Genomic DNA, 72,089 nt, shown 5'->3' with positions numbered 1-72,089 from the left:
GTGATGAACGAAGCAGTGGTACAGCTCTTGTTGAACTTAGGTCTTAATGTCATCCTCGAGACTGGCATTTGCCTAAGGTTATATAAGCATTATTAAGGGATCTAAGATTTAAACCCAATTTCTAACTGCCCACTCTAAAATATTAATAGTAGTCCCTCCCCAGTACACCTGACACAACCCTTATTAAACTCTAAGAGGAGACTGTCTAATTTTGTGCTCTCCTATCTCCCCACAGTCTAGTTTAGTTCACTGGAGGACCTTGTAATGCAGATGCTCCTTTACTGTTTGTTTGTTTTTGTTTGTTTGTTTTGTTTGAGATGGAGCTTTGCTCGTGTTGCCCAGGCTGGAGTGCAATGGTGTGATCTCAGCTCACTGCAGCCTCCGCCTCCCGGGTTTAAACGATTCTCCTGCCTCAGCCTCTGGAGTAGCTGGGATTACAGGCAAGTGCCACCACGCCTGGCTAATTTTTGTATTTTTAGTAGAGGCGGGGTTTCACCTTGGTCAGGCTGTTCTGGAATTCCTGACCTCAGGTGATCCACCCGCCTTGGTCTCCCAAAGTGCTGGGATTACAGGTTTGCACGCCTGACCTCCTCTACTGTTAATGATGCAGTTATATCCTGATAAACCCATGGTAAGTTGAAAGTATTGTAAATTGAAAATGCGTTTAATACGCCTAACCTAGCCAACACCATAGCTTAGCCTGGCCTGCCTTAAACGTATTCAGAATGCTTAAATTACCCTACAGGTAAATCATCTGGCAACACAGTACACTGTAGAGTAACAGTTAACCCTGGTGATCACGTGGCTGACTGGGAGCTGCAGCTCTCTGCCACTGCCCGACATTGCCAGAGTATTATACTGAAGATCAGCAGCCCAGGAAAAGTTCAAAATTTGAAGCATGGTTTCTAATGAATGAGTATCGTTTTCACACTATCATAAAGTCAAAAATTTGTAAGTCGAACCGTTGTAAGTTGGGAACCGTGTTAAATCAATGAAGTTCTGAGTTCAAAGTCACTAAGGTACAGAAAGGTTTGAAACGTTGCCCGAGGTTACACAGTAAATAAGAAAACTAGGGTTCATACCTAGATCTGATAAACTCCAAGTTGTTGTTTTAACTATCAGAATATACCTTCTTTCTTAACATGTGGTGTGGAAGAGTCTGAAAAGCTTTATTCCATTGCGTCTTAACTTACTATGAAAGACTTTAAAGGTTTTATTTAAATGTGTCCACTAGATGGCAACCCTCCATTTTAAAATCACAGAAGTTTTACACACTGATTTACACAGCTCTAACTCCAAAATAACTTTTTTCTTTCCTTTTTTTTTTTTTTTTTGAGACGTGGTCTCGCCATGTTGCCCAGGTTGGCCTTGAACTAGTGAGTTCAAGCAGTCCACCTACCTTGGCCTCCCAAAATGCTGGGATTACAGGCGTGAGCCACCACGCCCAGCCCAGTCCATGTTTTAATATTTACATGGATCCATAAATAATGCATGCTGGGTTGTAGTTTTTTTTTAGAAGTTTATAAATGGTACCTTAATACTGTACCATTCCATAAATGAAAGATCAAGTAGACCAGAGGAAATTTAGTGAGGAGTGTAGGAATGGTAATTTAATAATTAATTTTGAAAAAAAAATGATCTAAACATTTTCGCCCAACTGACAGCTCTTAGAATTTAATATCGCACCTGGGGAAAAGGCTTGCCAATTTTTTTTTTAATTCAGAAAAGTTGCAAATAACATAGGCTAAGTTTACAAAACATTTAAACAAAAACTGCCTAGGAATTCCACTTGTGTTGATTATCTAAGGCAAAAACTGCCTTAGACTTTTTAGCAATACATTTTTTAAAAGGAAAGGCCACATCTTGCCAGTTGTTGTCAAAGATAATCAAAACAAGTGGAATTCCTATAAATTAACTATGTACTAAGTATTGTGGTAGGCGAAGGATGCCAAATACATATGAACCACGGTTTTTCACAAGCTCAAACTCTACTGGAGATGACAAAAAGAGAACAAAAGGGCCCTTTACTTTTCACTTTATCATTGTGCACAAACACCTAGAATTCTATACCCAGTAAAAACATTCATCAATCCAAAAGAAGACAAGAAAGGAGAGACTAAGAAATAAACAGGTGGGACAAATAGCCCAAAATAAGATGGTAGAAATCAATCCATATGTATCAATAATCATAATAAATGTAAATGAACTGGGCATTTAGTCAAATAACAAAGATTGTCAGGTTGAATTAGGAAATAAAATCTATATGTTGCTTATAAGAGGTAAATTAAAATATAAGGAAACAGCAAGGCTGAAGACTTGGTACTTTGAGTAAAAACATGGAAAAACTTATACCAAATACTAGCCAAAAGAAAGCTGGCATAACTATATTGAACAAGATAGACTTTAAAGCAAAAATAATTACTTGGGACAAAATCAGCCACTAAAAAAAATAAAGGATTCAGGTTGGACGTGGTAGCTCACTCCTGTAATCACAGTACTTTGGGAGGCTGAGGTGGGCGATTCACCTGAGGTCAGGAGTTCAAGACCAACCTGACAAATAGGATGAAACCCCATCTCTACTAAAAAAAAAAAAAAAAAAAAAAATTAGGCAGGCATGGTGGCATGTGCCTGTAATCCCAGCTACTCAGGAGGCTGAGACAAGAGAATCACTTGAACCCAGGAGGCAGAGTTTGCAGTGAGCTGAGATCATGCCATTGCATTCCAGCCTGGACAACAAGAGTAAAACTCTGTCTCAAAAATAAATAAATAAAAATAAAATATTCAATTAACCTAGAAGATAAAACACATCTAAACTTCAGTGCACCTAATACAGGATCTGGATGTTAAGCAAAATAGAGAAATATGAGAAATTTTAAAAAAAATCAGATTTTTAACATAGCTCTCTTATAACTGATATAAAAGGCAGGAAAATATCAGTAAAGATAGGGAGTTGAACAATGAATAAATTTGCCCTAATAGATACACTGAATTTCATCAATTGTAAGCCACCACTGATTGTAAGGCACACTATTATTTTAAATACCACTAAGAAAGAAAAACCACTGCCAAGTAAACTATACCATTGTCATTGTGGTAAGATGCATGCTGATTCCAGAGATGTTTAAATGTGATCTGTGTGCATCTATAATCAATGAAATTCAAGGCAGAATACACTACACAACTTCAGATAGTTCTTTTCAAACACAAGAGTGTTTATGAAAACATACCACATATTGGACAATAAGTCTCAACAAATAATTTTCAAAGGATTGGTTTCACAGAGACCATGTCCCACTGATTTATGTGTTTATCCTTTCAACAAAATCATACTGTCTTGATTACTGGCGTTTCATAAAAAGTCTTGAAGTTCAGTCATGTACGTTCTTTAAATTTTGTTGTTTTCAAAAAAAATTATCTTGGCTATTCTAGTTCCTTTGTCGTTTTGTATAAATTTTAGAATCAGCTTGTCTATATTCACACACAAAAAAAAAGCCTACTGGGATTTTGATTAGGATTGCTTTAAACCTATGTATAATTTGGGAAGAACTTGTATCTTAACAACATTGAGTGTTTCAATCTATGAACACAATCTGTCTCTCTCTCTCCAATTTATTTAGTTTATTTGGCGAGGTCGTGTGTTCCTGGATGGCGTTGATGCTTGCAGATGTTCTTTGCTATCTGGGAATTGAAGAGTTAGGTATTTATTGTAGTCTTCACAGTCTGGGCTTGTTTGTGCCCTTCCTTCTTGGTAAGGCTTTCTAGATATTTGAAGGGACTTGGACCCCAAGCACAATAACGCTGTAGTTTTTGTAGGCTCATAGAGGTACCGGATAAGATCCGGAAAAATTCTCTGGATTACCAGGCGGAGACTCTTGTTCTCCTCCCTTGCTTTCTCCCAAACACACAGAGTCTCTCTCTCTGTGCTGAGGTACCTAGAACTGGGGGTGTGGTGATGCAAGCGCCTCTGTGACCACCACCACTGGAACTGCCCTGTGTCAGACCTGATGCCAGCACAGCACTGGGCTTTGCCCAAGACCCTTCCCTTTAGGGTGGCAAGTTCCCCCAAGCCCAGGCGTGTCCAGAGATGCTGTCTGGGAGCCAGGGATTGAAGTCAAAACCTTTAGCAATTTACTTGATGTCCTGTTCTCCTGCGGCTAAGCTGGTACTGAAACCACAATACAAAGTCCTTCCCAGTCTTCCCTCCATTTTCCATAGGCAACGGAGCCGCTCCCTGTGGCCACCAGCACCACTGGCCCACTGGTGGCTCTGCCAGGCCACTGCTGATGTTTGCTTAAAGCCCAAGGGCTCTTCTGTCAGCCTGTGGTCAATGCTGCCAGGTCTGGGACTTACCCTTCAGGGCAGTGGGTCCCCCCTGGCCCAGGACAAGTCCAGAAATGCTATCCAAGAGCCTAGCCCTGGATTCGGGGAGCCCCAAGAGCCTGCTTGTTGCTCTAACCCACTGTGGCCGAGCTGGTACCTCGGGTGCAAGAAAAAGTCCCCTTTGCTTTCCCCTCTGCTTTTCTCAAACACAAGGAGTTTCACAAACACCATAGCCACCACAGCTGGGAATGCGCTGGGTCTCCCTTGAAGCCAGCATGTTTCTTTAGTCAGCAGGTGATAAATCCTGCCAAGATTAGATCCTTCTCTTCAAGGCAGTAGGTTCCCTTTTGGCCCAGGGTGTGTCTAGAAATGTTGTCTGGGAACTCAGGCCTAAATGGAGGCCTCATGACTCTGCCCAGCGCCCTATCCTCCTGTGACTGAGTTGGTATCCAAGATGCAAGACAAAGTCCTCTTTACTCTCCACTCTCCTCTCCTTAAGCAAAGGAAGGACTCACTTTCATTGCTATAAGCTGTACTGCCTGGGGCCGGGGGAGGGATGGTGTTAGCCTTCCCTTAGCTGTGCCAGCTGGTGTTGCCTGAGGTCATGTGCCCCCCTAGTTCACTGGCTCTAAGCCCAGCCTAGCACTAGGGGTTGCATAGGAATTGCAGTTCTTGTGTACTAGACTGCCTTTCAAGTATACCTAGGACTCCAGAGCACTACAGCCCGCGGTGGTGAGGCTTGCTGGGATGGGCAATTTTCCTCATGGCTAGGGCTTGTCCAAATTCCCCTCTATGCATGGACACTGGTTCCACTCTCACAGGGCAGCACTGAGTTCAGTGTAAAGTCACTATCACTCCCCAAAGCACACAGATACTCTCTGTGCGCTGCAGGGCCACTGCCAGGAGACTGTGGAGGAGTGTTAGACTCAAGACTGTCTCTCCTGCCCTCCTCAATGCCTCTTTTGGCAATGCAAAGTTAAAACCAGGTATTGTGACTGCTCACCTAATTTTTATTTCTTGTGACAGTGCTTTTCTGTGTGCAATTAGTTGTTAAATTTGGTGCTCCAGTGGACAGATGAACAGTTTAGGCTTCTATTCTGCCATCTTGCTCTGTGCCTCTCTCCATTTATTTAGATCTTTCAGACAGGGTCTCACTCTGTCACCCAGGCTGGAGTGCAGTGATGCCATCATGGCTCACTGCAGCCTCAGCCTCCCCAGCCTCAAGCATTCCTCCTATCTCAGCCTCCCAAGTAGCTGAGACTATAGGCATGTGCCACCACACACAGCTAATGTTTTTGTATTTTGTAGAGATAGGGTTTCGGCATGTTCCTCAGGCTGATCTTGAACTTCTGGGCTCAAGTGATCAGCCTGCCTTGGCCTCCTGAAGTGCTGGGATTATAGGTATGAGCTACGACGCCTGGCCTTATTTTCTAATATTGAACCACCAGTCTTGTATTCTCAGAATAACCACTACTTGGTCATGATATATTATCGTTTTTATATAATGCTGAACTTAATCTGCAATATTTTATTGAAGATTTTTGCATCTCTCTTCATAAAGGATATTTTTCTACAGTCTTCTGTCCTTGTAATGTCTTTGATTTTTGATATTAACGTAATGCTGGCTTCATTTAATGAGTTGCCATTAAATAATTATAATTCATATTAAAGTATAATAGTGTGATTATATTTTAAAAGACCTTATGTTTTCAAAATAAGTATTAAAATACTTAAAACTATAATATTCTTAGGATTTTCTCATCACATTTATTTTTATTAATAAAAGTTATATTACTTACATGTGTATACAAATGGTTAGTGAAAAAACCATTATTGTCCCTTTCCCAGTACACAGGAGCACACTAAACAGACTTCGGTGATATTCTGCAACAATGACCGATGCTGGTGTAGAATTCTCGCTGTTTAGTAGAACCTTTAAAAACTCAAGTGAGCTGTGTGACACCTTGATTGCTTTAACTCCAGTGAACCGTGGAGGTATAAAGAAGCTAGGGTTCTTTGTGATTCTCCAATGCCAAAAATGAAGTTGGAAACTTGGATTCCTGTTTGACTCTACTGTATTAAGTGATCAGAATAAAATGATGGTAAGGCTAATCTTCAGCCACTTCATGTTTTTCACTCCTGCTTTCTATAGTGAACATCTGTTGTTTCTATTTGCTCTAAACCCCTTTCCTTTGGGGATCAGGCCCACTACTCATCCAATGTGATTCTGACAAGAGTTATCAGTGACAGTGCATATGGCCCAGACCCGGCCAAGATCACAGGCCCCCATCCCTTTTTCCACAGGGACTGGTCCAATGCAAGGGCAGGAGATCCAGGAAGACCAGAGTCCTTTTACAGGATTTGATTTGTGGACCCTGGAAAAGGACATTCTCTCTCTCCCTTTGAATCATGGATTGTAAGGATGTGGACCTGTATTTGACACTGACCCATTATGTGGAGAGGGCCAGTCTGAAAATGAAACCAGGAGACAAAAACAGTCCGGAGGTGATTGTAAAGAGCCTGGGCAACAGCATCTGAGGCTTGGCATCAGCTACACCTATGGATGCTATTAAAGTGTTGTTGTTACTTCAGTGAATCAGAGCACAAATGAAGTATTTCTTCTCTAAGGAATCAAACACAATATATTTTAGAACTAGACAGGACTAAACCTTTTTTTTTTTTTTTTTTTTTTTTGAGATGAAGTCTCTATTTGGAGCGCAGTGGCACAGTCTCAGTTTACTGCAACCTCCGCCTCCTGGGTTCAAGCGATTCTCCTGCCTCAGCCTCCTGAGTGGCTGGGACTACAAGCATGACCAACACACTTGGCTAATTTTTGTATTTTTGATAGAGACGGGGTTTCACCATGTTGGCCAGGCTGGTCTCAAACTCCTGGCCTCAAGTGATCCACCCACCCAGGCCTCCCAGAGTGCTGGGATTACAGGCGTGAGCCACCTCTCCCGGACTGATTCTTAGAATTTAATTCCAAATACTTTTGGACACTGGGGAAAGTAGATGGAGATAAAGTGTAGTAACACTGGGCATGAATTGTTAATTGTCAAAGCTGGGTGATGGGTACATGTGGTTTATTATTCCATTTTTGTATATATTTGATATTTTCCATACAAAAATTTTAAAAACTAAATGGTGTTGAAACAATTAGTTATTCATATAGGAAAATAAGAAAATTGAATTTCTACCTTACACCATACACAAAAATCAATTCCAGGTAGATGGAAGAAATAAATATGAAAGACAAAAACTATAAAACCTTTATAAGACATTGTAAGGAATAGCTTTATGACCTCAACTTAGGGAAGGATTTCTTACGTCACAAAAAGTATAAAACAAAGGAAAATACCGTTAGATTCAATTATGTTAAAGTTAAGAATTTCCTCCTAGCCAGAGCAATCGGACAAGAGACACAAAGGGCATCCAAATCGGTAAACAGGAAGTCAAACTGTTGCTGTTTGTTGATGATGTAATTGTATACCTAGAAAACCCTAAAGACTCATCCAAAAAGCTCCTAGATCTGATAAATGAGTTCAGTAAAGTTTCAGGATACAAAATCAATGTACACAAACCAGTAGCACTACTATACATCAACGGCCAAGTTGAGAATCAAATCAAGAAAACTCAACCCCTTTTACAACAGCTGCAAAAAAAATAAAATACTTAATAATATACCTAATCAAGGAGGTGAAAGATCAGAAGCTACCATAAAGAATGTGAAAGGTAAGCTACAAAGTCGATTTTTTATTTTTGTATTTTTTAGACAATTGTCTCGCTCTGTCACCCAGGCTGGAGTGCAGTGGTGTGAATATGGCTCACTGCAGCCTCAATCTCCTGGGCTTAAGTCATCCTCCTACCTTAGCCTCCCATTGTGCTGGGACCACATCCGGCTAATTTTCTTTTCTTTCTTTCTTTTTGTAGAGATGGGGTCTCACTTTTTTGCCCAGGCTGATCTTGAACTGTGACCTCAAGTGATCCTCCCACCTCAGCCTCTCAAAGTTCTGGGATTACAGGTGTCAGCCACTGGGCCCGGCCAGGAAATATTTATAAAAAAAATTGACACAGGATTTGTAGGAAAACAGCCTGTTGAATGGCAAGAGTGATGTCATCTTGAAGCAAAACCACCATAATGACTGATGACTCCTGCATGCCAAGGTGTTCTGCAGCAGTGTCTTTAAACAATGCCCTAAGTAGAGATAACTCCTCATAAAGATGTTTATCTAACCTACCCAGTTGTCACAAGTTCCATAAGAAAGTCAGGTGTGACCAGCTGCACATCTTAACCCTAAAAGCTTGCTATCTATACTTTCTGGAGGTTGGGTGCCCTCCCTCAGCTACCAGAGACATTACTTCTAAGTCCCTATTAAATATTTCTGAGAAACTGGATTTGTCAGCCTCTTTCCTCAGCCTCTTGACTCCCTCAAGCCTTTGGGGGTAGGTTTGCGTAGACCTGCTCACTATGGAACAGGAACAGGATTATTATCCAGACCTATAAAAATCTCTTATGATTCAATATGTGAATCTCATGATGGCAAGGACTTCTGCTTTGTGTTCTGTTATAGCCTAAGCTCTTCCAACAGGGTCTGGCATGGAGAAAGCAGTCAATGAAATCAACATGCAAAGACAAAGATGAGCAAATAAATGACATAAATTGGTACTCAACATGAAATAGTTGATGAATGTTCCCTAAATATATGAAAAGATATTCAAATACTCAAACTCATTCAAAATCAGAAAAATGCAAACTAAAACCACAATTCCCAACTCCTACCCACAAGATAGGTAAAAAATTAAAAAGCATTTGTTACAACCTGGCAGATCTTATAGAAAAAGCAAAAGAAAAGAAAAGAAAAATGCCTAAAGGCCAGGCGCAGTGGTCACATCTGTAATCCCAGCACTTTGGGAGGCCGAGGCAGGTGGATCATTTGAGGTCAGGAGTTCGAGACCAGCCTGGCCAACAAGGTGAAACCCCATCTCTACTGAAAACACAAAAATTAGCAAGGTGTGGTGGTGGGTGCCTGTGATCCCACCTACTCGGGAGGCTGAGGCAGGAGAATCACTTGAACCTGGGAGACAAAGGCTGCAGTGAGCCGAGATTGCGCCACTGTACTCCAGCCTGGGTGACAGAGTGAGACTCCGTCACACACACACAAAGAAAAAGCACCAGTGAAGACATGAGCAATGGGACCATTTATATGTTGCTAGTTGAAGAGTATGTATATGTGTATATATATATGTGTGTGTATATGTACATATGGGTATGTGTATATGTATCTGTATATATATAATAATTATTATTTTTAGGGACAGGGTCTCACTCTATCACCTAGGCTGGGGTACAGTGGCATAATCATGGTTCAGTGCAGCCTTGAGCTCCTCCTAGGCTCAAGTGATCCTCCCACTTCAGCTTCCCAAGTAGCTGTGATTACAGGTATGTGTCACCATGCCCAGCTAATTTTTAAAAGTTTTTGTAGAGGTGAGGTCTTGCTATGTTGCCCAGGTTGGTCTTGAACTCCTGGCTTCATGCAATCCTCCCACCTCAGCCTCCCAAAGTGCTGGGATTGCAGGTGTGAGCCACCATGACTGGCTTGAAGAGAATATTAGTGAAACATTCTTGAAAACAATTTGGCGTTATTTGGAGAAGGTGATGGTATACTTTATGATGCAGTAATCCTACCATTAGTATGTAGTCCAGAGAGACTCATGCTCATATGCATAATAGTATTAGTTGTAATAGAAAAAACCTGGAAACAATGCAAATGTCCATCAATAATAGATTCCAAAGTAGATAAATACATTGTGGCATATGCACATGATGGTGGGTGAAAGCAAATGAATTGCAGTTAGATAACCACAGAAATGAATGTAAAGAACTTAATGCGGAATAAAAAAAACAAAAACTAGCTGCAAAAGAAAATTTATCATACGATTCCATTTATATAAAGCTCATGTAATGATTAATCTTATGTGTCAACCTGATGGGGCTAAGGGATGTCCAGACGGCTGGTAATCACAACCTCTGGGAATATCTGTGAGGCTGTTTCCGTGAGAGACGTGCATTGGAATCAGGAGAATGAGCCAAGAAGATTGTTCTCACCACTGTAGGTGGGCATCATCGAATCTGTTGATGTCTCCAATAGAACAAAAAGGTGAAAGAAGGACAAATTCTTTCTCTTCTTGAGCTGGGACATCTTCTCTTGTCCTCAAACATCGACACTCCTGGGTCTCAGGCCTTCAGACTCAGACTGCATCACACTACCAGCTTTTCCTGTTTCTCCAGCTTGCAGATGGCAGACTGTGGGATTTCTTAGCCTCCGTAATTATGTGAGCCAATTCCCAAAATATCTCTTTCTCTTTTTTTTTCCCCTCACTCTCCTGTTGGTTCTGTTTCTCTGGAGAACCCTGACTAATACAGTTCAAAAACCTATAAAACTAAAAACTATATTGTTTAAAGCAGTGCTGTATAATAGAACTCTTCACAACGGTGGAAATATTCTACAACTATGCTGTCCAGTATGGCAACAAGTGACATGTGGCTATTGAGCACTTAAAGTATGGCTAATGTGATTGAGGAACTGAATTTTTATTTAATTTACATTTGAACTTAAATTGTCACATGTGGTGAGTGGCTACCATACTGTATGGCAAGGTTTATAATGAGAATAAGTGAAATAAAGACAAAATCCAGAATATTGGTTATTTCTGAGAGAAAAGTAAAGACAGAATGAGGGAGAGATACACAGGGGATTTCAAAAGCAAAAATAATCTTCTTTTTCTTAAATGGGTTTTCTTCTACTGTTATTGTTTGAGCATATATTTTATAAATATCCTTTTATATGTATTAAATATTTAATAAAACAAATGTAGTGAATGGGGTGGTGTATACATGGATGTTTGTACTGTTATTACTTAAATTCTGTGTAATGAAATAGTTTTATTTTAAAAATTGCTGGTACTCAGACATGCCCCAAGTGGGAGGATAAAGCCTCCCAAAGCCCGGGCCCCAGGCCCTGGTACTAATGCCCTCATCCTCCATAACCATGGCTCTTAAGGTTTCACTTGGAAAGGAGAGGTAGGATGTTTTGTTTTGAGGCTCACTTAATTTTCTCTAAAAAATTTTAATGGGGTCAAGCCGCAGTGACTCATGCCTGTAATCCCCACACTTTGGGAGGCTGAGGTAGGTTGATCGCTTGACTCAGGAGTTCGAGACCTGCCTGGGCAACACAGTGAAACCCTATCTCTACAAAAAAATACACACACACACACAAAGCACACACCTGTAGTCCCAGCTACTTGGGATGCTGAAGCAGGAGAATCACTTGAGCCTGGGAGGCAGAGGTTACAGTGAGCTGAGATCATGCCACTGCACTACTCCAGCCTCAGTGACACAGTGAGACTCAAAACAAACAAACAAAAAATTTAATGGGATGAAGCTGGTTAAGCTAAGAGAGCTTCTGTGGACAAGGTCTCTTTTTCTGAGAGGAGAAATAAAGTTCTGCTTCTATTCTTAAAAATTAACAAAAACCAACAAAATTTTTAAAACACAAAGACAGGAATAAAAAGTGAAGAAGTGGGCCACGTGCAGTGGCTCACACCTGTAATCCCAACACTTTGGGAGGCTGAGTTGGATGAATTGCTTCAGGCCAGGAGTTTGAAACCAGCCTGGGCAATGTAGACCTTGTCTCTACTAAAAGAATTAAAAAAAAAAAAAGTTGAAGAAGTGGAAAGTAGAAACTGTAATTGTAAACAACTTCTCGGGTGAACTTTTGCTATAGAGGAAAGCAGGGGATATAAAGGCAATTGAAGATTTTTCAAAGGTGGGAGAAACCAGATACATTATCTGTTGCTGCATAACAAATTATCCCAAAATGGAGTGGCTTAAAACAACAACAATTTATCTTGTACTTTCTGTGGGTCAGAACTTTTGAGTGTAGTTTAGTTGGGTGTCTCTGACTTAAGGTCTCTCATGAGGTTGCAGTGAGAGTGTCAGCCAGCACTGTGGTCTCATCTGAAGGTGTGATCAGGGGAAGATCTGCCTCTAAGCAGATCATGCGGTATTGCATGATTCAGCTGTTCGCGGCTGTTCAGCTGAGGACTTCAGTTCCTCAGGGCTCTTGCTGGCAGCCTCTCTACAGGTCCACAGGGCAGCTTACAACATGGCAGCAGCTTTACCTCAGAGCAACAGGGCTGGAGAGAGTGCTCAGGACAGAAGTCACAATCTTTTTATAACCTAATCTTGAAAGTGGTAGCCCATCACCTCTGTAACTTTCTATTTACTAGAAGTGAGTCACGAAATCCAGCTGACACTAAAGGAGAGGGAACTCACTAAGAATGTGAATACCAGGAGACAGGGTTCATTGGCGGGCATGTTGTAGGCTACCTAGCACACCAGAGGATATTTGTCTGTGGATAGGAGTGATCCCACCAAAGAGAGGAAATGACAGTGCAGGAGAGGAGAAAAGGCAGAGGAAATCCAGGAAGAAGACCTCTGCAGTTATTGATCCACAGCCTTTTTCATTTTATTTAGAGAGATGGGGTCTTGCTATGTTGCCCAGGCTGGAGTGCTGTGGCTATTCACAGGCACGATCTCACCACCAATCAACACAGGAATTTTGATCAACTCTATTTCCAGTCTGGGCCAGTCACCCCTCCTTAGGCAACCTGGTAGTTCCCCACTACCCGAAGGTCACCATATTGATGCCAAACTTAGTGCATTAACCAGTTGACATAACATACTACAGCCCAGAACTCCTGGGCTCAAGCAATCCTCCTGCCTCAGCCTCCTGAGTAAATGGGACTACAGGCATGTGCCACTGTGCCCAGCCCACTGCCTGTGTCACTGCTATTTGATGACTTGGCTGCATATACTTGCTTTATAAGTCTGTTGAACCTCTATTATCTGTCATAGCAACACCCATCATCCCTGTCATGTTGGCTATGGGTTTAAAAAAAGAAAAAAAAGTCATCTTGCCCTGTTTACAAAGGCATACACAATCTGACCACATCTCACACACACAAATACACACACCCCAACTGTGTTTCTCCCCCTTTCTACTATCACCTTCTACTAAAATACCTGGGGAACAAGGACTTCGTTTCTTGTCAGCCCACAGAGATCAGCTCATGCTGCAATTTGTTTCTCCAATATCACCTCCTCCACCCCGATTTTGGCACAGCTCTGAGCCTCTGCTCCCTGCCCCACATATTACCATGTGTAAGCCCCAAACTAATATGCTCCTTCTATCTAATGCTGCCAACTGCACCAGCCTCGGAAGGATGGTATGAGCAAGGCAATTGTCCTTTTATTGACCTCTAACTCTCCACCACCTCACCAGCTTCCCACAGCCCACACGGTCTTCCTATTACTGAAGGTGTTGGGTTAACAAAGGCAAAGTTCAGTATAGGTCAAGATAAGAAAGAGAACAATTTACAACTGAACATTAGCCATCATTCTTAAAAACTTTGGGTTATGTTAAAGAAAAATTATTCAGTGATACTCATTAAAGCACAGGAAGGCAGACTTTATTCAGGACCACCCAGATAGGGATAAGGACCATGGCAATGGGATTTTGTAGTGGGTAGAGGGACTGGGCTAAAATCCAAACAGAGCAGGGGCAAGAGAGAATTTACAGCCAATGAGCAGGATAGAGGGGTCAGTGGATGGAAAATTACTAAGAGGGAGCATCAGGAGTAATGGGATTCCGGCTACCCGACCTAACAGGATTCTTGCTGGACAGGCCAGGGTGATCAGACATCACCTAGGGGACAGCGGCAGATGAGGAAGCCGATCAGACCTTGAGAGTCAGGGGTTCTTTCTAAACTGATCTACGCCTCGCCTTCCCACACCCTCCGGCCGCACTCGCGCCTCCCGGCCAGGCCGTGCGCCCCGCGTGCCCAGGGCGGGTGGGAAGAACCTGCCGCCATCTTGCTCACCAACCTCCAAAATGCGGCTGCGGCTCCTGAGCGTGGCGCTGTTGTTTGTGGGGAGCTCTCACTTACACTCAGACCACGACTCGCCCTCCGGAAGGCACAGCCTTGGCCACCCGCTGGAACGGGCCGCTGGTTCCCAGCAGACGGAGGCCGCCCGCGAGAGGCTCGGGCGGCGGAGGCAGGGAGGGGCGCATGCAAAGGGCAGTACCTGTTCGTGCTTGTCTCTGGGGGGCCTCTCTTACCTTTTCCCCACCGGTATAGTCTTTGAATTCGGGTTTCTCCTTTTCTGGTGTTCCAATGGCCTTTAACCAAAATTTTACATACCCAAGCAGTTTCTCAACAGGTTATAATAACAGTAGTTGTAATAGTAAAATGACACTTTGTATTGTAAATCTGTATTTTCTCCTCAAAACATTCTGGGTTTTATCATCCTCATTTTATATATGAATAAGTCAGGGGATAAAGAGTTGAAAGGGAATGCTATTAGGTGAGAAAAATTAGCCCAACAAGTGAAATGGTGAGCATGAGAATTTGCAGCTCTCGACCCACCGTGTCCAGGCTCTTTAACTGCTATTTCACACAGGGAAGAAGGTGATATGTGGCCCAAAAATTTTATTTTTGTATTTTTGGGGAATGGAGTTTTAAAATTAATGAATTGTGTTGACTTCATGTCTATTTGTAAGTAATCCATTATGGCATATTTGTCTTAACTGTCCAAGTTTCTTTCAAAATATGGGCATGTGTCAGGTATGTTAGCTTGCTTTATGTTTAACGTAGGAATTTAAAGGATTTCATTAATACGTTCAGCTTAGGAAGTAACACATAGTAGATGCTCAGTCCAAATAATATATCATTTTTATTTCTAGATTGTGGAACAGCACCGCTTAAGGATGTATTGCAAGGGTCTCGGATTATAGGGGGCACAGAAGCTCAAGCTGGTGCATGGCCATGGGTGGTGAGCCTGCAGATTAAATATGATCATACTCTTGCTCATGTATGTGGGGGAACCCTAGTGAGAGAGAGGTGGGTCCTCACAGCTGCCCACTGCACTAAAGACGCTAGGTATGTATTCAGAACACAACTATTTTATTTTCTTAGGGGATATTTTGAAGTGATAGAGGACCATTTAACTTCACCCATTTTCAGTTAAGCTATGTTTACAAATAGCCATAATGCCTTATACATAGTACAGTGTATTTGTTGAAAGGACTCCTTTATTATTATTTTTTTATTATTATACTTCAAGTTCTGGGGTACATGTGCAGAATGTGCAGGTTTGTTACATAGAAGTGTACATGGGCCATGGTGGTTTGCTGCACCCATCAACCCATCATCTACCTACATTAGATATTTCTCTTAATGCTATCCCTCCCCTAGCCCTGCACCCAGGAATCCTTTATTTTTTATTTATTTATTTATTTATTGTTTTGAGATGGCGTGTCGCTCTGTCACCCAGGCTGGAGTGCAGTGGTGCAATCTTGGCTCACTGCAACCTCCACCTCCTGGGTTCATGCGATTCTTCTGCCTCAGCCTCCCGAGTAGCTGGAATTACAGGTGCCTGCCACCATGTCCGGGTAATTTTTGTATTTTTAGTAAAGATGGGGGTTTCACCATGTTGGCCAGGCTGGTCTTGAACTCTTAACCTCACGTGATCTGCCCGCCTCAGCCTCCCAAAGTTCTGGGATTACAGGTGTAAGCCACCATGCCCGATCATGGATCCTTTAAATTAAAGGCTGGTAAACTTTCCATAAAGGTAGTCAATATTTTACACTTTGAAGGTCATATGGTCTCTCTCACAATTGCATGAAAACCAGCACTGACAATAAGTAATTGAATGAGCATGGCTATAATCCAGTAAAACTTTATGAACACTGAAATCTGAATTTCATATAAGTTTAACGTGTCATGAAATATTTTGGTTGATTCAGCCATTTAAAACTGTAGAGTAGGGCACGGTGGCTCACATCTGTTATCCCAATGCTTTGGGAAGCCAAGACTGGAGGATCACTTGAGGCCAGGAGTCTGAGACCAGCCTGGGCAATATAGCGAGACCCTGTCCCTATATTTAAATTTTTTTTTAATGTAAAAAACATGCTTTATGGACTGTATGAAAATAAGAGACATGCCAGATTTGGCCTTCACTATTAGACTCTTTAAAAAAGAGACTCTCTTTTGCCTCACCTCCATTGACCCATAAAATCCATTTGCAGTCTGATTTTTGTGGCCAAATGCTATTAAAGATCCACCTCCATGCCAAATCCAATGACTTCATCTCAGTTCCCATCCTTTTTGACCTCTACAGCCTTTGGCAATGTTGACCACATCCTCTTCTTGAAATTATCTCTTTTCTTGATTTCTAAGACACCACTCTACTTTTTTCTCCTGCTTCTTTGATGAGTCTTTGTCATCCTTTACATTGCAGTGTTTTCTAGAGTTTGCCCTCTGCCCTCTATCATTCTGTACTCTTTCCTAGAGATGTCTAATCTACCTGTTTCAGCAATCACCATATGCTGTCAACTCCTAGGTCTCTCCTGATGAGTCATATTTCCAGCTCCCTACCATGCATATATATTGGAGTCACATTCTAAATAAGTCCAAAACAGAATTTACTTTCCTCTGATACTATTTCTTCTCTATTTTCTCAGTCAATAGCATCATCAACAGCTCCATTACCCAGAGAGTTATCTAATTTCTCCCACTTCACCTATCCAAGTAGTCCCCAAGGCCTATGAAGGCTCTCTGTGCAGTATCTTAAATTTGCTTCTTCTGTCCCTCAACCCTCCCTACTGATTAAAAGTAGATCCAGAATATCAGTCTCCATATTCCTAGCTTATGACTTATCATACTTATATTTACACTACTACTATGATAACTATCCTAATTAATATGAAATTGTCACTCATTGTGGCTTTTATTTCCATTTCCCAAATTACTAGTGATGTTAAGCATCTTTCTATGTGCTTATTGGCCATTTGTATACCTTCTTTGGAGAAATGTCTATTCCATTTTTGAACTGGGCTTTTTGCTTTTTTTGTTGTTGAGTTGTAGGAGTTCTTTATGTATTCTGGATATTAATCTGTTGTCAGACACATTACTTGCAAATATTTTCTCCCATTCTGTGGGTCATCTTTTCACTCTCTTGATAGTGTCCTTTGATACACAAAAGCTTTTCATTTTGATGAAGTCAGATTTATCTATTTTTTTCTCTTTTGTTGCCTGTGTTTCTGGTGTAATATGTAAGAAATCATTATATCAAATCCAATGTCACGAAGTTTTTCCCCTATGTTTTCTTCTAAGAGTTTTATAGCTTTAGCTCTTATATTTAGGTCTTTGATCCATTTTGAGTCACTTTTTGCATAAGGTATCAGGTAAGGGTACAATTTCATTGTTTTACATGTGGCTATCAAGTTTTCCCAGCACCATCTGTTGAAAAGTTTGTCCTTTCCCCATTGGATGGTATTGGCACCTTCATTGAAAATCAATTGATCATATATGAGAGGGTGTGTTTCTGGGCTCTCAGTTCTTCTCCACTGATGTATATATCTGTCCTTATGCTAGTATCACACACAGTTTGGATTAGTATGGCTCTGTAGTAAGTATTTTTTGTTGGTGGGGTTTTTGTTTGTTTTTTAGACAGAGTCTTGCTTTGTCATCCAGGCTGGCATGCAGTGGCATGATCTCAGCTCACTGCGAACTCTACCTCCCAGGCTCAGGTGATCCTCCCACCTCAACCTCCTGAATAACTGGGACGACAGGTGTGCACCACCATGTCTGACTAATTTTTGTATTTTTTTGTAGAGATGGGGTTTCACTGTGTTGCCCAGGCTGGTCTGAAACTCCTGGGCTCAAGTGATCTGCCCAGTTTGGCCTCCCAAAGTGGTGGGATTGCAGGTGTGAGCAACTGCATCCAGCCTGCAGTAAGTTTTGAAATCAGGAAGTGTGAGTTCTCCAACTATCTTCTTCTTTTTCAAGATTATTTTAGCTATTTGGAGTCTCTTAATATTCCATATGAATTTTAGGATGGGTTTTTCTATTTCTGAAAAAAAAGTCATTGGGATTTTGATAGGCATTGCATTCAGTCTAAAAACTCTAAAAACTCTTTACAGTCTACAAAGCAATATGGGGAAATCCACATTTTCCCATATTGGGGAAAAGATCGCTTTGGGTGGTTCTGTCATCCCTTTCTTTTTTTTTTTTTTTTTTTTTTTTTGAGAGGGAGTTTCTTGTTGCCTAGGCTCTTGTTGCCTAGGCTGGAGTGCAACAAGAAGACATAAATAAATAAATGAAAATACATTCTGTGTTCATGGATTGGAGAACACTATTATTAAGATGACAGAACTTGCTGGGTGCGGTGGCTCACACCTGTAATCCCAGCACTTTGGGAGGCCGAGGTGGGTGGATCACAAGGTCAGGAGTTGGAGACCAGCCTGGCCAACAAAGTGAAACCCCGCCTGTACTAAAAATACAAGATATTAGCCAGGCGTGGTGGTGGGCGCCTGTGATCCCAGCTACTTGGGAGGCTGAGGCAGGATGATCACTTTAACCCGGGAGGCAGAGGTTGCAGTGAGATGGGATCGTGCCACTGAACTCCAGCCTGGGTGACAGAGTGAGACTTCATCTCAAAAAAAAAAGAATATTCTTCAACTAGATCAGCATGAAGGGGATGCTTAGGTCTGAGTTCTTTCACCAGTAATATGAGATACTGGACTACTTGGCCAAGTTTAGTTATTAGTGTCCAGTTTTTCACACTAGTTACTGGAAGACAGGCTTGTCCTTTTTCATCAAGTTTATGGTGATAACTTTTTCAGTATTTTTTGCAGGTCTGGAAACTCTATTGGAAAGTTGATTTCTATTTTGAAGGCCCCTTGATCAAATAAAAGGTTGTCAGGAAAAAAGAAAAAAAAAAAAAAGCCTTGCCAAGTCAATGAATGAGCTTTGTCATGTTGGATACTTGTTATTATAAAATACTTCATTCCACATTGGTAGATATCTTCAAGCTCCCTCATCAACTTCCTGCTGGCCACTGTGTTGGATTTGCCTTCCCCACTTCCCACCCAGAAATCAGTTTAGTCTCTAAGAACCAGTCGTGGTCTTGGCTCCTTTTCAAAGCACTGGATTCTGATACACAGCCAGATTCATCATACGAGTAATGATATTGGGGGTGGACCTGTTTATAGCTAGGTGTCTCTGAAGGCATTGTTTTTGTCATTGTTGTTTTGTTTTTTGCCTGCCCTTTTTTCCCTTTCACTGAATGGCTTCCTTATAATACGAACTTATACATGATGCGTTATGGTCCTTCATTCTACCTCATAATCTTTCAGCTTCAGCCCCTATTGCTAACTGGCCTTCTCATCAATTTTCATGATGAATTACCTGATTATCCCAGCCCAGCTTTTCAATCTAGGTGATACCACCATTGCTCAATTTATGAATAAACCTTTATTAGTGGCCTATCTCTTTCCCAGAGAGCTGTGGTCAGGGGACCTGGGTCATGTATTAAATGAGAGCACCTTGACAACAGAGTGGGCAGGGCACTCATCCTTGCACAAGATATGGATATGGGTATATAAGCACCAACGGGTATTTCTTCTTGTTTGTTTGAGACAGGGTCTTGCTCTGTCACCTAGGCTGGAGTGCAATAGCACAATCTTGGTTCACTGCAGCATCAATCTCTCAGGATAAACTGGTCCTCCCACCTCAGCCTCCCAAGTAGCTGGCACTACAGGCGTGTGCTATCATGCCTAATTTTTGTATTTTGTAGAGATGGGGTTTTGCTATATTGCCCAGGCTTGTCTCTAACTCCTAAGCTCAAGCTATTTTCCTACCTCAGCCTTCCAAAGGGCTGGGATTACAGGCATGAGACACTGCATCCAGCCACCAATGGATATTTCCAGAAAAGGGAAAGAGGATATTGTTTGAATTATCTCTATGTAACTGGAACTGAGAAAGAATATATTGTGGTCCAGCAGCACTGATATGTATTAAAACTTAGAGGCTTTTTCGTACAGCCAGTCCTAACTCACATTAGTAGAAATGACCTTTTGGATCTATTTTTCTTTTCTCAGTTTTCTCACTCATGGCCTTATTTTTAAAGTTAAGGCCTCATTTACATGCAGTAAAATTTACCTTTTAAAAAAGTTCTGTTCTACAACTTTTGACAGTGTAGGTAGTCATGTAATTACTACAATCAAGATTTAGAACAGTTCCATAACCTGAAATCCTGTCATGACCCTTTGTAGTCAACCCCTGCCCCTGCATCCCACCCATGGCAGCCATTGATCTGTTGTCGATCCCTTATAGTTTTTCCATTTCCAGGATGTGATATAAACAGAGTCATGCAATATATAGGCATTTGAGCTTGACTTATTTACCTAGCAGAATGCATTTGAGATTCATGCATGCTGTTTTGTGTGTCAGATCATTCCTTTAAAAAAAAAAAAGACAAAAATGATTTTATTAAGATATAACAACATGTAGTAAAATTCATTATTTTTAGTGTACAGTTCTGTGAATTGGACAAATGCATAGTCATGTGATTACCAATAGAAGGCACAGAACAAGTTTCTTCACCTCCAAAAACTCCCCCCAATACCCCTTTGAAGTAAACCCCCTCCCTCCTACATTGCCAGGCAACCACTGATCTGTTTTCTGTCTTTATAGTTTTGCTTTTTCCAGAGTGTCATATAAATGGAATCATATGGTATGGAGCCTTATGAGTTTGGTTTCACTTAGCATAATGCATTTGAGATTCATCCATGTTACTGTGTGTATCATTACTATTTGTTTTTATTGCTGAGTAGTATTGCATTGTATGATGATATAGTGTGAGTGTCCACTCCAAATCTCATGTTGGAATGTAATCCCCAGTATTGGAGGTGGGGCCTGGTAGGAGGTGACTGGATTGCGGGGGCAGATCTCCCATGAATGGCTTACAACCATTCCCTTGGTGATAAGTGAGTTCACATGAGATCTGTTTGTTTCATAGTGGGTAGCACCAGCTAGGTACATTGGCTCACACCTGTAATCCCAGCACTTTGGGAGGCTGAAGCGGAAGGATCACTTAAGGCCAGGAATTCAAGACCAGCCTGGTCAGCCAGGTGCGGTGGCCCACGCCTGTAATCCCAGCACTTTGGGAGGCTTGTAGTGAGCCAAGATCATGCCACTGCCCTCCAGCCTGGGTGACAGAGTGAGACTCCATCTCAAACAAAAAACACCTGGGCAAAACAGTGAGACCCTGCCTCTACAAAAAACTTTAAAAATTAGCCAGGTGTGGTGGCTTATGCCTGTGGTCCCAGCTACTAAGGATGCTGAAGTGAGAGAATTGCTTGAGCCTAGGGGGTTGACACTAGAGTACAGAGCCATGTTCACGCCACTGTACTTCAGCCTGGGTAACAGAGCAAAAACCTGTCTAAAAAAAGTGTGTAGCACTACTGCCACCAGTACACCCTGCCATGCCTCTGCCCCACCATGCTGGCACATGTGCAGATCCCACTGCACTGCCACCACCAGTGCACACGCATGTGGACCCAGCTGCACTGCTGCCCTGCTACTGCTGGCACATGCACACAAGCATGAACCCTGCTGCCACTGCCCAGACAAAGTGCTTTTGCCAGCATCCCTCATTGCAGCCTTGTTGCCAGTGGACCAGGAACACCTCGGGTCTTCCAGTGCAGCATGTGCCCGACTATGAGAGGCCAGAGTACAAAGCCATGAGCCTGTCCAAGTCCCCCACGATTAGAGCTCACAGCCCAGGAGTGCTGAGCTGAGTCTTGTCTACCTAAAATCACTTAGAAATGATGCCAGTTGACTAAACCCAACTTATAACACAGTCAAACCCTCAAGAGCACCAAAGAATATAAAAGCAAAAAGCTCCATCCAAAGGACAGCAACTTCAAAGATTAAAGGAATAACAGTCCACACAGATGAGAAAGAACCAGCGCAAGAACCTTGGCAACCCAAAAAGCCAGTTTCTTCCTATCTCCAAATGACCACAATAGCCCCCGAGCAATGGTTCTTAACCAGACTGAAATGGCTGGAATGAGAGACATAGAATTCAGAATCTGGATGGCAATAAAGAGAAACGAGATTCCGAAGAAATCTGAAACCCAATCCAAGGAATCTAAGAAATCCAGTAAAATAATACAAGAGCTGAAAGATGAATAGGCCAAGCTGAGAAAAATCTCAGAGCTGAAAGACTAGTTCTTCAAGTCAACTCAGACAGAAATAAAGAAAAAAGAATAAACAAAACTTCCAAGAAATACGGGATTATGTAAAGAGACCAAACCTACAACTCATTGACATCCCTGAAAGAGGGACAGAGAGCAAGCAACTTGGAAAACCTATTTGAGGACATTGTCCATAAAAATTTCTCCAGCCTTGCTGGAGAGATTGACATTCAAATTCAGGAAATTTAGAGAAGCCCTGTGAGATACTATACAAGAATACCATCCCCAAGACATATAGTCATCAGATTCTCCAAGGTTAATATAAAAGAAAAAACATCAAGGCGACTAGAGAGAAAGGGCAGGTCACTTACAACGGGAATCCCCATCAGGCTAACAGCAGACCTTTCAGCAGAAACTCTATACGCCAGAAAAGATTGGGGGTCTATATTTAGCATCCTTAAAGAAAATAAATTCCAACAGAGAATTTCATATCCAGCCAAACTAAGCTTTGTAAGTGAAAGAGAGATAAGATCCTTTTCAGACAAGCAAATGCTAAGGGAATTAATTACCACCAGACCTGCCTTACAAGAGGGATCCTTAGGGAGTACTAAACATGGAAATGAAAGACCATTACCAGTCACCACAAAAACACACTTAAGTAGATAGACCATTGACACTATAAAGCAACTACACAATCAAGTCTACATAAACAAGCTAACAACACAACGACAGTATCAAATCTGCAAATATCAGTATTAACTTTTAATGTAAAAAGGCTAAACACCCCATTTAAAACACACAGAGTGGCAAGTTGGATTTAAAAAAAAAAACAGGACCCAACTGTACATTGTCTTTAAGAGAGACACATCTCAAACAGGACCCAACTGTACATTGTCTTTAAGAGAGACACATCTCACATGCAGTGACATCCACATGCTCAACGTAGATGGATGGAACAAAATCTATCAAGTAAATGGAAAACAAAAAAGAGCGGTGGCTGCTATTCTTATTTTAGACAAAACAGACTTTATTTATTTATTTTTTTGAGATGGAGTCTCACTCTATCGCCCAGGCTGGAGTGAAGTGGCACGATCTCAGCTCACTGCAACCTCTGCCACCCAGGTTCAAGCAATTCTCCTGCCTCAGCCTCCCAAGTAGCTGGGATTACAAGCGCCTGCCACCACACCTGGCTAATTTTTGTATTTTTAGTAGAGGCAGGGTTTCACCATCTTGGTTAGGCTGGTCTTGAACTCCTGACCTCGTGAACCATGCGCCTTGGCCTCCCAAAGTGCTGGAATTACAGGCATGAGCCACCACACCCAGTCTGACAAAATAGACTTTAAACCAAAATGACCAAAAAAGGACAAAGAAGAGCATTACATAATGATAAAAGGTTCAATTCAATAAGAAGACTTACCTATCCTAATACTAAAGGACCTAGATTCATAAAACAAGTTCTTGGAGACCTATGAAGAGACTTAGATAACCATACAATAATAGTGGGAGACTTTAACACTCCACTGACAGTATTAGACAGATCACTGAGGCAGAACACTTAAAAAGATATTTGGGATCTAAACTTGATGCTTGACAAAATGGACCTAACAGACACTCCACCCAAAAACAACAGAATATACATTTTTTTCATCTCCACATAACACATACGCTAAAATAGACCACACACTCAGTCATAAGACAATTCTTAACAAATTTTTAAAACCCAAAATCATACCATCCACACTCTTGGATCACAACATGATAAAAATAGAAATCAGTACCACCATCTCTCAAAACCATATAATTACATGGAAATTAAACAATCTTCTCTTGATTTTTGGGTAAATGCTGAAATTAAGGTAGAATTAAAGAAATTCTTTGAAACTAACGAAAACAAGGATACAACATACCCAAATCTCTGGCAAACAGCTAAAGCAATGTTAAGAGGAAAGTTTATGGTGCCAAATGCCCACACCATAATTAGAAAGATCTCAAACTAATAACCTAACATCATACCTAGAGGAATGAGAAAAATGAACAAACCAACCCCCAAGCTAGCAGAAGAAAAGAAGTAACCAAAGTCAGAGCTGAATTGAATGAAATTGTGACACAAAAAAAATACAAAAGATCAATGAAACCAAAAGTTTTCTGAAAGAATAAATAAGATTGATAGACCACTAGCTAGACTAACAAAAAAGAAAGAAAAAAAGAAAGAAAAAATAAATAGAGAAGATCCAAATAAACAAAATCAGAAATGACAAAGGGGATAGTACCACCAACCCCACAGAAATATTAAATACCTTCAAAGACTATTACGAAAATCTGAATGCACACGAACTAGAAAACCTAGTGGATAAATTCCTGGAAACATACAACCTCAAAAAATAGAACCAGGAAGACATTGAAACCCTGAACAGACCAATAATAAGTTCCAACACTAAATCAGTAATAAAAAAAAAACCTACCAACCAGAAAAAGTCCTGGACCAGAAGGATTCACAGCCAAATTCTACCAGGTGTATAAAAGAGGTGGTACCAGTCCTACCAAAACTATTCGAAAAATTGAGGAGGAGGGACTCCTCCCTAATTCATTCTACAAAGCCAGCATCATTTTGATAACTGAAACCTGCCAGAGACACGATCTAAAAAGAAAACTTCAGGCCAATATTCCTCGTAAACAGAGATGCAGAAATATTCAACAAAATACTAGCAAACTGAATCCAGCAGCACATCAAAAACTAATCCACCATGATAAAGTAAGCTTTATTCCTGGGATGCAAAGTTGGTTCAACATATGCAGAACTAAACAAACTAAAAATAAAAACCACATGATCATCTCAATAGATACAGATAAGGCTTTTGATAAAATTCAAATCCCTTCATGTTAAAAACCCTCAACAAACTAGGCATTGAAGGAACATACCTCAAGATAGTAAGAGCCATCTATGACAAACCCACAGCCAATATCATACTGAATGGGCAAAAGCTGGAAATGCCCTGGAGAACTGGAACAAGACAAGGATGCCCACTATCACCACTCTTATTCAACATAGTACTGGAAGTCCTAACCAGAGCAACCAGGCAAGAGAAAGAGATAAAAGGCATCCAAATAGGAAGAGAGGAAGTCAAACTATCTCTGTTTGTAGACAATATGATTCCATACCTAGAACACCCTATAGTCTCTGCCCAAAGGCTCCCAGATTTGATAAACAACTTCAGCAAAATTTCAGGATAAAAAAAATCAATGTACAAAAATCAGCAGCATTTCTATACACCAATGAAATCCAAGCTGAGAGTCAAATCAAGAATGAATCCCATTCTCAATAGCCACAAAAAGATTAAAGTATCTAAGGATACATCTAACCAGGCATGTGAAAGCTCTCTACAAAAAAAATTATTAAACACTGCTGAAAGAAATCATAGATGACAAAAAAAAAAAAAAAAAATGGAGAAACATTCCATGCTCATGGATAGGAAGAATCATTGTTTAAATGACCATACTGCCCAAAGCAATTTACAGATTCAATACCATTCCAATCAAATTACCAACAATGTTTTACACAGAATTTTAAAAATTATTCTAAAATTCATATGGAACAAAAGAGAGTCCAAATAGCCAAAGGAATCCTAAGCATAAAGAACAAAGCTGGAGGCATCATACTGCCTGACTTCAAACTGTACTAGAAGGCTACAGTAACCAAAACAGCATGGTACTGGTACAAAAAGAGACACATAGACCAATAGAACAGGTTAGAGAACCCAGAAACAAAGCTGCTGGCAAGGACATCACGACAAAGACTCCAAAAGCAACTGCAACAAAAAAATTGGTAAGTAGGATCTAATAAAACTAAAGAGCTTCTGCACAGTAAAAGAAACTATCAACAGAGTAAACAGACAACCTACAGAATATTTATAAACTATGCATTCAACAAAGGTCTAGGATCTATAAGGAACTTAAACAAATTAGCAAGCAAAAACTAGACAACCCCATTTTAAAATGAGCAAAGGACATGAACAGACACTTCTCAAAAGACATACATATGGCCAAGAAACATGAAAAAATGCTCAACATCAGAGAAATGCAAATCAAAACCACAATGAGACACTATCTCACACCATCAGAATGGCTATTATTAAAAAGTAAAAAAATAACAGATGCTGGCAAGACTATGGAGAAAGCAAATGCTTATACACTGCTGATGGGAATGGAAATTAGTTCAGTCCCTGTGGAAACCAGTATGGAGATTTCTCAAAGAACTTAAAACAGAGCTATTGCTTGACCCAGCAATCCCATTGCTGGATATACACCTAAAGAAATATAAATAATTCTGGCCGGGCGCAGTGGCTCAAGCCTGTAATCCCAGCACTTTGGGAGGCCGAGACGGGCGGATCACGAGGTCAGGAGATCAAGACCGGATATCCTGGCTAACACGGTGAAACCCCGTCTCTACTAAAAAATACAAAAAAAAAAACTAGCCGGGCAAGGTGGCGGGTGCCTGTAGTCCCAGCTACTCGGGAGGCTGAGGCAGGAGAATGGCGTAAACCCGGGAGGCGGAGCTTGCAGTGAGCTGAGATCTGGCCACTGCACTCCAGCCTGGGCGACAGAGCGAGACTCCGTCTCAAAAAAAAAAAAAAAAAAAGAAATATAAATAATTCTACCATAAAGACACATGCATGCATATGTTTACTGCAGCAGTATTCACAATAGCAAAGACTGGAATCAACCTAGGTGCTCATCAATGATGGACTGGATAATGTGGTACGTATATACCATGGAATACTACGCAGTCATGAAAAAGAATGAAATCATCTCCTTTGTAGCAACATGGCTGGAACTAGAGGCCATTATCCTAAGTAAATTAATACGGGAACAGAAAACCAAATATTACATTGTTATCTCTCATAAGTGGGAGCCAAACACTGAGTACACGTGAACTTGAGGAAGGGAATAACAGACACTGGGGCCTACTTGAGGGTGGAGAAGGGGACTGAAAAACTACCTATTGGGTACTATGCTCATCACATGGGTGGTGAAATAATCTACACACCAAACCCCTGCCACACACAGTTTACCTATGTAACAAACCAGTGCATGTACCCCCAAACCTAAAATAAAAGTTAGGGAAAAGATATAAATAAAAGTGCTTGGCACCTCCCCACTTGCTATCTTGCTCCTTCTCATCATGCGATGCTCCTGGTCCCCTTTCCCCTTCCTTCATGATTGTAAGTTCCCTGAAGCCCTCACCACAAGCAATGCCAGCACCATGGTTCCTGTGCAGCCTGCAGAACTGTGAGCCAATTAAACCTCTTTTCTTTATAAATTACCCGGCCTCAAGTATTTCTTTATAACAAAGCAAGAATGGCCAAATACATATGAACGTATCACTGTTTGTTAATCCATCTACTCTTAAAGGATATTTGTTTCCAGTGTGGTCAATTATGAATAAAGCCACTATAAACATGTGTGTGAATCTAGGTTTTCATTTCACTTCTGTAAATACCCAAGAGTGAGACTACCTTGTCAAATGATAAGTGTATGTTCAGTTTTATATTAAAAAAAAAACCAAGTAGAACATTTTTGGTTTTTTGTTTTGTTTTGTTTTGTTTTTTGTTTTTGAGACAGGGTCTCACTCTGTTGCTCAGGCTTGAGAGCAGTGGCATAGTCATGGCTCACTGCAGCCTTAACCTCCTGGGCTGAAGCAATCCTCCCACCTTAGCCTCTCAAGTAGGTAGGACTACAGGCATGTGCCATCACATCCGGCTAATTTTTGTATTTTTTATAGAGACAGGGTTTCGTCATGTTGCCCAGGGTGGGCTCAAACTCCTGGGCTCAAGCAATCTGCCTGTCTCGGGCCTCCCAAAGTGTTGGGATTAGAGGCGTGAGTCACCATGCCCGGCCTAGAACATATTTAATGTAAGAAAATGAGAAAATAGAAATGAGAAAAAATAAGAATCATTTATTGCATTTCCTAGAAATAATAGCTGTTTTTTATTACATAGTCTTCTAGATTTTTCTAGCCATATATGCAAATTATTTTATATAACAGGCTTATATAGCTAAACTGTGAAATAGCCTTTTTCATTAAATTACATAACATAAGCATTTTTCCGTGTCAACATATCTATTTTGCTCCTGTATTCCACTTTGTAGATGTGCCAAAATTTCTGTGGTAAATATTTTTATAGCTAAATTTTTGTGTTCATCTTTTATTTCTTTGGGATAAATTCTAGGAAGTAGAATTGCAGAGTCAAATGTAATGCAGCTTTTTTAGGCTATTGATACATGTTGCCAAATTGCCCATCTATTTACACTTTCTGCCATGAGTAAGAGTACCCTTGTTCCTCTAACTGGTCTGCACTGAGTGTTATCATCGAACACACACACACACACACACGTGCGCACTCACATAAACATTGCCAATTTGAAGGATGAAAAGTTATCTGTAAGCAACAGTGTATAAAGTGAAAGTTCCTCCTTCCAAATTCGATTCCAGATGTTAACTACTGTTAACCTCTTGTGGTTTTAATTGTTTCACTTGTTTTGGGTTTGGTTTTTTGCTTGCTTGTTTGCTTGCTTTTTTAAGATGGCCAAGATCCATTAGTTGCTTCTTGTTTTTACCTTTAATATCATGCTTTATCAAATCCTTTCTTGTGTCAATGTTACATATTCATCTATATTTTTTTTTCTGTTTTTTTGTTTGTTTGTTTGTTTTTGAGACAGATTATCACTCTGTCGCCCAGGCTAGAGTGCAGTGGCATGATCTTGGCTCACTGCAAGCTCCACCTCCCGGGTTCACACCATTCTCCTGCCTCAGCCTCCCAAACAGCTGGGACTACAGGTGCCTGCCACCACGCCCGGCTAATTTTTATTTATTTATTTATTTTTTGTATTTTTAGTAGAGATGGGGTTTCACCATGTTAGCCAGGATGATCTCAATCTCCTGACCTCGTGATCCACTCACCTCGGCTTCCCAAAGTGCTGGGATTACAGGTGTGAGTCACTGCGCCCGGCCCTGGTTTTAGTTTTTTCATTCGCATAATAAGTTAATACCCAAATGTTTCATTCCAGTAAGTTTCAAAAAAATTATAAAACTAGAGGAAATACTTTAGCCAGGTACCCATCACCCAGCTTCCCGTTATCAGCTGATACCTGATCTTGTTTCATCTATACCCTCACCATTCTCCCTCCAATTATTTTGAAGCAAAACTCAGACATACCACTTTGGGTATCTCTGAAAGATGGGAACTCTTTATTAAAAAGATTTGTACATTTAAATATTTAATCCATTTGGAGTTTATTTTGGTGTTTAGTGTTATTTCAGGGATCTAATTTTATTTCTCTTTTCAAACAGCTAGTTGCCCCAATACCACATACTGAATAATTCATTATTTTGTCCATTGGTAAAAAATGCTGCCTTAATAACATATTAAATTCTCATGTACTTGAATCTGTTTCTGAATTTTCTGTCCCATTGGTCTTTTTCTCCTTCCCTAGATCATGATATTTGTGTTATTTAATATTTCATGTCACATGAAACTGGAATTAAAGTTTTTTATTATTAATCTAACATAAAAAAAACTAGTGGGATGTTAAGAATATGTACTTAGTTAAATAAAGATATTTATAATAAGAATGTTTACTTTCTTTCAGCGATCCTTTAATGTGGAGAGCTGTGATTGGAACTAATAATATACATGGGCACCATCCTTATACCAAGAAGATAAAAATTAAAGCAATCATTATTCATCCAGACTTCATTTTGGAATCTTATGTAAATGATATTGCACTTTTTCACTTAAAAAAAGCAGTGAAGTATAATGACTATATTCAGCCTATTTGCCTACCTTTTGATGTTTTCCAAATCCTGGACGGAAACACAAAGTGTTTTATAAGTGGCTGGGGAAGAACAAAAGAAGAAGGTAATTATGGTCTGAATTTTACGGATACACATTTTCCTGATGATGTGCAGAGGAAGGTCAAATCTTTTATATACAGTCATGTGCCACATAGTGACATTTAGGTTAATGACAGACCACACACACGATGGTGGTCTATAAGATTATTTTTCCATAGTTTTACTGTACCTTTTTTTTTTCCAGACAGAGTCTCGTTCTGTTGCCCAGGATGGAGTGCAGTGGCACGATCTCGGCTCACTGCAGCCTCCACCTCCCAGGTTCAAGCCTCCACCTCCCAGGTTCACCTCCCTCCCAAGTAGCTGGGATTACAGTCATGTGCCACCATGCCCTGCTAATTTTTGTATTTTTAGTAGAGACAGGGTTTCTCCATGTTGGTCAGGCTGGTCTTGAACTCCCAACCTCAGGTGATCTGCCTACCTCAGCCTCCCAAAGTGCTGGGATTACAGGTGTGAGCCACCACGCCCAGCATTCAGCTAATTTTTGTATTTTTAGTAAAGACAGCATTTCACCATATTGACCAGGCTGGTCTCGAACTCCTGGCCTCCTGTGATCCACCCATCTCAGCCTCCCAAAGTGTTGGGATTACAGGCATGAGCCACCAAGCCCGGCCTACTGTACCTTTTCTGTGTTTAGATATACAAATGCTTACTCCTGTATCACAGCTGTCTACAATATTGAGTACAGCTGAACAGGCGTGTAGCCTAGGAGTAAAAGACTATGCCACATACCCTAGGTGTGCAGCAGACTATACCATCTAGGTTTATGTAAGTGCACTCTATCATGGTTGCACAACAACAAAATTGCCTAACGATGTATTTCTCAGAATGTTCTCCATCATTAAGTGATGCCTGACTGTGTTTCTGTGTATTATCTTTTTATCACTTTATGCCATGAGATTGAAAAGTATTATCGGTTCTTATAAAACACTGAAAACAACTTTTTGAGGGATCTGTTTTTCCTTGTGAGAGGGGAGAGAAAATTCTCTTCCAAAGCAGAAATAGAGACTTTCTCTGGCTGTACATGCCAAGATACTTGAACGTTAAGATAGAACGATAGTTCGGCCGGCCGCGGTGGCTCAAGCCTGTAATCCCAGCACTTAGGGAGGCCGAGACGGGCGGATCATGAGGGCAGGAGATCGAGACCATCCTGGCTAACACGGTGACACCCCGTCTCTACTAAAAATACAAAAACTAGCCGGGCGAGGTGGCCGGCGCCTGTAGTCCCAGCTACTCGGGAGGCTGAGGCAGGAGAATGGCGTGAACCCAGGAGGCGGAGCCTGCAGTGAGCTGAGATCCGGCCACTGCACTCCAGTCCGGGCGACAGAGCGAGACTCCGCCTCAAAAAAAAAAAAAAAAAAAAAAGATAGAATGATAGTTCCAAGTGTTTCTATAGTTTGAACTCACAGATTATGAAGCCAGCTCTGCAGCAGGATTCTCTATCTTAAGTAATACGCTTCAGGCTATGAGGAATCATATTTAGTTTCCTTTTAATTTAATGACTTGTTTGGTATCAGGCAAGCTGATTGCAATATATTTTTTTGGTGTACATAGGGGCACTAAATGTTAACTGACTGAACTAATGGGAGGAATAAAAACATAGACGACATAGTCTCTTTGTCTTTGGTAATAAGAGCTACCATTTGGGAGCATTTACCAAGTTTCAGGTCTTATTTTTGTTCTTGTTGTTATTTAAAACACTTTTTTTTTTTAGAGATGGTGGTCTCACTCTGTCAATCAGGCTGGAGTGCAATGGTGTAATTATAGCTCACTACAGCCTCAAGCTCCTGGGCTCAAGCAATTCTCCTGCTTCAGCCTCTCCATAGCTGGGACTCCAGGCACGTGCCAGCACACCCAGCTTTTTCAAATGTATTATGTATGTATATATATGTATGTTTATTTTTTTTTTAAGAGACAGGGTCTTGCTCTGTCACCTAGGCTGGAGTGCAGTGGCACGATCATGGCTCACTGTAACCTTGACCTCCTGGTCTCAAGTAATCCTCCTGCCTCAACCTCCCAAGTAGCTGGGACTACAGGCATGTGCCACCATGCCCAGCTAATTGTTTCATTTTTTTGTAGAGACAGGGTCTTGCCATGTTTCCTAGACTGGTCTTGAACTCCTGGCCTTAAGAAATCCTCCTGCCTCAGCCTCCTAAAGTGCTGGGATTACAGGTATAAGCCATTGTGCCCAGCTTTTGTTTGTTTGTTTTTAAGAGACGGTCTTGCTGTGTTGCCCAGGCTGGTCTCAAACTCCTGGCCTCAAGCAATCCAGCTGCTTCAGTCTCCTGAGTAGCTGAGTTTATAGGCATGAGCACCATGCCTGTCCTGGGTCCTGTTTTAAATATACTACTTTATCTTATGCCCCCAATATTCCTAAAAGGGAGTTAATGTTCTTTTTACCCCATTTAACAGACCAGTAATTGAGAATCTTAGAGGTTAAGAAGCTGGGACTCAAATCCAAGTCTCTTTTATTGTAAAGCCTGAATATTTGATAACTACATTAAACTGCTCTTGAGGAAATCATAGTCCAGTTAGGAATATATGAGGTTAAGTACTAAGACTCCTGTTTTCTTCCTATTCCCCACAGGCCCTAGCCATTTAAATAATTGTGGATTATTTAGCTAGGAAGTAGATAAATGTATGAAAGACCTGCAAATTATTATTTTTCTTTTTTCCATCTGTCAATACTTTTTAAGGAAGATAAGGAAAGCAACATGGTGTAAGGAAAGCAACATGGTGTAGGGAAAGGAACACGGACTTTAGAATCACAGACTTAATTCTGAGTCCCAGCCTGCCACCATGTGCTAGCTGAATGACCATGGGCATGTTATTGACTCTTTAATAACAATTACAACAACAATAATAGAAGCAACTACCATTTGTTTAGGGCCAGGTACTTACTAAAATGCTAAGCATTGCAATGCATTATCTCATTTAATACCCCCAGCAACACTGTAGAAAATACTATAAAATAAATGAGTAAAATAAAGCTTAAAGAGGTTAAATAAGTTGCTTGAACTAATAAAATAACTAAATGATAAAGTCAGAATTCAAGCCCATTTCTGCCTGTTGCAAATCTCACGTATTTCCACTATATTATTAATATTATATATATATATATATATATATACTTTTTTTTTTTTTTTCTTTGAGAGGGAGTCTTGCTCTGTCTCCAGGGTGGAGTACAGTGGCGCAGTCTCAGCTCACTGCAACCTTCGCCTCCTGGGTTCAAGCGATTGCCCTGCCTCAGCCTCCCGAGTAGCTGGGACTACAGTCACGTGCCACCACACCTGGCTAATTTTTTGTATTTTAGTAGAGACAGGGTTTCACCATGTTGGCCAGGATGGTCTTGATCTCCTGACCTCGTGATCTGCCCACCTCAGCCTCCCAAAGTGCTGGGATTACAGGCATGAGCCAGGCGCGCCTGGCCTAATATATCATCTTTCACAATGTCATACCGTTCCATGATCTTTAAAGTGAGAGCAATGATACCCATCACAGAGTTGTTTCGAGAATTAAATTAGTTCCTCAGAACATGGTAGATTACAGGTACATACCAAGTTCCCCACTGAAAACTATTAAAGAGGAAGAATACATAGGTTAAGGACTCGGTGTGAAATAGAAGCTTAGAGAGGGAACTGGAACACAGAAGTTAACTTTGATCTTGAGAGTATTTGCCAAAATGTTAACTTTTAATATTGATTTCAGTGGTTTCAAGGGGCTTGGAAGGAGATGGTTAAAGAACAAAACTTGGCCGGGCGCGGTGGCTCAAGCCTGTAATCCCAGCACTTTGGGAGGCCGAGGCGGGTGGATAACGAGGTCAGGAGACCGAGACCCTCCTGGCTAACACGGTGAAACCCCGTCTCTACTAAAAATACAAAAAAACTAGCCGGGCGAGGTGGCGGGCGCCTGTAGTCCCAGCTACTCGGAGGCTGAGGCTGGAGAATGGCGGGAACCGGGGAGGCGGAGCTTGCAGTGAGCCGAGATTGCGCCACTGCACTCCAGCCTGGGCGACAGAGCGAGACTCTGTCTCAAAAAAAAAAAAAAAAAAGAACAAAACTTGTCCAAGTTGGGAAGTAGGGAAGACACCATAAAGCTGCAGCCTGTCCCATGGCTATATTTTAAAAATGAGTCACACTCATGACCCAGCATATAATTTTTTCCTTTTTCTTCTTCTTCTTTTTTTTTTTTTAGACAGAGTCTTGCTCTGTCACCCAGGCTGGAGGGTGGTGACGCAATCTCAGCTCACTGCATCCTCCGCCTCCTGGATTCAAACAATTCTTGTGCCTCAGCCTCTCGAGTAGCTGGGATTACAGGGGTGCACCACCACACCCAGTTAATTTTTGTATTTTTAGTACAGATGGAATTTTGCCATGTTGGTCAGACTGGTCTCAAAACTCCTGGCCTCAAGTGATTTGCCCACTTTGGCCTCCCAAAGTGCTGGGACTACAGGTGTGAGCCACTGCGCCCACCTTGTTCTTATATATATAGTGTACTTCAAATGTGATCTACGTAGGTTAAAAAAAAGGAGGGGGAAAATACACATGGCTACATTAATCAAAAGAAAGCTGGATTACACCTGTAATCCTAGCACTTTGAGGGCCTGAGGTGGGAGGATTGCTTGAGGCCAGGAGTTCAAGACCAGCCTGAGCAACATAGGGAGAACTCATCTCTACAAAAATAAAAACAAAAAATTAGCCAGGTACGGTAGTGCACGTCTGTAGTCCCAGCTATGCGGGAGGATCACTTGAGCCCAGGAGTTTGAGGTTATGGTAAGCTATGATGGCACCGCTGTACTCCAGCCTGGGTAACAGAGTAAGACCCTGTATCCAGACAAAAAAAGAAGCTGGAATGGAAAAAAGAGAAAGTAGGAATGGCTATATAAATATCAGGTAAAGTAGACTTTAGAGCAAAGAAGATTACAAGATGGTGAGACACATTACGTAATAATAAAAGGGTCAGTCCACCAAGAAGACATAGCAATGCTAAACGTGTATACACCAAAAAACAGACATACAGTTTCTTAAAAACATACATGTGAACATACACTTACCACATGAGCCAAGAATTATACCCCTAGACATTTATCCCAGAGAAACACAAATGTACACACAAAAAACCTATTTACAGATGTTCATGAAAGCTTTATTTGTAAAAGCCAAAAACTAAAAACAACCAAAATGTCCTTCAATAGGAGAATGCTTAAATAAACTAGTATAGCCTTACCATAGAATACGACTAAGCAGTTAAAAGGTATGAACTATTGATACATGCAACAAGTTAGATGGACAAGGGCATTATGTTGAGTGAAAAGAAGCCAATTTTAAAATGTCATATACTAGGATTCCAAGTATATAACAATGAAATGACAAAATTACGCAGACAGAGAATAGATTAATAGTTGCTAGGGTTAAGAAGTTTAGGTAGCAAGAAGGAGATTTTTGTCCTGATGGAATAACTCCATACCCTGTTTTTTTGTGATGGTTTCATGAATCTACACACACATTGTATTAATGTCAGTCTCCAGTTTTTTTCTTTTTTTTTGAGACGGAGTCTCGTTCTGTTGCCCAGTCTGGAGTGCAGTGGGACGATCTTGGCTCACTGCAGGCTCCACCTCCCGAGTTCATGCCATTCTCCTGCCTTGGCCTCTGGAGTTGCTGGGACTACAGGCGCCCGCCACCACACCTGGCTATTTTTTTTTTTTTTTTTTTTTTTGTATTTTTAGTACAGACAGGGTTTCACCTTGTTAGCCAGGATGGTCTCGACCTCCTGACCTCATGATCTGCCCGCCTCAGCTTCCCAAAGTGCTGGGATTACAGGCATAAGCCACGGTGCCTGGCCATCAGTCTCCAGATTTTGATATTGTATTTCAGTGACAGAGATGTAACCGTTGTAGGAAATTTCATAAAAAGTACACTTGACTTCTCAGTGCTATCTTTGCAACTTCCAATAACTCCAGAATTATTTTAAAATAAAAAGCTTTTTAAATGAACCACATGTAACCAACACATCCTCACCTCCTATCGCCATCCCCATGTTTACTAGGAAAACTGCCTAATGGAAGGGGGAAAACCTAGAAATTTCCTCTCCCCCAAATGTATAACTATAAATACCACTCACATGGATTTGCTATCCAGAGTAACACTGAGTAGACTACAAAATTTCAAGCTGAGAATGTAGTTTAAAACAGATTCTAGCTTAGTAACATCCCAAGATTTGATCCTGACAAAATCAAATGCAAATTATTTATATAGAAACCCAACTTCATCTAAGGCCTCAAAGAATATAACCAGATAAAGTTTCAATGAAATTGAATGGATTACAATAAAAAGATCACAAATCATTAATACATTTAACATACATATCTAATATAATTAAATATAATAACTGAAATTAACTCAATGTGCTAAAGTTTAGAAGCACTTAAGATCCCACAGATTAAAATCAACCAAATATCAATTCAAAGATCACCAAACACATAAGGAAACAAACCATTAATAGTGAAAGATAACAGAAACAACAAACATATTATGCCTCCCAAGGACTTCAGATTTTTAGATATAGAATAAAAAAAGTATGTAAATTGTTTAAAGAAGTAAAAGGTAGAATTAAAAATGAGCAATAGACTATTTAGAGGGACTAGGTACATTTAAAGGAGAATCAGAATCTTTAAAAATGAAAAAAGTAATTGCTAACATTTAAAATTCATTGGATAGGCAGGGCACGATGGCTCACACCTGTAATCCCAGTACTTTGGGAAGCTGAAGCAGGTGGATCACCTGAGATCAGGAGTTTGAGACCAGCCTGGCCAACATGATGAAACCCCATCTCTACCAAAAATACAAAAAATTAGCCAGGCGTGGTAGTGGGTGCCTGTAATCCCAGCTACTCGGGAGGCTGAGGCAGAAAAATCACTTGAACCCAGGAGGCAGAGGTTGTAGTGAGCCAAGATCGCACCTTTGCACTCCAGCGTGGGTAACAAGAGCAAGACTCTGTCTCAAAAACAAAAAAAAACCTCACTGGATAAACTAGAAATCATATTAGACACAGCGAAAGAGAGGATTTGTGACCCAGAAGATATAGCTGAAGGAACTTCCTAGACTGTAGCACAGAGGGAAAAAAAAGAGAAAATCATGAAATAAGGTATAAGAAGGATAGAATGAGAAAATCTAATAGACATCTAATGAGAGTGTCAGAGAGGAAGGAATAAAGGGGATAGAGGAGAGGCAATATTCAATGGATTTGGGTTGAAATTTCTTAAAAACTGATGAAAGACATGAATCCAGATAAAATATTAATAAGCACAATATTAGCCAAAACAAAACACAATCCCCTTTCATACATTATACTGAAGTTGAACAACAACAACAAAAAAAGATCTGAAATGTAACCAGAGATAAAAGCAAAATCCTTATAAAAGAATTACAGATTAGTTTTCAGAAAACTTCTCAATAACAATCATGAAAGCCAAAAGACACCCTCTCCTGTTGCCATGTGAAGATGTGCTTGTCTCCCCTTTGCCTTCTGCCATGATTGTAGGTTTCTTGAGGCCTACTCTAAAGAAACATGGCTTGAGTACAGACTGCAGAACTGATTATTCAGATTATCATGGTGGATGGGAGGCAGAACTAGATTGCAGCTCCAATGTGAAGCTTCTGTACAGACTGCAGAGCTGATTATTCAGATCATCATGGCAGACGGGAGGCAGAACTAGATTGCAGCTCTAACTTGGATGGATAGAGCAGCATGTGGAGGCTGGCATCATTAATTTTAGCTCCAGAATGACTACAGGAATAAACCAAGAATCCCAAGACAACCACAGATGCCTCTGAAGGAAGCAGACTGCTCCTGCAGGACCTGGGAGACACCTCAAATACTCTGGGAGGTGGGTAGCCTGGGCAAGTGCTCAGCCCTGCTTGCCCACTGTCTGGAAACAGACTTGGTGCTGGTGGGAGTAAGACTGGCCCTTCGGACTGTGTGGGAGCTGGATGAGGCCTGTGATTGCTGGCTTCCCCCTACTTCCCAGACAACCTGCATGACTCAGCAGAGGCAGCCATAATCACTCTCAGTATACAACTCCATTGACCTGGGAATCTCATCCCCATCCCCCACAGCGGCCTCAGGAAGACCCACCCAAGGAGAGTCTGAGCTCAGATATGCCTAGCCCTGCCCCATCTGATGGTCCTTCCCTACCCACCCTGGTTGCTGAAGACAAAGGGCATATACTTTTGGGCGTTCTAGGGCCCTGCCCACCACTTGTTCCTCTCTATAATACCACAGCTGATGCTCTCTGGAAAGCACCACCTCCCAGCAGGAGGTCAACCAGCAAAAAAAATAGGACATTAAACCACCAAAGCTAAGAACCTTTACAGAGTCCATTTCAACTCCCTGCCATCTCCACTGGAACAGGTGCTGGTATTCATGGCTGAGAGACCCATAGATGGTTCACATCACAGGACTCTGTGCAGACAGCCCCCAGTACCACCCCAGAGCCTGGTAGACTAGGCTAGGTGGCTAGACCCAGAAGAAAGATAACAATCACTGCAGCTCGGTTCTCAGGAAGCCACATCCATAGGAAAGGGTGGGGGAGAGTACTACATCAAAGGAACACTCAATGGGATAAAAGAATGTAAACAACAGCCTTCAGCCCTAGACTTTCCCTCTGACAGAGCCTACCCAAATAAGAAGGAACCTTGGATTTCCTTGCATTGGGCTTCGCCTTTCTCTGATGCCTCCCAGATTAGCTTAATAACTAACTTCCTGAATTCTTTTACTCCAGCCTGGGCAACAGAGCAAGACTCCGTCAAAAAAAAAAAAAAGACAAAGAGGGACATTCTATAATGGTAAAAGGCCTTGTCCAACAGGAAAATATTACAATCTTAAACATATGAACCTAACACTGGAGCTCCCACATTTATAAAACAATTACTAATAGACCTAAGAAATGAGATAAATAGCAACAGTGGACCTCAGTATTCCACTGACAGCACTAGACAGGTCATCAAGACAGAAAGTCAACAAAGAAACAATGGATTTAAACTATACCTTGGAACAAATAGACTTAACAGACAGATACAGAACATAGCATCCAACAACTGCAGAATACACATTATATTCAACACTGCATGGACCTTTCTCCAAGATAGACCATCTGATAGGCCACATAATGAGCCTCAATAAATTTAAGAAAATTGAAATTATATCAAGAACTCTCTTGGACCACAGTGGAATAAAACTGGAAATCAACTCCAAAAGGAACTTTCAAAACCATGCAAATATATGGAAATTAAATAACTTGCTCCTGAATAATCACTGGGTCAAAAACAAAATCAAGATGGAAATTTTAAAAATCTTCAAACTGAATGACAATAACGATGCAACCTATCAAAACCTCTGAAATACACCAAAGGTGGTGCTAAGAGGAAAGTTCATAACCCTAAATGCCTACATCAAAAAGACTGAAAGGACACAAACCGACATTCTAAGGTCATACCTCAAGGAACTAGAGAAACAAGAAGAAAAAAAAATACCCAAATCCAGCAGAAGAAAGGAAATAACCAAGGTCAGAGCAGAACTAAATGAAATTGAAACAAAAAGAATACAAAAGATAAATGAAACAAAAAGTTGGTTCATTGAAAACATAAATAAAATTGATAGGCCATTAGCAAGATTAACCAAGAAAAGAAGAGAGAAAATCCAAATAACCTCAATAAGAAACGTAAGAGGAGATATTACAACTGACACCACAGAAATATAAAAGATCATTCAATGCTACTATGAACACCTTTACACACATAAGCTAGAAAACCTAGAAGAGGTGGATAAATTCCTGGAAAAATACAACCCTCCTAGCTTAAATCAAGAAGAAATAGATACCCTGAACAGACCAATAACAAGCAGCCAGATTAAAATGGTAATTTTAAAATTACCAACCATAAAAATCCAAGATCAGATGGATTCACGGCAGAATTCTACCAGACATTCAAAGAAAAATTGCTACTAATCCTTTTGACACTATTCCACAAGATAGAGAAAGAGAGAGCCCTCCCTAATTCTTTTTTTTTTTTTTTTTTTTCCTGAGGCGGAGTCTCGCTCTGTCACCCAGCCTGGAGTGCAGTGGCCAGATCTCAGCTCACTGCAAGCTCCACCTCCCGGGTTCACGCCATTCTCCTGCCTCAGCCTCCCAAGTAGCTGGGACTACAGGCGCCCGCCACCATGCCCGGCTAGTTTTTTGTATTTTTTTAGTAGAGACGGGGTTTCACCGTGTTAGCCAGGATGGTCTCGATCTCCTGACCTCATGATCCGCCCGTCTCGGCCTCCCAAAGTGCTGGGATTACAGGCTTGAGCCACAGCGCCCGGCCACCTAATTCTTTCTATGAAGCCAGCATCGCCCTAATACCAAAACCAGGAAGGGACATAACCAAAAAAGAAAACTACAGACCACTATTCCTGATGAACATAGATGCTAAAACCCTTAACAAAATACTAGCTAACAAAATCCAACAACATATCCAAAAGACAATCCACCTGCTGGACGCAGTGGCTCACACCTGTAATCGCAGTACTTTGGGAGGCCAAGGTGGGCAGATCACCTGAGGTGAGGAGTTTGAGACCAGCCTGGGTAACTTGGTGAAACCCTGTCTCTACTAAAATTAGAAAACTTAGCTGGGCATGGTGGCAGGCACCTGTAATCCCAGCTACTCAGGAGGCTGAGGCAGGAGAATTGCTTGAACCCAGGAGGCAGAGGTTGCAGTGAGCTGAGATCGTGCCACTGCACTCCAGCCTGGGTGACAGAGGGATACTCCCAGCTACTCAGGGCACTAAGGCAGGAGAATCGCTTGAACCCAGGAGGCGGAGGTTGCAGTGAGCCAAGATTGTGCCACTGCACAGCAGCCTGGGCGACAGAGGGAGATTCCATCTCAAAAAAAAAAAGATAATCCATCATGATCAAGTGGGTTTCACACCAGGGATGCAGGGATGGTTTAACATACACAAGTCAATAAATGTGATATACTACATGCACAGAATTAAAAACAAAAATCACATGATCTTCTCAATAGATGCAGAAAAGGCATTTGGCAAAATCCAGCATCCCTTTATGATTAAAACTCTCAGCAAAATCAGCATACAAGGGATATATCTCAATGTAATAAAAGTCATCTATGACAAACCCACAACCAACATAATACTGAATGGGGAAAAGTTGAAAGCATTCCCTCTGAGAACTGGAACAAGACAAGGATGCCCACTCTCACCTCTCCTCTTCAACATAGTACTGGAAGTCCTAGCCAGAGCAATCAGACAAGAGAAAAAAATAAAGAGCCTCCAAATCAGTACAGAGGAAGTCAAAGTGTCACTGTTTGCTGACAATATGATCATTTTCCTTGAAAACCCTAAAGACTCCTCCAGAAAGCTCCTAGAACTGATAAAAGAATACAGCAAGGCCGGGCGTGGTGGCTCACGCCTGTAATCCCAGCACTTTAGGAGGCCGAGGCAGGCAGATCATGAGGTCAGGAGATTGAGACCATCCTGGCTAACATGGTGAAACCCCGTCTCTGCTAAAAAATACAAAAAATTAGCCGGGCATGGCGGCAGGTGCCTGTAGTCCCAGCTACTCGGGAGGCTGAGGCAGGAGAATGGTGTGAACCCAGGAGGCGGAGATTGCAGTGAGCCGAGATTGTGTCACTGAGCTCCAGCCTGGGTGACAGAATGAGACTCCCTCTCAAAAAACAAACCAAAAAAAAAGAATTCAGCAAAGTTTCCGGATGCAAGATTAATGTACACAAATCAGTAGCTCTCCTATGTACTAACAGCAGAGAATCAAATCAAGAACTCAACCCTTTTTATGATAGTTGCAAAAAAATGAAATACTTAGGAATATACCTAACAAAGGAGGCAAAAGACCTCTACAGGGAAAACTACAAAACACTGCTCAAAGAAATCATAGATGACACAAACAAATGGAAACGCATCCCATGCTTATGGATGTGTAGAGTCAATATTGTGAAAATGACCATACAGTCAAAAGCAATCTACAAATTCAATGCAATCCCCATCAAAATACCGCCATCATTCTTCACAGAATTATAAAAAACAATTCTAAAATTCATATGGAACCAAAAAAGAGTCCGCATAGCCACAGCAAGACTAAGCAAAAAGAACAAATCTGGAGGCATCATATGACCTGATTTCAAACTATGCTATAAGTCCATTGTCACCAAAACAGCATGGTACTGGTATAAAAATAGGCACACAGACCAATGGAACAGAATAGAGAACCCAGAAATAAACCCAAATACTTACAACCAACTGATCTTCAACAAAACAAAAAAAACATAAAATAGGGAAAAGACACCCTTTTCAACAAATGGTGCTGGAATAATTGGCTAGCCACATGTAGGAGAATGAAACTGGATTTTTGTTGCCTCCTTTATACAAAAATCAACTCAAGATGAATTAAGGACTTAAATCTAAGACCTGAAAGTATAAAAATTCTAGAAGACAACATTGGAAAAACCCTTCTAGACATTGGCTTAGGCAAGGATTTCATGACCAAGAACCCAAAAACAAATGCAATAAAAACAAAGATAAATAGCTGGGACTTAATTAAAGAGTGTTTGCATGGCAGAAGGAACAGTCAGCAGAGTAAACAGACAACCCACAGGGTGGGAGAAAATCTTCACAATCTATACATCTGACAAAGGACTAATATCCAGAATCTGCCACAAACTCAGACAAATTAGCAAGAAAAAAAAAATCCCATCAAAAAGTGGGTTAAGGACATGAATAGGCAGTTCTCAAAAGAAGATATATAAATGGCCAACAAACATGTAAAAATGCTCAACATCACTAATGATCAGGGAAATGCAAATCAAAACCACAATGCGATACCACTTTACTCCTTCAAGAATGGTCATAGTCAAAAAATTAAAAGAAAAAAAAAAAAAAAACAGTAGATGTTGGCATGGATGCAGTAATCAGGGAATGCTTCCACACTTCTGGTGAGAATGTAAACTAGTACAGCCACTATGGAAAACAGTGTGGAGATTCCTTAAAGAACTAAAAGTAGAACTGCCATTTGATCCAGCAATCCCACTACTAGGTATCTACCCAGAAGAAAAGAAGTCATGATACAAAAAAGAAACTTGCACGCACTTATTTATAGCAGCACAATTAGCAGTTGCAGAATCGTGGAACCAACCCAAATGCCCATCAATCAACTAGTGGATAAAGAAACTGTATATATATATATATATACACACACACAGATATATATATATATATATATATATATGAGGGAATACTACTCAGCCATAAAAAGGAATGAATTAACAGCATTCGCAGCGACCTGGATGAGATTGGAGACTATTATTCTAAGTGAAGTAACTCAGGAATGGAAAACCAAACATATATTCTCACTGATATGTGGGAGCTAAGCTATGATGACGCAAAGGCATATGAATGATACAATGGACTTTGGGGATTCAGGGGAAAGGGTGGGAGGGAGGCGAGGGATAAAAGTCTACAAATAGGGTGCAGTGTATACTGCTCAGGTGATGGTTGCACCAAAATCTCACAAATCACCACTAAAGAATTTATTCTTGTAACCAAACACCACCTGTACCCCAATAAGCTGTGGAAAAATAAATAAAATAGAAAAGAAAGTCAAAAGACAATGAAATATCTTCAAAATGCTGAGAGAAAATAACTATGAGCCTACAATTGTATATCCAGCAAAAGTATCATTCAAGAATATCTGTGAACAAAAAGTGAATTTACTACCAAACAGTCTTTCACCAACGAAGTAAAAGAAATATCAGAAAGAAAGTAAATGATGCTAAAAGGGAGGTATAAGATGTAAGAAGGAACAGAAAAAGACATGGATAATATATAGGTAAATGTAAATAAACAGTGTCTGTACACAACAGTTGTTCTCACTTGGGCATAATTTTGCCCCCAGGGAACATTTGGTAACATATCTGGAGAAAATTTTTGGATGTTAAAACTAGGCAAGGGATAAGTTTGCTACTGGTATCTGCCTAACATCCTTCAATGCACAGTATAGTTCTCCCATCTCCCAAACAAAGAATTGTTTGGCCCAAAATGTCAGTAGTGGCAAGACAGAAACCTTGGAATTATTAAAAATAATGTCTAACTTGTGAGGGAAAGGCAGGTATTTCAGGAGGGGTGATCAGAGTCAAAGTGGTTTCAGTTCCCTGTATTATTCAGGAGAAGTATTTAAATACTGATTAACATTATATTTGTTACACATAAATGGTCAAATTTTAGTAACAGTAATAAATTCCTAAAAGGAAAAAAATTACGATAACTGGCTCAAGAAGAAACGAATATCTGAATAGACTTGTAACAAGTACATAAATATAATTAGTAGCCAGGCGCGGTGGCTCAAGCCTGTAATCCCAGCACTTTGGGAGACCGAGGTGGGTGGATCACGAGGGCAGGAGATCGAGACCATCCTGGCTAACATGCTGAAGCCCTGTCTCTACTAAAAATACAAAAAACTAGCCGGGCGAGGTGGTGGGTGCCTGTAGTCCCAGCTACTGGGGGGCTGAGGCAGAAGAATGGTGTAAACCCGGAAGGCGGAGCTTGCAGTGAGCCAAGATCGCGCCACTGCACTCCAGCCTGGGCAACACAGCAAGACTCCGTCTCAAATAAATAAATAAATAAATAAATAAAATTAGCAATTTAAAGTCTTCCCATTTAAAAAAAACCCAAGCCCAGTTGACTTCACAGGTGAATTATATAAAATATTTAAGGAAGAGATAGTTCTAATATTACACACTCAGAAAATAGAGAGGAAGGGAGTATTTCCCAGATAGTTATGTAAGCCTAGTATTATTATCCTGACACCAAACCAAAGACATTACAAGAAAACTACAGAGAAACAGCTTTCATGAATATAGACTCAAAAATCATCAACAAAATGTTAGCAAACTGAATACAGCAACATATAAAAAAGGATTATGTACACTACCTAGTGGAATTTCTTCCAAAAATGCAAGGTTGGTTTTACATCTGAAAATCAATAAAATAAAGCCTATATTAATAAAAGATAAAAATGACAAGATCACTGCAAATGATGCGGAAAATGTATTTGATAAAATCCAACACCATTCTAAGCTTAAAAATTCTCAAAAGAAATAGCAATAAGAAGTCCTAGCCATAGCAATCAGGCAAGAGAAAGAAATAAAAGGTACTCAAATAGGAAAAAAAGCCAAACTATCTGTCTTCACTGATGGTATGATTCTAGAAAACCCTAAAGACTCCACCAAAAGTTTCCTGGAACTGATAAATGACTTCAGTAAAGTTCCAGGATACAAAATAAATGTACGAAAATCAGTAGCATTTCTATACATCAATAACATTCAAGTTGAGAGCCAAATCAAGAATGCGGTATCATTTAATACCCACATATAACAATAACCACACATGCCAAAAAAAAAAAACAATAAACAAACAAGCAACAACAACAACAACAACAAAAACCTCATAGGAATACATCTAACCAAGGAGGCGAAAGATCTCTATAAGAAGAACTGCAAAACACTGCTGAAAGAAATCATAGATGACACAGAAAAATGGGAAAACATTCCATGTTCATAGGAAAAATCAATATCATTAAAATGTCCATACTGCCCAAATCAATCTATAGATTCAGTGATATTCCTATCAAGCTACCAATGTCATTTTTTCACAGGACTAGAAAAAACTATTCTAAAATGTATATGGAACCCAAAAAGAGCCCAAATAGCCAAGGCAATCTTAAGCAAAAAGAACAAAGCTGGAAACATCACATTACCCAACTTTAAACTATACTATAAGACTACAGTAACACTGGGCATGGTGACTCTTGCCTATAATCCCAGCACTTTGGGAGGCCGACGTGGGCAGATCACTTGTGGTCAGGAGTTTGAGACCAGCCTGGCCAATATGGTTCCAACCCCATCTCTAAAAATACAAAAATTAGCAGGGCATGGTGGCGCACAGCTCCAATCCCAGCTACTTGGGACGCTGAGGCAGGAGAATCGCTTGAACCTGGGAGGGGAGGTTGCAGTGAGCTGAGATCATGCCACTGTATTTGAGCCTGGGTGACAGAGCAAGACTCCATCTCAAAAAAAAAAAGACTACAGTAACTAAAACAGTATGGTATTGTTACAAAAACAGACACATAGACCAATAGAACAGAAGAGACATCCCAGAAATAAAGCCACACACCATCTGATCTTTAACAAAGTCAATGGGGAAAGAACTCCCTGTACAATAAATGGTGCTGGGATAGCTGGCTAGCCATATGCAGAAGAATGAAACCAGACCTCTATCCTATGACCATATGCAAAAATTAACTCAAAATGGGTTAAAGATTCAAATGTAAGACCTCAAGCTATAAGAATCCTAGAAGAAAACCCAAGAAATGCCATTCTGGACATTGACCTTGGGAAAGAGTTTATGACTAAGTCCTCAAAAGCAATTGCAACAAAAATAAAAATTGACAAGTGGGAACTAATTAAACTGAAAATTTTCTGCACAGCAATAGAAACTATCAACAGAGAAAACAGACAACCTACAGAATGAGACAAAATACTTGCAAGCTATGTATCCTACAAAGGTCTAATATCCAGAATCTGTAAGGAACTTAAACAAATGAACAGGCCAAAAACCAATTAATCCCATTAAAAAATGGGCAAAAGGCGCTGGGCGCGGTGGCTCAAGCCTGTAATCCCAGCACTTTGGGAGGCCGAGAGGGCGGATCACGAGGTCAGGAGATCGAGACTATCCTGGCTAACACGGTGAAACCCCATCTCTACTAAAAAATACAAAAAACTAGCCGGGCGAGGTGGCGGGTGCCTGTAGTCCCAGCTACTCGGGAGGCTGAGCCAGGAGAATGGTATAAACCCGGGAGGCAGAGCTTGCAGTGAGCTGAGATCCAGCCACTGCACTCCAGCCTGGGTGACAGAGCGAGACTCCATCTCAAAAAAAAAAAAAAAAAAAAAATGGGCAAAAGACATGTACGGATACTTCTCAAAAGACATACAAGCAGCCAACAACATATGAAAAAATGTTCAATATCACTAATCATCAGAAAAATGCAAATCAAAAGCACAATGAGATACTATCTCACACCAGTCAGAATGGCTATTGTTAAAAAAGCCAAAAAACACATGCTGCCAAGGCTTCCGAGAGAAAGGAATGCTTACACACTACTGGTGAGAACAGAAATTAGTTCCGCCTCTGTGGAAAGCAGTTTGGAGATTTCTCAAAGAATTTAAACCAGAATCACCATTGGACCCAGCAATCCTATTACTGTGTATATATCCAAAGGAATATAAATCATTCTACCAAAAAGACGCATGCACTCCTGTGTTCATCGCAGCACTATTTGCAATAGCAAAGACATGGAATCAACCAAGGTGCCCATCAACAATAGACTGGATAAAGAAAGTGTGGTACATATGCACCATAGAATACTATACAGCCATAAAAAAAAGCAGAATCATGTCCTTTGCAGCAGCGTGAATGGAGTTGGAGGCCATTATCCTAAGTGAATTAACACAGGAACAGAAAACCAAATACTGCACGTTCTCACTTACAAGTGGGAGGTAAATAGTGGGTACTCATGAACATAAAGGTGATCACAAAAGACACCAGGGACTACTAGAAGAGGGTGGGAGGGAGGGGGCCAAGGGCCAAAAAACTAATTTGGGGGTACTATGCTCAGTATATGTATTCAATTATGCCCTGGGTGACAAGATGAATAGTACCCAAAATCTCAGTATCAGGCATATATCTAGGTAACACATATCTCCTGAATCTAAAATAAAAGTTGAAATTATTTTTTTAAAAACAGAAATAGCAATAGAAGGAAGCTTAAACTGATGAAGAGCATCTATAAAGAATAAGCTAACCATCCTACTTAATGGTAAAATAATGAATGCTTTCCCTATAAAATCAGGAACACAGCAAGGATTTTAGCCAGTGCAATAGGCAAGAAAAAGACATTAAAGGCACACAAATTGGAAATCAAAAAGGGAAACTTTATTCACAGATGACATGATTCTGTAAATGTAGAAATGCTTAAGGAATCTACAAAACAATCTAGTAAAACAAGTTCATTGAGGTTACAGGAAAAATCAATCATATGTCTATACTCACAATAAACTATCTGAAAACAAAATTTAAGAACACAATTCTATTCATAATAGCATTTATTTATTTATTTTTATTTTTTGAGACAGTCTTTCACCCAGGCTAGAGTGCAATGGTGCAATCTCAGCTCAGTGCAATCTCCACCTCCCAGGTTTAAGCGATTCTCATGCCTCAGCCTCCCGAGTAGCTGGGATTACAGGTATGCGCCACCATGCCCGGCTAAGTTTTGTATTTTTAGTAGAGAGGGGATTTCACCATATTGGTCAGGCTGGTCTCAAACTCCTGGCCTCAAGTGATCCGCCTGCCTCGGCCTCCCAAAGTGCTGGGATTACAGACATTAGCCACCGCACCCAGCTGATAATAGCATTTAAAATAATGAATAATTAGGAACAGATTTAACAAAAGATGTGTAAGACTTGTACAATGAAAACTACAAAAACATTACTTAGAGAAATTAAAGAAGACCTAAAATAAATGGAGACTCTTACTACATTCATGGGTTAGAAGGTTCAATGTTGTTAATAAGGCAATTATTCACAGATTGGCCTATAAAATGCCAGTTGGATTTTTCATGCAAACTAACAAGCCAATCCTAAAATGTATATGGAAAGGCAAAGGACCTAGAATAGCCAAAATTGTTTTGGGAAAAAAAAAAAAAAAACTGAAGGAGTTACACTATCTGATTTCAAAACATATTATATAACTACAGCAATTAACACATTGGTGTAAAGACAGACCTGTAGAGGCTGGGAGTGGTGGTTCATGCCTGTAATCCCAGCATTTTGGGAGACCAAGGCAGGAGAATCGCCTGAGCCCAGGAATTTAAAGACCAGCCTGTGCAATACGGTGAGCCCCGATCTCTGCAAAAATAAAAGTAAACCTGGTGTGGTGGTGTGCAGCCACAGTCCCAGCTACTTGGAAGGCTGAGGCAGGAAGATCACTTGAGCCCAAGAGTTTGAGGCTTCAGTGAGTCGTGATCATGCCACTGCACTCCAGTCTTGGGTAACACGAGACCATCTCTAAAAAAAACTTAATGTTTAAAAGATGGACTGTAGATTAATGGAACACAACATAGAGGGGGGAAAAAAACCTCTTATATTTGTGGCCAATTGATTTTCACAACAGTGCCAAGACAATATGATGGAAAACAGTCTTTTCGACAAACTATGCTAGGACAACCGGATATCCTTACGCCACAAAAAAAAAAAAAAAACTCGGAGTTTTGCTCCATACTGTATTAAATAGTGGTACAATCTGAACGTTTGTGTCCATCCAAAATTCATATGTTGAAATCCTAACTCCCAAGGTGATGCTATTAGGAGGTAGGGCCTTTTGAGAGGGCAGAGCTCTCATCAGCGAGATTGGCGCCCTTATAAAAGAGGCCCCAAAGAACTGCCTTGCCCTTCCATCACATAAGGATACAGCTGGAAGTCACAATTTATGAACCAGAAAATGGCCCTAATCAGACACCGATTCTGCCAGTGCCTTGATCTTCAATTTCAGCATCCAGAACTGTGAGAAATAAATTCCTGTTGTTTATTAAGCAACTGTTTATAAACAGTCTATGATATGTTTTAGGAGCACAAAGAGATTTAGAGAAATAATTAACTCAAAATGGATCACAGACCTAAGTATAAGAGCTACAGTGGTAAGACTTCTAGAGAAAAAGCAAAGAGAAAAGTCTTTGAGTCGTTGGGTTAGGCAATGATTTCTTAGGACACTAAAAGCACAACCATTAATAAAAATAAAAATGATAAATTGGACTTCATCAAAATTTAAACATATATCCTCTTCAAAAGCCACCATTAAGAAAATCAATGGAAAAAGAGCTGCAAATATCTCCAGCAGTGTATAAAACATGATAATACTTCATAACCAACTGGCTTTTTGCCAGGAATGTAAATGCTACTTTGACATATTATCATCATTCTGAAAACCCTTTCCTTATTAAGTTTTTGTTGCATGCATTTTCATTTCAATATGAAATTAATAATTTTATTGGACTCCCTGAACCAAAATGATGTAAAGTAAAATATGTGGTTTATTAAGAAGGGTCTGACTAGAAAATAAGGTTGGAAGTAGTCGTGTGAATTGTTATCATTAACGAGAATTTGTAAAGAAAAACTTGTTTTAAGGCCAGGCAAAGTGGCTAACGCCTGTAATCCCTAAACTTTGGGAGTCTGAGGCAGGTGGATCGCTTGAGCTCAGGAGTTTGAGACCAGCCTGGGCAACATGGTAAAACTCCGTCTCTAAAAAAATACCAAAAAATGAGCAGGGCATGGTGGCATACGCCTGTAGTCCCAGCTACTCAGGAGACTGAAGTGGGAGGATCGCTTGAGGCCCATGAGGTTGAGCTGTGATTGTGTCACTGCACTCCAGCCTGAGCAACAAAACAAGAGCCTGCCTCAAAAAAATAAAAAATAAATTGGATAAAGATTTGAAAAGGTAAGTCACCATAGTGTTTGCAGAAACAAAAAAGATTTGAAAACACATTTCACCAAGGTAGATATACAAATGGCTAATAGTACATGAAAAACTGTTAACACTGGCTGGGTACAGTGGCTCACACCTGTAATCTCAGTGCTTTGGGAGGCCAAGGTGAAAGGATCACTTGCAGCCAGGAGTTTGAGACCAGCCTGAACAACAAAGCAAGATCTCGTTGCTATAAAAATTAGCTAGGGGCCGGGCGCGGTGGCTCACGCCTATAATCCCAGCACTTTGGGAGGCTGAGACGGGCGGATCACGAGGTCGGGAGATCGAGACCATCCTGGCTTACATGGTGAAACCCCGTCTCTACTAAAAACTGCAAAAAAACTAGCCGGGCGCGGTGGCGGGCGCCTGTAGTCCCAGCTACTCAGGAGGCTGAGGCAGGAGAATGGCGTAAACCCGGGAGGCAGAGCTTGCAGTAAGCTGAGATCTGGCCACTGCACTTCAGCCTGGGTGACAGAGTGAGACTCCGTCTCAAAAAAATAAAAAATAAAAAATAATTAGCTAGGCACAGTGTTACATGCCTGTAGTCCCAGCTACTTGAGAGGCTAACACAGGAGGGTCACTTGAGCCTAGGAGCTCAAGGCTGCAGTGACCTATGATCACTGTACTGCACTCCAACATGGGTGACACAGCAAGACCTCATTTCAAATATATATTTATGTTAACATCCTTGAAACCTCAATGAGATGCCACTATGCAACTACTAGAATGATTATAATCCAAAAGACTAACAAATCAAGTGTTAGCAAGGATGTGGAGAAACTGGAACCCTTATACATTGCTGAGGAGAATGTAAAATGGTAAAGCCACTTAGGAAAACAGTTCGACAGTTCCTTGAAAAGTTAAATATGCACTTACCGTGTTAAGCATAGTTACCATATGACCTAGCAATTTCATTCCTGGATATCTACCAAAGACAAATGAAAACATGTCCACACAAAAACTTAAGAATGCTCATCATAGGCCAGGTGCGGTGGCTCAAGCCTGTAATCTCAGCACTTTGGGAGGCCAAGACGGGCGGATCACAAGGTCAGGAGATCGAGACCATCCTGGCTAACCCAGTAAAACCCCGTCTCTACTAAAAAAATACAAAAAACTAGCCATTCTCCTGCCTCAGCCTCCCAAATAGCTGGGACTATAGGGCGAGGTGGCGGGCGCCTATAGTCCCAGCTACTTGGGAGGCTGAGGCAGGAGAATGGCGTGAACCCGAAAGGCGGAGCTTGCAGTGAGCTGAGATCCGGCCACTGCACTCCAGTTTGGGTGACAGAGCGAGACTCCGTCTGAAAAAAAAAAAAAAGAATGCTCATCATAGCATAACTAATAACTCACCAAACTGGAAACAATCCAAAGTCCACCAACTAGTGAATGGATATACAAAATATGATATATCTGTTCAACAAAACACTATCCAACAACAAAAAGGAAGAAAACTATCCTGCAAAATAGATGAACCTTGAAAACATTGGTATATGGCTAAATGAAGGAAGCTGTATACAAAAAGACTACAAATGTATGATTCCATTTATACAAAATTTCAAGAAAAGGCAAACCTATAGAGACAGAAATCAGTCTTTTTTTTTTTTTTTTTTTTTTTTTTTTTGAGACAGAGTTTTGCTCTTGTTGCCCAGGCTGGAGTGCAATGGTGCGATCTCAGCTCACCGCAACCTCCGCCTCCCAGGTTCAAGCGATTCTCCTGCCTCAGCCTCCCGAGTAGCTGGGATTACAGGCATGCACCACTATGCCTGGCTAATTTTTTGTATTTTTAGTAGAGACAGGGTTTCTCCATGTTGGTCAGGCTGGTCTCGAACTGCTGACCTCAGGTAATCTGCCCGCCTCAGCCTCCCAAAGTGCTGGGACTATAGGCGTGAGCCACTGCGCCCAGCCAGTCATTTCTTAAGTGTGGGGCTGGCGCTGGGAACTGATTACAAGTGAGCATAGGAGGACTCTGTGAGGTGAATGAAATACTCTAAAATTGGATTGTGGTGCTGGTATAAATTTACCAGAAATCATTCAACTGCATTGGTACAATGTGTGATATTCATGTTATGTAAATTAAACTCTGATAAAGCTGTAAAAAAATGACAAAAGGGTAAGCTTTTTAACATCACACATTTGGAGAATTCAAAACTACTAACTGACTCATATGTCAAAGAGGAAATCATAATAATTGTAAATACTTAGAATTGAACAACAATGTATGTGGTACATAGTAAAACTTGACAGCTGCAGATAGAGGTAAAACATAAAATTTAAAGTTTTAGAAATATATGTTTTTAATTTGAGACTGGGCGCGGTGGCTCAGGCCTGTAATCCCAGCACTTTGGGAGGCCGAGATGGGTGGATCACGAGGTCAGGAGTTCGAGATCAGCCTGGCCAACACGGTGAAACCCCGTCTCTACTAAAAATACAAAAAATTAGGTGGGCGTGGTGGCGCGAGCCTGTAATCCTAGCTACTTGGGAGGCTGGAGCAGGAGAATCACTTGAACCCGGGAGGTGGAGGTTGCAGTGAGCCAAGATCACACCATTGCACTCCAGCCTGGGCAACAGACTGAGACTCCACCTCAAAAAAAAAAAAAAAAAAAAAATATATATATATATATATAGCTTGAATCATATGGAAGAGCAAATATTTGACCTAGTATTGAAGAATAAAGTCTAAACACTGTGAATTCAAAGTCTAACTTTTTAAAAATTTAAATAAACATTGCAGTGGCCAAGCACAGTGGTTCACACCTGTAATCCCAACACTCTGGGAGGCCAATGTGGGAGAATTGCTTGGGCCCAGGAGTTCAACACCAGCCTGGGCAACAGAGCAAGACCCCATCTCCCTCTTAAAAAAAAAAAAAAAAAAAAGAATATTACAGGCATGGTGGTGCATGTCTGTAGTCTCAGCTACTATGAAGGGAGACTAAAAAAAGACAGAACATTCTAAACCCATAGAAAGCAGAAAAAAAGAAATAAAGGGAAGCACAGCAATTAATGAATAAAAAATAGAAAAGAGAAAACCAACAAGCCAAAATCTAGTTTTCTGAAAAAACAACAAACCACTGGTAAGACTGATGGCAAAAGGAAAGGAGGCACAAAAACGAACTAATATTGTGAAGTAACATATAGCACAGTACTTTTTAAAATGTTATACTGTAAATTTTAGTAATTAGACAAAATGAGTAAATTCCTTTGTAAACAACCAAAACTGAAATTAACAAATTGACTAAATATGAAAATGGTAACTAACCAAAATTGACCAAACAAGAAATGGAAATCCTCTATAGTCCTATAAAGTGTAAAGGAATTGAATTAGTAATTAGGTTTTTTCAAAAATAAAAAACCAGAACTCAGAACAAAAGAGCCCACATTGCCAAGACAATCCTAAACCAAAAGAACAAAGCTGGAGACATCATGCTACCTGACTTCAAACTATACTACAAGGCTACAGTAACCAAAACAGCATGGTACTGGTACCAAAACAGAGATATAGATCAATGGAACAGAACAGAGCCCTCAAATATAATAGTACATATCTACAACCATCTGATCTTTGACAAACCTGGCAAAAATTAGAAATGGGGAAAGGATTCCCTATTTAATAAACGGTGCTGGGAAAACTGGCTAGCCATATGTAGAAAGCTGAAACTGGATCCCTTCCTTACACCTTATACAAAAATTAATTCAAGATGGATTAAAGACTTAAATGTTAGATCTAAAACCATAAAAACCCTAGAAGAAAACCTAGGCAATACCATTCAGGACATAGGCATGGGCAAGGACTTCATGTCTAAAACACCAAAAGCAATGGCAACAAAAGTCAAAACTGACAAATGGGATCTAATTAAACTAAAGAGCTTCTGCACAGCAAAAGAAACTACCATCAGAGTGAACAGGTAACCTAGAGAATGGGAGAAAATCTTTGCAATCTACTCATCTGACAAAGGGCTAATATCCAGAATCTACAAAGAACTCAAACAAATTTACAAGAAAAAAAAAAAACATCAAAAAGTGGGCAAAGGATATAAACAGACACTTCTCAAAAGAAGACATTTATACAGCCAACAGACACATGAAAAAATGCTCATCATCACTGGCCATCAGAGAAATGCAAATCAAAACCACAATGAGATACCATCTCACACCAGTTACAATGGCAATCATTAAAAAGTCAGGAAACAACAGGTGCTGGAGAGGATGTGGAGAAACAGGAACACTTTTACACTGTTGGTGGGACTGTAAACTAGTTCAACCACTGTGGAAGACAGTGTGGCAATTCCTCAAGGATCTAGAACTAGAAATACCATTTGACCCAGCCATCCTCTTACTGGGTGTATACCCAAAGGATTATAAGTCATGCTGCTATAAAGACACATGCACACATATGTTTATTGCGGCACTATTCACAATAGCAAAGACTTGGAACCAACCCAAATGTCCATCAATGATAGAATGGATTAAGAAAATGTGGCACATATACACCATGGAATACTATGCAGCCATAAAAAAGGATGAGTTCATGTCCTTTGTAGGGACATAGATGAAGCTGGAAACTATCATTCTCAGCAAACTATCACAAGGACAAAAAACCAAACACCGCGTGTTCTCACTCATAGGTGGGAATTGAACAATGAGAACAGTTGGACACAGGAAGGGGAACATCACACACTGGGGCCTGTCATGGGGTGGGGAGGGGGGGACAGATAGCATTAGGAGATATACCTGATGTAAATGATGAGTTAATGGGTGCAGCACACTAACATGACACATGTGTACATATGTAACAAACCTGCGTGTTGTGCACATGTACCCTAGAACTTAAAGTATAATAAAAAAAAAAAAAATTCCAGAGGAAGATTATTTAAATTCCATATATATGCTTCCAAAGAATACAAAAGGAAGGAATATACTCCAGCTCAGTGTATGAGAATAATCCTATTACTGATTCCAAAATCAAGTAATCGTAGTAAGAGAAAGCCCAATGTTATAAATGCAGGCATTCCAAACAAATTATTAGTAATAACACACTACATCTATAAAGTATATTATAGATAGAATTGATGGTCAGGTACAATGGCTCACATCTGTCATCTCAGCACTCTGGGAGGCCAAATTAGGAGGCCAGGAGTTCAAGACCAACTTGAGCAACATACTGAGACACTGTTTCTACAAAAAAACTAAAAAATTATCTGAGCATAGTGGTGCACATCTGTAGTCCTAGCTACTCAAGAGGCTGAGGCAGAAGGATCACATGAGCCCAGGAGACTGAGGCTGCGGCAACCTATGATTGTGCTACTACACTAGGCACCAGCCTAGGCAACAGAGCAGGACCCTGGTTCAAAAAATAATAGAATTAATCATAACCAAATTAGGTTTATCTCAGGAATCCAAGGGTGGTTTAAAATTAGAAGTCAGCCAGCTGTGGTGGTTCACACCTGTAATTCCAACACTTTGAGAGGCCGAGGCAGGAGAATTGCGTGGGCCCAGGCGTTCAAGAATGGCCTGGGCAATATAGCAAGACCTCAACTCTACAAAAAATTTAAAAATTAGCTGGCATGGTGGTGCACGCCTGTAGTCCCAGCTACTTGGAAAGCTGAGGAGGGAGGATTACTTGAACCCAAGAATCAGAGGTTGCAGTGAGTACGTCACTGCACTCCAGCCTGGGTGACATAGCAAAACTCTGTCTCAAAAAATAAATAAATAATAATGAAATAAAATAAAATTAGAAGTCTCAGCTGGGTGCAGTGGCTCATGCTTGCAATCCCAGCCCTTTGGGAGGCCAAGGTGGGAGGTTCACTTGAAGCCAGGAGTTTGAGACCAGCCTGGGCAACACAGCAAGACTCTATCCCTACCAAAAATAACAATTAGCTGGGCATGGTGGCACATGCCCGTAGTCCCAGCCACTTGGGAGGTTGAGGTGGAAGGATTGCTTGAACCCAGGAGTTTGAGGTTGCAGTGAGCTAATTGTGCCACTGCACTCTGCGGCCCAGGCAACAGGGAGAGACCTTGTCTCAAAAATAATAATTTAAATAAAATTAGAAGTCTCTTGATGTAATTCATCACAGATTGGTTAAAGGATAAAAAAATGTTATCTGAATAAATGCAGTAGAAGCATTGTTAGAAACTCTTAACAGTCTAGACATAGAAGGAAATTTCCTTAACCTAATTAAGGTTATTGACCTCTAAACTACTGCAAACATCATTACAGTAAAACATTCATTTAAAGTTAGAAACAATTTCTCCACTTGTATTCAGTATTGTAGAAGTCCAACCAAGTGTGTTAATACTAGAAAAAGATATGCACACAACTTACAAAGGAAATAACAAAATATTCATTAGTCACAGATGATGTAATTAAAATAGGCTCTAAAATCCATTGGAATTAACAGAGTTTAGTAATACAGCCAGTATAAGACCATATGCAAAATCTATTCCATTTCTATACACTAGCAGTAATTTTAAAACAGCCTCCCAAAGTGCTGGGATGACACACAAGGATGACTATAACTAAAAAGTTAGACAATAACAAGCCTTGATGAGAATGTGAAGAGTTTGGAACCCTCATACTTTGCTAGTGGGAATATACAAAGGCACATCTGACCAGGCATGGTGGCTCACACCTGTAATCCTAGTACTTTGGGAGGCCGAGGTGGGTGGATCACTTGAAGTCAGGAGTTCAAGAACAGCCTGGTCAACATGGTGAAACCCCATCTCTACTAAAACTACAAAAATTAGCTGGGCATAATGGTGAGTGCTCAGGAGTCTGAGGCAGGAGGATCGCTTGAACCCGGGAGGCAGAGTTTGCAGTGAGCCGAGATCACGCCTCTGCACCGCAGCCTGGGCGACAGAGCGAGATGCCATCTCAAAAATTTAAAAAAAAAAAAAAAATTAGCCAGGTGCGGTGTTGCACACCTGTAATCCCAGTTACTTGGGAGGCTGAGGCACAGGAGTGGCTGGAACCCAGGAGGCAGAGGTTGCAGTGAGCCGAGATCACATCACTGCACTCCAGCCTGGGCAATAGATCAAGACCCTGTCTCAAAAACAAACAAACATTTAGGTAAACATTCTTCTACAATCTTCCTAGGCATACATACATATTCATACACATATATATGAATATATTTTTACATAATTATTGAATCAGTCACTTTGGAAAGAAAACTTACAAAATGTTGGTTATAAAACACCAACATTTAAATCACTGTAAAAATGTCTGTGCTCCAAGATAACTTACTGGTATTTTTTAACAGGTAACGTTACAAATATTTTACAAGACGCAGAAGTGCATTATATTTCTCGAGAGATGTGTAATTCTGAGAGGAGTTATGGGGGAATAATTCCCAACACTTCATTTTGTGCAGGTGATGAAGATGGAGCTTTTGATACTTGCAGGGTAAGACCAAGTAATTTTCCTTTAAAATATTTTCTGAAGCCAGAAGCGAACTTGTCAAACAAGGCCTTTGATAACTTTCTGGTGGTCTTAATTATCAGGCCTAAAAATACTAAATTATTTTTTCTCCTTTTTAACTATTTCAACAATCCAAATCTTCTTGGTTCTTGATTCCATGGTTTCTCCTATCATCGGGGTCAGCCTTAGGCAGAATTTACCTTGAATCCTTTTTTTAAATCATTAACTTTCAGATATAATTCACCTACTTAAAAGTGTACAGCTTTTTTTTTTTTTTTTTAAATAGTCTCACTTTGTCACCCATGCTGGAGTGCAGTGACACAATCTTTGTTCACTGCAACCTCTGCCTCCCAGGTTCAAGCGATTCTCATTCCTCAGCCTCCTAGGTAACTGGAATGACAGGCGCACATCACCATGCCTGGCTATTTGTTTTCGTATTTTCAGTAAAGATGGGGCTTCACCTTGTTGACCAGGCTGGTCCCGAACTCCTGACCTCAAGTGATCTGCCCACCTTGGCCTCCCAAAGTGCTGGGATTACAGGCGTAAGCCACTGCGCCCAGCCTGTTACTGTCTTTTTTATTATAATACATCCTTGTGGGTGTGAAGTGCTATCTCATAGTGATTTTAATTTGCATTTTCTTAATGACTAATGATGTTGAGCATTTTTGCATGTATTTATTAGCCATTCATATGGCTTTACAGAATGTCTATTGGATCCCTTCCTCATTTTTAAATTTTTTTTTTTTTTTTTTTTTTTTTTTTTTTTTTTTTTTTTGAGACGGAGTCTCGCTGTTTCGCCCAGGCTGGAGTGCAGTGGCGCGATCTCGCTCACTGCAAACTCCGCCTCCCGGGTTCCCGCCATTCTCCCGCCTCAGCCTCCGAGTAGCTGGGACTACAGGCGCCCGCCACCGCGCCCGGCTAGTTTTTTGTATTTTTAGTAGAGACGGGGTTTCACCGTGTTAGCCAGGAGGGTCTCGATCTCCTGACCTCGTGATCCACCCGCCTCGGCCTCCCAAAGTGCTGGGATTACAGCTTGAGCCACCGCGCCCGGCCTCCTCATTTTTAAATTGAGTTGTCTTTTTATCACTGAGTTATAAACCTTTTTCATATATTCTGGATACAAGTCCCTTACCAGATGTACAATGTACAAAATTTTTCTCCCATTCTGTAGACTGTTTTTTCACTTTTCTGAGGTTATCATTTGCAGCACAAATGTTAATTTTGTAAAGAAGTACAAGTGATCCATTTTTTGTTTTGTCTCATGCTTTTTTACTCTTCCTTTATTCCTCTTTTCTTATTTCCAAATCTACTAGTCCTTCACTCCTGAGTACCCCACGCTCTCACCTTTTCCTACTCATTCTCTTTTCTGCAATCTAAAGTTTATCTTTCCTGTGTCCTTTTCCTTAAAAATCTTGCTGAGTAGGCCGGGCGCGGTGGCTCAAGCCTGTAATCCCAGCACTTTGGGAGGCCGAGACGGGCGGATCACGAGGTCAGGAGATCAAGACCATCCTGGCTAACACGGTGAAACCCCGTCTCTACTAAAAATACAAAAACTAGCCGGGCGAGGTGGCGGGCGCCTGTAGTCCCAGCTACTCGGGAGGCTGAGGCAGGAGAATGGCGTGAACCCGGGAGGCGGAGCTTGCAGTGAGCTGAGATCTGGCCACTGCACTCCAGTCCGGGCGACAGAGCGAGACTCCGCCTCAAAAAAAAAAAAAAAAAAAAAAATCTTGCTGAGTAAAATAGTAAAGAATCCATTCTAATTGGATTGCATTCCTAGGCCAAACATCCTCCTCATCAAAAAATAATTATTCAATGCCTGCCTTGTATAGAGAATTGGAAACAGCTATCTCAGTGTCCTTGTTTTGAGTGCATTAACAGGCCTTAGTAACAGTGTTGGGTGCATTCATAATTTTGTATAGACTATGAAAGTGACCTGTCATTTATAATACTACTGAGAGGCTTTGCCATTTATACTTATTTTGCTGCACTAGCCATTGTCAACACTTAGAAACTTGTCATCTCTTGCAAGATGCCAGTTTACTCCTCTCCCTGGCAAGCAAACCACACACATGCCTAAAAGAATCCTTCATACATCTTAGAGTTATACTATCCACACACAGTATTAAGCAAGAGAATATTCTAATAATAGACAGTTTTTACAATATTTTGCACACTTCCTAAATTATATTCCCCTGAGTAATTGTATTTAAAAATCCAAACAATTTGATTTATAGTATTCTGGCTCAAAAGTGGGCAGATGAGATGTTTATCTACCAGCTGTATGATTCCTCCAAATACCTGGGAAAAACTGAATTCCTCCTGTTTGAGTTGGAAGATTAAGTTCAAAATCTATGATCTTTATAAGTTGGGGGTATATTGAAAACATGTATTTATATAAATGTATGTCTGATATAAATAATTTATTACAGAATTACTGTTGCTTGAAGAATACTACAAGTAACAAACACTATTTTGGGACTTTTTTGACAGGGTGACAGTGGTGGACCATTAATGTGCTACTTACCAGAATATAAAAGATTTTTTGTAATGGGAATTACCAGTTACGGACATGGCTGTGGTCGAAGAGGTTTTCCTGGTATCTATATTGGGCCATCCTTCTACCAAAAGTGGCTGACAGAGCACTTCTTCCATGCAAGCACTCAAGGCATACTTACTATAAATATTTTACATGGCCAGATCCTTATAGCTTTATGTTTTGTCATCTTACTAGCAACAACATAAAGACATTCTGAAGGCTTTCATATCTTTATTTTGCATTGTGCCCCTTTCTATGTTCTACATAATGAAAATCATTTACTCTTTTAGCAATTAATTGCCTACATAGAGTTCTCATGTCAACATCTTATGGGCTATAACTATGGTGACAGATATACCACTGTAATTTTGGCACTGAGTCACATGCTTCCTTGAAATATCTTGATTATTTTATAATCATAATTCTGTATCTGGAATACTCATAGAGTTTGTACAAAATATTCAGTTAAACATATATTTTATGTGTATAAATGCCAAATAATAGTTTATAATTAAAATGAAAGCTGTTATTTGGTTAATCAAAACTCTTTCCTTCTTAGATTTGATTCTAAAACATGTTTGTATGATTTTTTTGAATTATAATCTTGGTTCCAATTCTCAAAGTATATTTAGAGAAACAAGTATTTACCTGTTATTTAAATTCGAATTAAAACCATTTATTTAATATCAGCACTTCATTTCCTCTGCCAACAGAGAACTATGGTATACACACCCCCAAATAATTTACTTTTTATTTAGAAATTTATGACTTTTTTCCAGCATTATAACCTACTTTCTAAACTTGAAAGTATTTTCTTGAAGCCCGCGCTAAAACTGTGTATCCCATCGGGCCTCTGAATCAACTGTGAGAAGCAGCTAGAAAGCGCGCCAGGTAAAAAGGGTCACCAGCCCGGGGTAAACCTTGCGATCACTAATGTATACAATGAATGAAAAGAAATAAAAGAAATGAGGGCCAGGCATGGTGGCTCTCACCTGTAATCCCAGCACTTTGGGAGGCCGAGGTGGGCAGATCACTTGAGGTCAGGAGTTCAAGACCAGCTTGGCCCACATGGTAAAACCCTGTCTCTACTAACAATGCAAAAATTAGCTGGGTGTGGTGGTACATGCCTGTAATCCCAGCTACTCGGGAGGCTGAGGCACGAGAATTGCTTGAACCTGGGAGGTGGAGGTTGCAGTGACCCGAGATCACGCCATTGTAGCTTGAGCGACAGAACTGGACTCTGTCTCATACACATACAAAAAAAATGAAACAAAAGAAAAGGGTGATTGAATTGTATGTACTATTAGTCGACTCTCATTTCCCTTGAACTAAGGAGAATCCATTAGCAAAGGAGAAATAGTTATTTTCTTATCCTTTTTACATTCAACCCATCCAAAACCAAGTGTTCTTTGTAGTTGTTTTGTGTCAGCCTAATTTCAGGATTTAAATGAAATTAAGCATGAATATGCCATGTATTAATTTTCTTCATTATTGGTTTGACACTGGGATCATTGTTTATTGGTTTAATATTGGGTTCATGTTGTTTAATATTAACATTTAATATTGGGTTAATATTGTTAATATTGGGGTATTGTTTATTGGCTTAATATTGGGGTCATCTATCCCACTCAAGGAATAGATGACTATGCTTTTTATAGACTAAGCAACACTGATGGAATGTTGGTTGTTTTTTCTTGAAAGAGCTCCTAGCTTATCCATCAACAAGGTCTCATAGATGGTAATGCTTATATAGCAATTAACATGGTGCACCAGTCTTTTCCTATTTATACTACCTGAATATCACTCAGATTCGCTTGATAGCTCTGAAGGTTAATAAAAAGAAATTTTTCTAAAAGGTACTGCCAGTATTAGAGGAGAAACCTTTGCTTTTCACTTTAAAGGCATCTTCTCATTACTCTTTAGGTTTGCATTTCCTATCTATGTATTTATTTTGGAGGTGGAGTCTCTCCATTGCCCAGGCTAGAGTGCAGTGGCACAATCATTGCTCCCTGAAGCTTCAATCTCCTGGGTTCAAGCAACCCTCCCACCCCAGCCTCCTGCATAGCTGAGACTACAGGCGCACCCCACCACATCCACCCCAGCCTCCTGCATAGCTGAGACTACAGGCGCACCCCACCACATCCAACTGTTTTGTAGTTTTTGTAGAGACAGGGTTTTACCATGTTGCCTAGGCCAGTCTTGAACTCCTGGACTCAAGTGATCTGCCCACCTCAGCCACCCAAAGTACTGGGATTACAGGGGTGAGCCACCTCTCCCAGCCTCGGTTTACAATTCTATTTTTTTTTTTTCCTCCTTTTAATTCTAATCTCATGACAGCTTAGGTTACATTTCTGTTTATTTATTTATTTATTTATTTTTATTTTTTTATTTTTGAGACGGAGTCTCGCTCTGTCGCCCAGGCTGGAGTGCAGTGGCTGGATGTCGGCTCACTGCAAGCTCCGCCTCCCGGGTTTACGCCATTCTCCTGCCTCAGCCTTCCGAGTAGCTGGGACTACAGGCGCCTGCCAACTCGCCCGGCTAGTTTTTTTGTATTTTTTAGTAGAGACGGGTTTCAACGTGTTAGCCAGGATGGTCTCTATCTCCTGATCTCGTGATCAGTCTCGGCCTCCCAAAGTGCTGGGATTACAGGCTTGAGCCACCGCGCCCGGCGGCAAGGTTACATTTCTGATCAGGTGAGACCTATTATCTGCTATTTGTCTTTTTGCCCAGCTTAGTTTACTATGTCAGCCAGCTGGAATCCAATTATAAAGTTTCTCTCTATCACAAGAAACTATCAGAGTGTAAACTTTGGAAATCTAAGATAGACTTTGTTTCAACTTTTGTTTTAATATTGTGTCTTTTTTTTTTTTTAAGAAGCTCTGTCACTCAGGCTGCCTAGAGTGCTGTGGCATGATCATAGCTCACTCCTGGGCTCAAGCAATCCTCTGGCCTCAGCCTCCCAAGTAGCTAGGACTATAGGGCCCAGACCACCATGCTCAACTAATATTTAAATTTTTCATAGAGATGGAGTCTCACTATATTGACCAGGCTGGTCTTAAACTCCTGGCCTCCAGCCATCCTCCTACCTCAGCCTCCCAAGGTTCTGGAATAACACATGTGCACCAACTTGCCTGGCCTTTGTTTCCATTTTTACTCTGTTATTTAGTATCTATAAAAGTTTAGATGATTATTAATACCATTTACAACATTGTTGTGATGATTACAAAAGTTGAGTATATGACGTTCTTAACATTTGAAAGATGCAGTAACTGGTTTCTATTATTATATTAATATCCCATCCATCATTCACACACTCTTTCTCATTACATAGATCATTATCCTATTGGATGTCTCATATATCATCCCTCAAAATTACTGAAACAAAGGATCCTTTTCTGCTTGTAAATTCACATTTTAAAATATGCTATTTTTACAAAATAATTTTTATAATTCCCCAAATATGATATCCTTATTATTTAAACTGAGAAAGGGCCAAGCATGGTGGCTCATGCCTATAATCCCAGCACTTTGGGAGGCCAAGGCAAGCAGACTTGCCTTGAGTTTGAGACTCCTGGGTGAAACCTCGTCTCTACAAAAAATGCAAAAATTAGTCAGGCGTGGTGGCATGTGCCTATAGTCCTATCTACCTGGGAGGCTGAGGTAGGAGAATCACCTGAGCCCAGGAGGTCAAGGCTGCAGTGAGCCGTGATCACACCACTACGCTCCAGCCTGGGCAACAGAGTGAGAAACTGTCTCAAAAATAAATACACACATACACACACACATAAATACATAAATAAAATTGAGAAAGCACAGACAAGTAGAAAGAAAATGATCAGCTGAGCGTGGTGGCTCACCCCTGTAATCCTTGGGAGGCTGAGGTGGGGGCAGATTGCTTGAGCCCAGGAGTTCGAGACCAGCCTGGGAAACATGGCAAAATCCCATCTCTAGAAAAAGAATGTAAAAATTAGCCGGGTGTGGTGGTATGCCTGTAGTCCCAGTTACTGGGGAGGCTAAGGTGGGAGGAGGCTTGAGCCCAGGAGGTAGACGTTGCAGTGAGCTGGGATCATGCCACTGCACTCCAGCCTGGGTGACAGAGTCAGATCCTGTCTCAAAAAAGAAATGAAAAGAAAATCATCCATAACCCTATTATGTAAAGACAGCTGCCATGAAATCCTACCTTTTTAAGTTAATATAATGGGTATTTTTACAAACTTTTATTAAACATTATTTTACCCCAACTATTTTGAAAAATTTCAAACCTATTGAAAGTTGAAAAATAGTACTATGATTACATGTATATACTTTACCTTTTTCCCCCAAATATTAACATTTTGCCCTGTTTACACTCATGCTCTCTCTCCAAACACAAACACACACAGACTTACACAGACATATTATACACACAGAAACTCACTCTCTTTTGTTTTCTGGTTGAAAAATTTGAAAGTAAATTGCTGGCATCATGTTACTTCATCTCTAATACTTCAGCATGTATCTTGTAAGAACAATAACCTAATCACAACACCATGATTACACCAAATAAATTTAACACAGTTTTTTTTTTTGTTTTTTTTTTTTGAGTCTCGCTCTTTTTTTTTTTTTTTTTGAGACGGAGTCTCGCTGTGTCGCCCAGGCTGGAGTGCAGTGGCGTGATCTCAGCTCACTGCAAGCTCCGCCTCCCGGGTTCACGCCATTCTCCCGCCTCAGCCTCAGAGTAGCTGGAACTACAGGCGCCCGCCACCACGCCCGGCTAATTGTTTGTATTTTTAGTAGAGACAGGGTTTCACCATGTTAGCCAGGATGGTCTCGATCTCCTGACCTCGTGATCCGCCCACCTCGGCTCCCAAAGTGCTGGGATTACAGGCGTGAGCCACCGCGCCTGGCGAGTCTCGCTCTTTCCCCCAGGCTGGAGTCCAGTGGCGCGATCTCGGCTCACTGCAACCTGCGCTCCTGGGTTCACGCCATTCTCCTGCCTCAGCCTCCTGAGTAACTGGCGTCAGCCACCATGACCGGCTAATTTTGTTTGTATTTTTAGTAGAGACGGGGTTTCACTGTGTTAGCCAGGATGGTCTCGATCTCCTGACCTCGTGATCTGCCCACCTCGGCCTCCCAAAGTGCTGGGATTACAGACATGAGCCACCACGCCCAGTCAGATTTGCTCTATTTTATAAATTGTCACTCATTTCTTTGGTTTATTAATCTATTGCATAGATATTCCATTATTTTATATTGTTTCATTCTGATTATAAAAGTACAGCATATGTTCACTGTAAAGAAAAAGCACAACTATCACAGGAACTATTTGGGCTGCTATAACAAAATATAACAAACTGGCGGCTTATAAACAACAGAAATTTATTTCTCACAGTTGTGGAAGCTGGGCAAGGCGCCAGCTGTTTCGGTATCTTCTGAGGTCCCACTTCCGCCTTCACAAAAGGCATCTTCAAACTGTCCTCACGTGGCAGAAGGGGCCAGGCCACTCTCTGGGGCCACTTTATAAAGCAACACTAATCCCATTCAGGGGGGCTCCATTCTCATAATCAAATCACCTCTCAAAGGCCCCACCTCCTAACAGCATTACATTGATGATTAGCGTTCCAACATGAATTTTAGGTGGCCACAAACATTCAAATCATCATACTTTTTAAGTACAATTTTAGGAATTAAGTCAAAACCACAGACTGAACATGTTCTAACCACATTCCTGTTCCACATTCCTAAGATGAGAGTAATTATATTTATTTTAAAATAAGTAATAGTATTTCCTAAATCTGTCCACTGGAAAGGCCTAGATGCAATGAACAACCAATAATAACATGTACCCTAGCACCCAGATTTTAGTCTCTCAACATCATTCCCCTATAAAAGGATCCAAGACTCCTTAGAGATATGAATGATTTCAGGTCTGGGGCAGGAAATATATGGGATAAATCTCAGATAAATCTTTGATAACATGGAAGTTATCAAAGACTAGATAGTCAAACTGCTTTAAAAATATTGAAAACAGTCACTAGAAGGGAGGGGAAACAAATTACATATTATGATATAATGATATTATTGATTGACTTCTCATCAGACACAATGGCAACTAGAAAAAATCTGAGTGACCACCAGGCACCGTGGCTCACGCCTGTAATCCCAGCACTTTGGGAGGCCGAGGTGAGCGGATCACAAGGTCAAGAGTTTGAGACCAGCCTGACCAACATGGTGAAACCCTGTCTCTACTAAAAATACAAAAATTAGCCAAGCGTGGTGGAGGGTGCCTGTAATCCCAGCTACTCAGGAGGCTGAGGCAGTAGAATGGCTTGAACCCAGGAGGCAGAGGTTGCAGTGAGCCCAGATTGTGCCACTGCACTCCAGCCTGGGTGACAAAGCAAAGACTCTGTCTCAAAAAAAAAAAAAAAAAAAACCTCTGAGTGACATATTCAAAGTGCTAAAAGAGAAAAAAACAATTGTTAACACAAAACTCTATATCCAAAAAAATTACTCTCCAAAAAAATCAAGGTGAACAAAGACATTTTCAGATAAATGAAAACTGAGAGAATTAACTGCCAGCAGACCTGCATTATACAAAATGCCGAAGGAAGTTTTTCAGACTGAAGGGAAAGGACACAGGGTGGCAACTTGCATCCACAGGAAGGAATATGACATGAGAAATCTTAGTGGGTAAATATAAAGTACTCTATTTCTTTTCTTCTCTTAAATTATTTAAAATACCTATGACTAAAGTAAAAATTATGACACTATATTGTTGAGTTATAACATCTGAAGATGTAAAACGTATAACAAGGATAGAATAAATGAAATTATATTATTTCAAGGTTCTGTTATGTAAAATAATTTCATATTAATGATTAGATAATAAATTCAGATGTATGTTGTAACCTCTAGCAATCAGTAAAAATAAATAAGATGTAGCTGAAGACCGAGTATTTGATAGCACAACAGGGTGACTATAGTCAAAATAATTTAATTGTATCTTTTACAATAACTAAAGGAATACAACTGGATTGTTTATAACACAAAGGATAAATGCTTGAGAGGATGGACACCCCATTTTCCACAATGCAAGTCTGTATCAAAGTATCTCATGTACTCCATAAACATATATACCTACTGTGTACTCACAAAAATTACAAAGGATGGGCCGGGCGCGGTGGCTCAAGCCTGTAATCCCAGCACTTTGGGAGGCCGAGACGGGCGGATCACGAGGTCAGGAGATCGAGACCATCCTGGCTAACACGGTGAAACCCCGTCTCTACTAAAAAATACAAAAAACTAGCTGGGCGCAGTGGCGGGCGCCTGTAGTCCCAGCTACCGGGAGGCTGAGGCAGGAGAATGGCGTGAACCTGGGAGGCGGAGCTTGCAGTGAGCTGAGATCCGGCCACTGCACTTCCAGCCTGGGCGACAGAGCAAGACTCCGTCTCAAAAAAAAAAAAAAAAAAAAAAAATTACAAAGGATGTAGTTAAAACACCAATTGAGATATTAAAATGAAATGCTACAAATAATACCAAAAATAAGCACAAAAGGGAAATAAAAGCAGATGAGTCAAACAGAAAAGCAAATAGCAAAATGAAGACTTAAATCTAAGCATGTGAATAATCAAATTAAATATAATGGATCAAACATTTCCAAAAAGGTGGTAATTAACACCCACATCATAGCAACAAAAGTAAATACAGATTAATCAAACTACATCAAAATTAAACACTTCTGTTCATCAAAGGATACATTCAACAAAGTGAAAACCTACAAAATGGGAGAAAATATTTGCAAGTAATATATTTGATAAAGAGTGAATATACAAAATATATATTTTTAAAAGTTCTACAACAATAAAAAAACTGAGTTTCAAATAAACAAAAACCAAAATAGACATTTCTCCAAATAAGATGTACAAATGGCTAGTAAGCACAAAAACAGGTGTTCAATATCATTAACCACTGGGAAAATGAAAATCAAAACCACAATGAGAATATAACCTCACATCCATTAGGATGGCTAATAATATCAAAGAAACAAAATAACAAACGCTGATGATGATGTGGGGAAATTGGAACTCTTATGCACTGTTGGTTGGAATGCAAAGTGGTGCAGCTGCTGTGGAAAACTGCATGGCAGTTCCCAGAAAAATTAAAAATAGAATTACCATATGATCCAGCAATTCCACTTCTTTTGACACACAGCCAAAATAACTGAAAGCAGCATCTCAAAGAGATATTTGCACACCAACATTCATGGCAGCATTATTCACAATAGCCAAAAGATGGACACAACCCAAGTGTCCAACAATGGATTAATGGACAAACAAAACATGGGATATATGGACAATGGAATATTATTCAGCCTTAAAAAGTAAGAAAATCCTGTCACATGCTACAAACTGGATGAATCTTGAGGGCATTATATTAAATTAAATAAGCCAGTCACAAATGAACAAATACAGTATGACTCTACTTATATGAGGATCTGGGAAAGTCAAATTCATAGAGATAGAAAGCACGGTAGTTGTCAGGTGCTGGGGTGGGTGCGAATGGGGAATTATTGTTTAATAGATACAGAGTTTCAGTTTTGTAAGGTGAAAGAGTTCTGTGAATGAATGGTTAGTATGATGACGTGAATGTACTTAATGTCACTGAACTGTACACTTAAAAATGGTTAAGATGGTAAATTTTATGTGCATTTTACTACATTATTTTTAAAGTTTTTTTTAATCCAGTAATTACCAGATGATATAAAAAACAAGAACCAGACCAGGCACAGTGATTCACTCCTGTAATCCCAGCATTTTGGGAGGCCGAGGCAGGTGGATGATTTAAAGTCGGGAGTTTGAGACCTGACTGGCCAACATGGTGAAACCTTGTCTCTACTAAAAATACAAAAATTAGCTGGGTGTGATGGTGCACACCTGTAATCCCAGATACCCAGGAGGCTGAGGCACAAGAATCCAGGAGGTGGAGGATACAGCAGGCCGAGATCGCACCATTGCACTCCAGCCTGGGCAACAAAGTGAGACTCTGTCTCAAAAACAAACAAAAAACACAAACCAATCACATATGCTGTCTACAAGACATATTTTAAACATAAAAACACAAATAGGTTGAATTTTAAAAGTTGGAAAGTGTAAGCATAATAAAGTATAAAGAGTGGCTAAGTGCATATCAGACAAAATAGACTTCAGGACACAGAAGATCACTAAAGACAAAGAGGGACACTTCATAATAATAAAAAGATGGCCGGGCGCGGTGGCTCAAGCCTGTAATCCCAGCACTTTGGGAGGCCGAGACGGGCGGATCACGAGGTCAGGAGATCGAGACCATCCTGGCTAACCCGGTGAAACCCCGTCTCTACTAAAAAGTACAAAAACTAGCTGGTTGAGGTGGCGGGCACCTGTAGTCCCAGCTACTCGGGAGGCTGAGGCAGGAGAATGGCGTGAACCCGGGAGGTGGAGCTTGCAGTGAGCTGAGATCCGGCCACTGCACTCCAGCCTGGGCGACAGAGCAAGACTCCATCTCAAAAATAATAATAATAATAATACAAAGATGAATATATCAGGCAACTATGAACATATAAATATACTCATGCCTACTAACAGAGCCTCGAAATACACAAAGCAAAAATGGAAATAACTCAAAGGAGAAACAAACTCACACTCTATAAATAATTACTGATATGTCACCTCTCTCAGTAACTGATAAATTAATAGGGATACAGAAGATCTGAATGACACTATCAATTACCTTAACCTAATTCACATTTAATTCATACTGCACACACAAACAACAGATATACAACTGGCCCAAAAGGTGCACAAAAAGATGCTCAACACCATTCACTTTAGAGGAATCAATATATAAAAATTACATCCAGGTGAAATTCAGGTTACAAATATGAGATAAACACAAAATAACAATATACTTCTGGCTTAACAACTAAATCACATTTAACAACCTCTTTTTAAAAATCTTACTCTATATATCTTTTTAAGAGCCAGGGTCTTGCTATGTTGTCCAGACTGGTCTTGAACTCCCACCCTCAGGCAATCCTCCAGCCTTGGATTCCCAAAGTGCTGGGATTGCAGGCATGAGCCACCATGCCTGGCCCTAACAACTTCTGAATAGAATTATTTTCAAGTTTGAGCCCAGGAGTTTGAGACCAACCTGGGCCATATAGTGAGAGACCATCTCCATTAAAAAAAAAGAAAAAAGAAAAAAAAAATAAAGAAAAAGAATTACTTTCAAGAGTACATGGACCATGTCCCAAAAAAGACTACTCTGCACCATAAAACAAGTCTCAATTTCAAATGACTAAAACCTTACACAGCATGTTCTGTGATGAACACAGAATTAAACTAAACATACACAGTATATTCTGTGATGAAAACAGAATTAAAAGTAAATTAAAATATCTATCAGTAGATACTTATGAAACCCCAAATACTTAAACAACTTCTAAGTAGCCCATAAGTCAAATAAAAAAAATCACAAGAGAATTCAGAAAATATTTTAAATTGAATGAAAATGAAAATACAGCACATCAAACTATCCACCTAAAACAGTGCTGTAAGAAATTTGTAGCTTCAAATTCTTACCTTAAAACAGAGGAAAAGGATAATATTAATAATCATAGCTTTCACTTCAATAAGGTAAAAGAAGACCAAATTAAACTCAATGAAAATAGAAGGAAAAAAATAATAAAATAGAAGGACAAACACTCAAGGAAAATCAATGACACCAAGTCTAGTTCTAGATCAATAAAACTGGCCAGGCGCCATAGCTCACGCCTGTAATCCTAGCCCTTTGGGAGGCTAAGGCTCGTAGATCCCTTGAGCCCAGAAGTTTGAGACTAGCCCTGGCAATGTGGTGAAACCTCATCTCTACAAAAAATACAAAAATTAGCCAGGTATGGTGGTGAACACCTCTGGTCCCAGCTATTTGGGAGGCTGAGGTGGGAGGATCACCTGACCCCGGGAGGTCAAGGCTGTAGTAAGCCATGATTGTGCCACTGAACTCTAGCCCAGGTGACAGAAAAAAAAAAAAAAAAAAATCAATAAAATTGATAAACCAGCTAAACTGACAGAAAAAAGAGGCAAGCTATCAATATCAGTATTTAAGAGGGGACACTCTGCATATCCCGCAGACGTTAAAAGGAAAATAAGAGACTGTTAT

At 40.4% G+C, this 72,089-nt stretch overlaps 1 protein-coding gene across 1 annotated transcript; it reads left to right on the top strand.

Annotated features, from left to right (window-relative positions):
- The first annotated feature begins 14,156 nt into the window (after positions 1-14,156).
- On the top strand, positions 14,157-61,490 carry TMPRSS12 (transmembrane serine protease 12). The gene is made up of 5 exons (XM_033222083.1): positions 14,157-14,460; positions 15,126-15,321; positions 30,072-30,340; positions 58,224-58,366; positions 60,872-61,490. Exons 1-5 carry the CDS (start codon positions 14,274-14,276, stop codon positions 61,121-61,123), a joined length of 1,047 nt encoding a protein of 348 aa, XP_033077974.1. The 5' UTR covers positions 14,157-14,273; the 3' UTR covers positions 61,124-61,490.
- Positions 61,491-72,089: the final 10,599 nt, after the last annotated feature.

This window comes from Trachypithecus francoisi, unplaced genomic scaffold (genome assembly GCF_009764315.1).
Source record: "Trachypithecus francoisi isolate TF-2019V2 unplaced genomic scaffold, Tfra_2.0 Lachesis_group11, whole genome shotgun sequence".
Classification (NCBI taxonomy): domain Eukaryota; kingdom Metazoa; phylum Chordata; class Mammalia; order Primates; family Cercopithecidae; genus Trachypithecus; species Trachypithecus francoisi.
The sequence above is the reverse complement of the archived record's forward strand: the minus strand, read 5'-3'. Positions and strand labels throughout refer to the sequence as shown.

Excerpts from the sequence above, each read along its gene's own strand:
- TMPRSS12 (XM_033222083.1), top strand. The coding sequence starts at position 14,274 with ATGCGGCTGCGGCTCCTGAGCGTGGCGCTGTTGTTTGTGGGGAGCTCT. Across the intron at positions 30,341-58,223 it reads GGGAAGAACAAAAGAAGAAG|GTAACGTTACAAATATTTTA; the intron begins GTAATTATGGTC and ends ATTTTTTAACAG. Across the intron at positions 58,367-60,871 it reads GAGCTTTTGATACTTGCAGG|GGTGACAGTGGTGGACCATT; the intron begins GTAAGACCAAGT and ends CTTTTTTGACAG.